This window comes from Miniopterus natalensis, chromosome 11 (assembly GCF_054644295.1).
Source record: "Miniopterus natalensis isolate mMinNat1 chromosome 11, mMinNat1.hap1, whole genome shotgun sequence".
Taxonomy (NCBI): Eukaryota; Metazoa; Chordata; class Mammalia; order Chiroptera; family Miniopteridae; genus Miniopterus; species Miniopterus natalensis.
Genome location: NC_142091.1, coordinates 45,354,991 through 45,427,079, shown reverse-complemented (window position 1 = coordinate 45,427,079; position 72,089 = coordinate 45,354,991). Strand labels below are relative to the sequence as shown.

The 72,089-nt window shown below is 41.6% G+C and overlaps 1 protein-coding gene across 4 annotated transcripts; it reads left to right on the top strand.

Moving 5' to 3' along the window:
• Nucleotides 1-43,869: 43,869 nt before the first annotated feature.
• ZBED5 (zinc finger BED-type containing 5) lies at nt 43,870-63,010 on the top strand. 4 transcript variants are annotated; one of them, XM_016206637.2, is made up of 3 exons: nt 43,929-44,121; nt 45,733-45,845; nt 47,108-49,403. In XM_016206637.2, exon 3 carries the CDS (start codon nt 47,249-47,251, stop codon nt 49,325-49,327), a length of 2,079 nt encoding a protein of 692 aa, XP_016062123.1. In that variant the 5' UTR covers nt 43,929-44,121; nt 45,733-45,845; nt 47,108-47,248; the 3' UTR covers nt 49,328-49,403. The 4 variants fall into 4 exon arrangements, 3 of the variants coding, with proteins under 3 accessions (XP_016062123.1, XP_016062122.1, XP_016062124.1); XM_016206636.2 differs by having other exon boundaries at nt 45,600-45,845; XM_016206638.2 differs by having other exon boundaries at nt 43,929-45,678; nt 45,784-45,845.
• Nucleotides 63,011-72,089: the final 9,079 nt, after the last annotated feature.

The window sequence follows — 72,089 nt, the reverse complement described above, 5'->3', positions numbered from 1 at the left end:
TTGAGGGGTGGGATGTAAGCGGACAAAGTGAGCTGGGAAGGTTGCAAAGAGAAGGCAAAGCCTGGTTGGCCTTTGGAGGATGAACAGGAGTTCCTCTGGCAGCCAAAGAGCACAAAGGCAATCCAGGCCAAGAAATAGTGTGTGCAGTCTCTTTTGATTTGTCTGAGGCACTATTTTTATGCAGGAAAAAATTTAATATATCTACAAAAGTCATTCATTCTTGCTTTAGACCCAGCCAGTATATGTGTACCTGCTTAAGAGAACTGTCTTCACAGAAGAGACTGAGTCCTCACCTGGTGGCCAAGGCCCAAGCCTCCTTCCCAAAGGAATCTCTTGCTCCCCAAACCCTCTGCTAGTGTCAAGCAGCCACACCTACCCAATGTTCTTGAAACATACCAATTATACCCCGTCTCCAAGTCTTTGCTCCTACCCTTCTCCCTACCTCTGGTATCTTTCCTCTTCTCTCTGCTCTCCTCAGATTTTTCCAGCCTTTATTCTTTAGGATCCAAATGAAGTCCCAATTTGTCCATAAACTTTTTCAGAATCTTCAAAGATTTTTGCTGCCTCTGAGCCCCTCCGCTTCTAAGGATCAATACCATTCATTACTTTATGCTGTTTACCGTCGACAGACATGCTCTGTCTTCTACTTCGATTTAAAGATCTTAACGCCAAGGACTATATTCAATTTCTCCTCTGCTGCCTTCTCACAGCTGACAGCAAGTGTGTTGATTATTATGATGCTGGTCATATGTGATACAAAGCACTAGAATTTCTAGCCATAAGAGAAGAGCACAGACGCGGAGTGAGCCAGATTAAATTGCAGTGCATCCATACTAATGATGTGACCTTGGAAAAGCCTCTGAAGCACTCTGAGCCTTAGTTTTATCATCTGTAAAATGGGGACAATAATAAAGTTATTGGGAAGGTCTAATGAGGAAATGCTTAGCACAGTATAAAAAGTGCTTTGTACATCATGAGCATAGAATACACAGTTGATGCTTTTATTTTTTACCAATAATAATGAAAAATAGCAGCAGAGTAGAGTTTGCAAGCACAGGCACACCCCACGGCACTGTGCTTCACTCTATTGCACTTCGCAGATATTGAATGTAAGACACTCCACCTGCAAAAAGGTTATGACTCCCTGAAGGCTCAGGTGCTGGTGAGCATTTTTTAGCAATAAAGTATTTTTAAAAGGTATGTACATTGTTGTTGTTTTAGACATAATGCCATTGACTATACTTAATAGACTGCAATACAGTATAAACATAACTTTTATATGCACTGGGAAACCAAAAAACCTGTGTGATTATTCCAATATTCACTTTATTGTGGAGGTCTGGCACCAAACCTGCAATATCCTTGAGGTATGCCTGTAGATTTCAAAAAGCATTAGCTTAATAAAAGTCATTATCCACCAACATGATGAAATCACCCATCAAAGGATTTTACATTATAAACTAGTGAAAATTAAGTTGCTTTAAAGACTTTGAGCCTGATGGAATTCCATAGCCCTGAGATTTCACTATCCAGTGCCAATGTCTGTGACCCTGCTCAGAGTTACCAAGGATACACAGGTTTGAACAGTTATTATGTGGTTTCCAGAATTCTGAATGACCCTCCAAGCTAACTTAGCCCCCTAGAATGCTGGAACTGGGAGTAACTCTAGGGACTGCCCCTTATTCTACGGACAAAGAAGCAGCAGCCCACACAGAGTCAAGTCACCTGGCAGGTAAGGGCCAGGGCCAGAATTTTGAAGCCCAATATCCCCACCTTCAGTTCAGAGCCCAGCCTTCATCACATCATGCTCACTCCTTGGAGGAAGAGCAGCTCTGGAGACTTGTGCTCCATACACCAGGGGTACCTGGATTTGATTTCAAAGTGTGTTTATTACTGGGAGCTCCACTGAGTGGCCATACTTATATACTACAGGAAAAGAACTTTTCAGTAGCGTTTAAATGTAAAACAAGTCTGTTCCTAAAACCCCTGGCTCCTCCAGTGACAGATATCTAAATATTCCATTTTCTGAGAGTGAGAATTAGTTAGAGCACAAAAATGCTGAAAAACAGCTACAATGTGTATCTTCTCTCAAGTGCTCATGCTCAGCATTTGAATCCAGCCTCTATGCTGGAATTCAGGTAACCTCACTGCTGTCAGAGGTAGCTCCGGGGAATATTAAAGAGTTGCCAAACCTCCTGGGATTCATATGCCAAGACTCTTTGTATATGGAGGCAAACAGGATGGAAACACCTGCACAGATGCATGCCATGCTCCTGGCACACTGTGGGCCCCAATACGTGGTCTCTCACCGACACGGCTTCACCTACAAGGAAAGCAAAGAAGGGAAATACATATTTGTTGAGTGAATGACCGATTGCCAAAGGTATAATTCAGTAATCACCTACAGCACCACCAGTCATTTCTGAGCAATTACAATTTCACTAACTGAATTACCACCCATGTGGCTTACAGGGCAAAGCTTGGCTCCTGTCTCGGTGTTCTGGGGCTTTCTAGATGACAGACTATAGAAGTTCCTGGCATGTAGAACTCACAATAAAATTTGCCCAGTGGTGCATCTTGCTGGAATCAAATTTAACATTTATGATGGCTCCATAAAAACACTTGGCAAGGAGGGTCCATCCTTGCTGAGCAGAAGCATGCCCTGGTTGATAGGAAGCCCATTCAAATGTGACCAGACTAGACCCAGCTGAAGCTCCCTTCCGTCCCTCATCTTCTATGAAATCAACCATAACTCTTATAATGAGAATCAGCAGATCTGCTTCTGGCTCCGTGTGACTTTATCATGCACCTGGCCTTGACCTCATCTCCATATGTGTGACCTCAGAACGTTTACTCATGATTCATGGCCCACACACCTGACGCAATAATCCTGACACTGCAGGGACCAGAATCCATGATGCCGCCCCCTCTAGAAACAGTGATGTGAGCTGCTCCTCCCCAGCTACCGCTCTGCGCCTACAGCATTGCATCTTCAGAGGCGCAGAATCTCAGATGGGCCCATTTGTTGAGCTCTTACTGTGTACCAGGGACTTAGCTAAACATTTTATAGGCATTCTCTTATTTTATTCTCCTGATAATCAAATAAGAAAGATTTTATTATATCCATTTTATGTATAAGGATACAGAGGCTCAAAGATCAAGTAACCGATCTGAGGTCACACAACCAACAAGTGACAGAGCTAGGATTAGTGCCTGGATGTGTCTAACTCCAGATCGCTAGCTCGTAGCCTCCGTCCTGCGGCGGCCTCTGAGATGTCACCTTCCATCGCTGAGGGACAGCGCGGCACACCCATGCATGAAGGAAGACCCTGCGGGCAGGACTGCAGGCAGCGGGGCCTGGTCCTAGCTTCACCTCATTGATCCATCTGTCCGTGCATCCAGCAGATGTTGATAACTACTGTGGGCAAGGTGCTGGGGCAGAAATAAACAGCACAGGGGTCCCGCCCTCAGCATGAGGACGTCGACGACGAACAAGGATGTGTTTTGGAGGCTGCTTAGTGTGCTGCCCATGTGTGTTCATGTTTTACGTCCAGGTGCCATCTTTACCAGGAGCTTCAGGGTTGGGCCAAGTTGGCTCTTGAAATCCAAATCTTGCAAAAGTCCAGAGCACAGGGCCAAGTGCCATGCTGTTGATTCCATGCTAGATATTTATCCCAGGGGAACTTCAAACAGGGAAGTCATTCAAAACCTCTCCTTACCACCTGTCTGGAATTGCTTTTTGGCTACACCCTTGAGTGACTCACTAGTAGCAATATTTATGGAGCCATTCCAACTCAAGTGAAGGCATTTGCTGTTTTTTCAGTTACTGCCTTCACCTGATACATAAAAGGGCCGGAAGGTGCTGGATGAGTTCTGTTTAGTGGACCCAAATGCTCCCTAACAGTTAGCGATACTTTCCCCTTCCTCATGAGAAACTAGTGGGAACAGGCAATGGAAACTAAGCCTGTGCTTATGTCACAGCAAGTCTGTGTGCACCCTTCCAGAAGCTAGTATATGTTTTGCAACAAATGGAACATGAAGTGGGTGCAAGATTTCTGTAATAATTTCTCTGTGCCCAGAAATTACATTCTTAAGTGTTCTTGTTAAGGATAGAGAAAGCCTGCCCACTGGGATTGCCCACCTCAAGCAGAGGGACACACTAATTTCTCCTGAAGGGAGGTAACCAAAGGATCTTGCTAGTGCTCACAGGACTTGGCCAAGAGCTGCAGGCAAATGACTTCTGTCTTCACTCACTAAGACCAAGTGGGCCGTTCCCCGCTAGCGAGTGCTAGACTACTCAAACTTCCAGAGCAGCCCCGTCTTCGGTAAAGAGCTGCAAAATCTGAATGTCACTTGGCAATGCCTTTCACAGAGAATAAAAGTAAACAAAAACTATCCCTTTGACTTATCTTAGCTCATGATCTCCTAAAATAGCTGTCTCATTTCTTAATAAAAAGAATGTAGGTCAGGCTGCCCCAGAGAACGTACATCCCTGATATTGATAAGACCCTAAACAGAGGCCTCTTAATAGGGGAAACTCCTGTTGGTTAAAAGATTGGGAAATGGCATTATGAATGTTGGGGAGTGAGAGGTTTTCAGTTTAACTAGTTTTGCGCATTTGTGTACCGATGGTTTCATACTGCACTGGTTTATGGCAAGGTGCCCCAAATGGTCTTTGCCTGTACAAAGTGCATACAATCCGCTCATCCCCTGCCTGCTTGATGTCACCCAAACACAATTCCTACCTCAAGCCCTGCCTCCTTCAGGAAGTCTGCTCTGACTTGTATCCTGAGTATCTCCCCAGCTTTGGTAGGGTGCTGCCTCTAAACATTGGGCATGTGGCATTAGTGGCCTGATATGACTCCAAAATAGGACAGCAATAGTCGTCTGGGAAAAAACATGCCCTTCGCCCATTAGATGAGAAAGCAGATGGGAAATCGGAACTGCCAAATGACTTTCCAAGGACAGCGCGACTGTCAACCAAGTGACCTTTCCCAGGAAACTGCAAAATGTATACAACTGTAGCTTGGTGTAAAAAGTAGCAATACACTGCTGATACTTCTCTTATTTCTCTACCATCTGTGAAAAAAGTGGATAGGGCAATGCTGCTTACTGCCTTCCTGGGAACGAATCCACTTCTAAAATTTATCCTGTGGAATTAACTGCGCCTATGCACAAAGATGTCCATTGCTATAGTATATTTATGTAAATAGGCATAAGTGTAGGAACATGCGTAAGTGAATTGTGGTACATCCACTGGAGGAATACTAAGCAGTCATTAAAAGTCCTCTATAGTAATATCTAAAAATATTCCCAATATATTGCTAAGCGATAAAAGGTTACAAGATAAATAACTGTACAAGTATCATATGATTTCATTCATATGTGGAATTTAATGAACACACTAAACTACCAAGCAAAATAGAGACAGACCTTTAGTTAGACAGCAAGCAGACAGCTGCAGGGGTGGGAGGGGCTGGAGGGATTGAGCAAAAAAGACAAAAAAAAAGAGAGAACTCAGGGTCCTGGACAACAGTGTGTGATTGCGGGGGGGGGGGGGGGGGCGGGAGGTTGAGGAGGGCACAGAGGGGATAAATGGTGATGGAAAATAAATTTTAAAAGTTTAAAAAAAGAGTTTTGGAAGAGACATCTCTGTAAATGAACACTAATATGGCCTTAAGCTTTCTGACAGCTAAGAAAAAATGGAAAGTTTTCCTGTATCATAGTAATTATTGGATAAATGTTTATCTCCTAAAGAACACTTTTCCTTATTCTTACAGTAAACTTATGAGTTAAGCTTTTATAACATGAAAACATGTTTATACTGTAAACTATTCTAAGGGGTAAAAAGGGAGGGGGGTGACTTAAAAGTACTGTTTGTACTGGGTATCAGTTGTTTTCACGGTGCAGCCTGCGTTTAACTTTCTTCTGGCAACTACACCCTGATTTTCCTGTCTGGAACCACTCCCACCTTCCCTCACTCTCATGAAGTCCATGTGCAAAGGGAGAGGAGACACATCCTGAATTCCAGAGATGGCCATTACTTCAGACCTGATCAGTTACAGCATCACAGTCCCCAGCTCACAGCGACGCTTAAGGAACAGGCTTTGACCCCACCACAGCCAATGACGGATAGTTGCCAGAAGGATGAAGCCATGAACAGAAGCTTGGAATTTTCAGCCCTATCTCGCCCCCCATTCTCTGGAGAAAGGAGAAGCGGTTTAAATGGAGTTAATAATCGATCATACCTACAGATGAAGCCTCCATAAAAATCCCGGTAGTAGGGTGTTCAGGGAGCTCCCAGGCTGGTGAACACGCTCACGTCCCAGGAGGGTGTTGAACCCCAACTCCACAGGGCCAGAAGCTCCTACACTGGGGGCCCTCCCAGACCTCGCCCTACGTATCTCTTCATCTGGCTGTCCATCTGTATCCTTTATCAAATCCTTTAATAAGCTGATACATGTAAGTAAGTGTTCCCCTGAGTTCTGTGAGCTGTTCTAGCAAATAATCAAATCCAAGGGGGAGGAGGTCATGACAATCTCCGACTTGTAGCCAAGTTGGACAGAAGTTGTGAGTAGCCTGGGGACCTACTACTTGCGACTGGCATCTGAAGTAGGAGGCAGTTTGGTGGGACTGAGCCCTTACCCCGTGGGGTATGACACCATCTTCAGGTAGATAGTGTCAGAATTGAGTACAATTGTAGGACACCAGGCTAGTGTCACAGAGAATTGTTTGGTGTGGAGGGAAAAAACCCACACATGTGCTAACCAGAAATGAAGTGTCTTGTGTGAGCAATAAAAGAGACACATGGAAGGGGAAAGGTTTGGTTTTTTTCCAATACAGTCCCAAACCTGGACTTCCTTTTGGAAATGTTGCAGATGCTCCTAAGAGGAGAATGCGGTACAAAGAGCATGTTTTAAGTCGGACTGGCCTAAATTACAGTGCCTCGCTGCCTCTTACCAGCTAAGTGACCTTGAGCTACTTCTTAAACTCTCTAAGTCTGTTTTCTTATCTGTGACATTGAGATAATAATATGTACCTGGGAGTAGCTCCCTTCCTCCAAGATGTGCCTGTCATGAGGAAAGCTCACAGATAGTGCTGTTCTCCTCACAGGTATATGGTAGGTCTGCACTTGCCTGTCCCCTTGGAAGCTGGTGTGTTCTTGTGGTTTACTTTGGGAAATGAAATGTGAGCAGAAGCGCCTTGTATCTGGTGAGGTAAAAGCTTTAAGACTCAGAGCATGATTTACCTCTTCTACCTGATGAGGTAATTCTAGAAACAAGGTCAAGACTGGACCTCTGTCAGCCTGAGTCGTCTGTGTCTATAATGAACAAAACCCCTTCTGAACTGCACTGGATATGGGTAGTGAGCAAGAAATAAATTTTGATTTGTGCCTTACTTTAGCATAATCAAGCCCATCCTGTTTGACAGACCCAGTTATACCTTTTCACATGCATGAAATCACTTAGAGACATATGGTATATAATTAAATTATATAATTTATATATTCACTCAAAACCTCCCCATGTAGTATAATCAATATTAAGGTACTTCTAAAACTTTAAAAACAAAATTAATAAAATTCAAAATAAAACAGGTATGATTAGAAAGAATTGATAATACCCAGTGCCAGTGAAGATGCAGGATGACAAACATTCTCACACCCTGTTGTAAGGGATATAAACTGCATGAGCTTTCTTAAGGACAATCTAGCCCTGTCTATCAAAATTTAACCTAACTTAGAAATGTCTTCCTAGAAAATTATGAGATACTTATGCAAAGAAGTATGTATAAGGAGGTTGACTGATGTACCAGTTGTAAAAGGCAAAGTAAAATAGCGTACAGTGTATGATTCTGTTTTCATAATCATATATTTGCAATACTGAAAGAAGAGCTACCTCAGTGTGACTAATGATTATCTTTCTGTAATAAGCTACAATTGATTTTTGCTTTCTTTTTTTTTCCTTCTGAGTCCCTGAAAATGGGGGCGGGCGGAGTGGAAGGTGACAGGTAGAGGGAGAAAGAGTGAGGAAGACAGAGAGGGTGACTGAGGGACTAATCAACCATCTGCAGTGGTGACCAGGAGGTTGTCTGTAAACCATGGCTGCAGAGACTGGGAAACACCCAAGTTCCATTGAGAAGAGTTATGTTTAAAACCATCTCTAACTAAACAATGGCCCAAACTGATCAACTATATTAGGCCCTGAGAAAAGACATTTCTTTAAAGGTTCAGATTAGAATGTAGAAAAAAATGGATCAAACAGCCAAAATGTGTCATTAGTCACATGTTGAGCACTTGAAATGAGGTTAATCCAAACTGAGATGTGCTGTAAGTGTAACATAAACACTGGACTTCAAAGACTCCGCACGAAAAAAATGTAAACACAGACTGTGTGCTGAGCCCGGCTGGTGCGGCTCAGCTGGCCGAGCGTCACCCCGGGCACTGAAGGCCCCTGACGCTCAGTCCTGGCCAGGGCACCTGCCCAGGTTGCGGTGTGTTCAGCGTGTGTACAAGAGGGAACTACCGATTGATGTTTCTCTCTCACATTAATATTTCTCTCTCCCTTTCCCTTCCTCTTTCTCTAAAATCAGTTAAAAAAACATATTTTAAAAAAATAGATTCTGTGCTGAAACTATAATATTTTGGATATATTGAGTTAAGTAAATACATTTGTTTAGATTGCTTTTTAACTTTTTTAGTGTTGCTACTAGAAAACTTAAAATTCCATACGCAGCTCCCATTTTTATTTCTGTTGGACAGGGCTGGTCTAAATTATTGTTCAGAGGAAAGATTGTCCGCTCTTGCTTAATTTACTTAAACCGGTTCATCTAGAATTCAAATTTATCAAATGTATGTTTTACATCTGATAAAATGGTTCCCAATACTTTTTAAGAGTTTGACTTTTTTTTTTTCTATTTAAGATAATTTAAGCCAATTTATCTAAAGCTACTTCTGTCTCAATTTTAAACTAAAATGTTCATCAGAAGGTGAGAATATTTGCAGAAAGTTAGACATACTCAGAAAAGGGAAACCTCCTCTCTGTGACTAGAGAAACAATATAGCATTCCACACCTTTCTGTCACCTTTTATTTCTTTTCAGTGAAGAGAGAAAGACAGGTGGCTCAGCGCAGAGAACCCATAAGTACAAACCAGGCCCCTCCCCTGGGTAAAATTCAAGCAGTTGTCAGATCTTCTCCATGGATTTTATACCAACATAAATTCCAGACGGATTGAAGAGACACTTTTTAAACCATAAGAAAAACTTGAAAAGTATTAAGTATAATATGTAGTTAAGCATTGGGACTATGATTTTTAAAGAAGCAAAGAAGGGGGGAAAGAATGGATCAACTAGACCATACACAAATTAAAACTTCTGGACATAAAAAGTATAGAAACAAGAGACTAGAAAAAATAATTATAGCAAAATCAAAAACATTAAATAAAATTTTTTAAATGTATAGATCTTAGATAAATTGATTTTTTAAAAAAGACTTTCACTCTCCCACCACCAAAGTAAAAAGGCAGAAATTAATTACTCATCAAAGGAAAATTATAGCTAGCAAAACAAGTCCATGAAAAAAATGTTAATCTCTCATATAAACAAATGAATGAAAATTAAAACAAAAGTAAGTTATCTCTTCCACTTACATCATTGGCAAAGATACTGTGATTGTTATTTTATTTGGTGCTGGTGAGAATGTAGTAAACTAGGCACTAACATATATATCTGGTGGTTCTAAAATTTTCTATAAGCCTTTTGAAAAACATTTACTATAAAAAGACTTTGAACCCTAGCTGGCTTGGCTCAGTGCTTAGAGCGTTGGCCTTAGGACTGAAGGGTTCAGGTTTGATTCCGGCCAAGGGCATGTACCTTGGTTGCAGGCTTGATCCCCAGCCCCAATTGGGGCACATGAGGGTGGCAACCAGTTGATGTGTCACTCTCACATCAATGTTTCTCTCTTTCTTGGAAAAGCAACAGAAAAAATATCTTTGGGTGAGGGTTTTTTTTTTAAAAAAGACTTTGATGAAGTAATTCCACAGATGGGAATCTATCCCAAGGAGAAATGTATAAACACAAACACAAAAATCCTCATGAGCAAAAATATTTATCACAGAGTTATTTATAATATTAAAACAATTTAAATTTCTAAAAATAAAGAAAGGCTTAAATAAAACATGGTATATTCATTCAACGGAATATTATGTAGTCAATAAAAATGTTTGCTCAAACTATGCACTAACATGGAAAATAGTCTATGATATAATATTTAGTGAAAAATCAGGATTTCAAATTGTGTGCACAATTATAATTATGTAAAAACTATTCAATTTAAAACGATGAAAGGAACTGTTCATTATGTGTATCTTCTAGTAGTCGAACCATGACTTGTCTTTTTCTTCTGTTTTTTCTGAAGCATACTTCATTACTGTTTTATGAATGAGTATTATGGTAGGCCGAATAGTGTAAATGAGTGTTGTGGTAGACTGCCCAAAGACGTCCATATCCTAATCCTCAAAATCTGTGAACATTACATGATAAAAGGAACTTTGCGAATACGATTAAACGAAACTTCTCAAGACAGGGAGCTTATCTGGCCCCATGTAATCACCAGCGTTTTAATAAGAGGACAGCAGGAGGGTGAGAGAGGAGGCAACGTGATGACAGAAGCAGGGTCATAGTCACAGAGAGATCTGAAGATGCCACACTGTTGGCTTTGAAGATGGTGGAAGGGACCAAGAGTCAAGGAATGCAGGCGGCCTCCAGGAGCTGGAAAGGCGATGAAACAAATTCTCCCCTAGAGCCTCCAGACAAAATGCAGACCTGCTAACACCTTGAATTTAGGCCTTCTGATCTCCAGTACTGTAAGATCCTAAAGTTGTGTTGTCTTAAGCCACCAAGTTGTAAATAGTTACAGCAGCAACAGGAAACAAATTAAATACAGACCATTTTTATAGTGAAAACAAACTTTATTTGGTGAAAAGTGGCTTTATTTGGTTAAAAAAATAATTTTAAAATAATGTGTGGGTTAATACTTGTAGTCCAGTATTACTTCATCATTTAGATGTCACAAAATATAAAACTGCAATTGAGCTTAATATGTTTCTGATGAACATGTCTCATCTTTTCACTCTCCCTGTCAACACAGAAATGCCGCACTACAGAGCAATAAACATTGGATTTAGGGTAATTTGCTTAATATTGAAACCTAGTACACAAAATCTGAAAAGCAGAGAATAAGCAGCAGGAAAGAGAAGCTTAAAAAAAAAAAAAAGAAAAAAGAGTAAACTTGATGAATCATAAATAAAACAGCCCTTGAACTGAGCAACACCAGATTTATGCAAATTCAACACACAAAATTTTCCAAAAGCTACATATTACAATTTTAAAGAAATAGAAAAGTATAAGATAGTTTGTGAACAATGGAAATACACAACTGCTATTATCTCCTCACTTGCTCTCAACCTGTTCTCCCTTCAGTCTCTTGACCCATCCAGACTCCAGGTTTGATTTCAAGTTGACAGTCCTGCTTCTGCAGCTCTAATCTTGGTGTTTAAAGTCTCGCTCCTGGCTTCAGCTCCCCCTCCAGCATGCCCCTGACACTCTAGCTTAGATTTGCTCCACCCATTTTCCCCACCAGGCACTATCTCTGCTCTTAATTAGCTCACCTCTTAAGACCCAATCTCCATCTTCGGCTCTAGGAGATGATGGGGGACTTGGGGGTGGAGGGAGGCGTACCTTAGACCAGTGGGCAAAAATATAAAACAGTCAACAGTCATTTTAAGGGAAAATACTCAGAAAGCTGTGAAAAACACTCCATCACGCATGAAATGTTTTTACAAATACTAATTTTAGGTGAATGGTTCATTAGCTGACTTGGCTCATGGGTGGACTGGTTTCAGTGAGTTGGCCCATTTCCCAAGCACGCCTTCACACACGCACACATGTATGCCACGCGGCAGGTTCAGCACATCCTGAAAGTGAGAAAAGTGCCTCTGACCACCCTCGCGTGGAGACGGCCTGCCCTATGCCTGGCTCTGTCTGGACTCAGCAAGCTGCCTTCTCTCATAATCTGGCTGCCCATGCAGACTTCCCCACCGGGAGAGATCAGGCTGACCTGTGAGTAGGAGTGTTCCGGGCCCACTGGCAGTTACTCTGCATAGATATTAATAAGTCAGCATGCTCTTGGGAACCTGATTTGCTTGCCCATTCTCCATAGTCTAAAAAAATTTACTGCACTAAAATAATAATGTTCTGTTAGTGTCTTAGTTACGGCTTTTCGAATTGTAAGTCAGCGAAGGCCACTTTATCTAGCACTAACACAATGTAGAAATGCATTATAAGATGGTAATGGCATGTCACAGAACTCAAGGGCAGAAACGGTGGTTAGGACTAGAATCAGAAAGCAGGAGGCCATCAGGACTGGAGCTCTGCCCTCGCTCCTGGTCTGCGGCTCACACTCTAAGGCGGCACAAACACGCGTGTCTGTTTCCCTCTCCTCACCTGCTTCAGTTTTCTCTCTTTGCAGATCAGTTTTCTCTGCTTCTCAGACATGTAGATGAAGAAAGCTGCCTCTCACCTGCCTCAGTCCAGCAACCAGGAAAGAAAGGATCTGTGAATCCCAATCCTAAATTCCCACAAAGGAAATCTGATTGGCCCAGTTTGGGGCAGGTATCCACCCTGATTAAATTCTCTAGGTCTGGTCGGAAGAGAGGGTGGAGCAGGAGCCGGAGGACAGGGTCAAGTCCAGCTCTATGGAATTGAGAACAATTCCCAGAAGAAGTAAGATTATGGATGGGGCAAGCATTCCCAGAATTGCCACAGGTCCACAGACTCTGAGAGTCAGAGATGTTTTAGAATTCAGAAATTGTTATATTCTAGAACACAGTCATGTACGTGTGGAGCCTGAGAAAGAAGATACCTACTAAGAAGGGTTCCTGGTGGCTAACTGGGCTCAAACTTAAAAGCAGAGCCTAGCAACCATGTATAAACAGGGGTCTCTAACACAAACTGCACCCAATCTCAGGCCCATCCCAGATATACTGAATCAGAATTTGCATTTTAAATAGATGCCCAGGGTCTTAATCCACCCAGGCTGCAATAACACAATACAATACACTAGGTGGCTTATAAACAATAGGAATATATTTCTCCGTTCTGTAGGCTGGGAAGTCCATGATCAAGGCGCCAGCAGATTCAGTGTCTTCTGAGAGCCTGAATCCTGGTTCACAGATAGCTGTATTTTTGCTGTGTCTTCACATGTTTGTTTGTTTTGGTGTGTTTTTTTTTAATATATCTTTATTGATTTCAGAGAGAGGAAAGGAGAGGGAAAGAGAGATAGAAACATCAATGATGAGAGAGTCATTGATCAGCTGCAGCCCGCAACCCGGGCATGTGCCCTGACCGGGAATCGAACCCTGATCGCCTGGATCCTAGGTCGACACTTAACCGCTGAGCCATGCCCGGCCGGGCTTCACATGTTGAAAGGGGTTAAGGAGCTCTGTGGGGTCCCATTCATGAGAGCCCCACCCTCCACCCAAACACCTCCCAAAGGCCCAGCTTTCTAATACCAACATCTTAGCATTAGGATTTCAACATATGAATTTGAGGAGCACAAAACATTCAGTCCGTAGCACCCAGGTACTTTGTATGCATATTAAAGTTTGAGAAGCTCTGCTCTAAGTGGCAGTCAGCCTCCCTAAGTCACCAATCTTTGCACCTGTGCACCGGAACACACATTCATATAATCATCTCTTCTTATGTGTTTTTTAAGATAGCTCCATAGAAAAATGTGCACCCATTTTCACAATTAACAAATCATAATTTTTACAACAAAGAAAGAACAACCTTAACTCCAAATCTGTGCATATCCCCTACCACTCTGCCCAACAGATGCACCGTCTCTCTCGTTGCCACCCAGCATCACTTCCTCCTGTCCTGACTGGTATTTAAGCTTGTATGCCGGGTGGGGGTTTTGTGTATTTATCAGAGAACATATATATAATCCTTCATGAAAATGGATCAAATATGCTATAAAGCAGCGACAGTTGTAATTAAGAAATTATTCAATAAAGAGTACAGGCAAGCGAAACACAAAGCAATAGCCAGGGCATTAGTTCTCTTTCTCTCTTGCATTAAAAATAGAATTTTCCAGAAGGACATTCAATCCAGAAACAATATGCAGAATGTTTTTGCAATATGGTAACATCCTGTTGACTTAACACCTTTTACCTTGCACCCTGTTGCTTTGGAATTCATAAGGGCAATAAGAAAGGAATACATAGAGAGGATTTCCCCAAACAATAACATTTATTTATTGAATTTGCTTTCAGGTTCTTTGAGATAGAAAACTCCAAAATTACAAAGGAAATAAAAAGTTATGACAACAGAAGGACCTCCCAGAAGCAGAAAGAAGAAAACAATTCAAAGAACATAACAGTGATATTGGCAACTTTTAGAAAAACTCAGCCATGGTGGAGAAAACTCTGAGAATCTACTAAAAGCAAGTGACCCCAGTAAAACTACTACCAATAAGTAATAACCAACCAGGCAACAACAATCAGAAGCATTCCACTGGACCCTTCCCTACCCAGAGTCCCCGCTGGTAGAGTGTGGCTCTGACCCACCATAAGGCTAAGATCACTATGGCGTCCCTCAAACCTGAGCCCCATTTGGTTTCTCATGCTAACCCCTGATGCCTCACATTTCCATCAGCCTTGTCACACAGAATGTCAGTTAGGTCTTCCCTTCACCTCTCCACCGATCAGGAGCCCCACCTTCTCCCAACCATTTCACTTAGGTCTTTTGGGGCCTGTGGCAAACAAGACTCCCACTTGCTCATCTCTGAATATTGTTCCTCTGTTTTCTCCTTGAGCTAAAAACTCTATCCTCCCTCTTACAGGCGGGATTTGTCCCCTCAAAGAGGTATGTTGAAGTCCTAATCCACAGTACCTCAGAATGTGACCTTATTTCAAAAAAGGGTCATTAGAGATGCAATTAGTTCAGATGAGGTCATACTGAGGTAGGATGGGCCCCTCGTCCAATATGATTGGTGTCCTTATAAGAAGACAGTCATGTGGAGGCAGAGACACAGCGAGAATGCCATGTAATGTTGGGGGATTGAAGTGATGTATCTATAAGCCAAGGAATGCCAAAGATTGCTGACAAACCACCAAAAGTGAGGGCGAGGCATGGAAGGGTTCCTCTGTGGTTTTCAGGGAGAGCACAGCTCTCTGACGCCTTGATTTCAGATGTCCGGCCTCCAGGACTCTGAGACTATTCTGTTGCTCTAAGCCACCAGTTTGTGGTAGTTGGTTATGGCAGCCCCAGGAGACAGATACACCCCCTGAAGACACTGTCCCTCCAGCAACCCTTGTTTGAGGAGCTGCCCCATTATCCCACTCCCCACATCCCCTCAGTGTCCAATTCAGCTTCTAAAACCACCCTCGCATGATTCTTTGCTCCTTTAAAGTGTATGACATCTCCCATTTTCCCTCCATTTCACTCCTATCTGTCACCTGGTCACCTCAAGTGACCTCAACGCGACCAAAACTGAACTCTATTTCTCCCGTCCCCAGACTGTCTAGCATCCTACTCCTAACCCAAACCTGTTTTCCTGTATTTCCTGTCTCAGTTAATAGCACCATCATCCACTCTGTCATCCAAAAGTCTTAAAGGTTATCCTCAACATCTTCCTCTTCCTTCCTCTCAAATCCAATCATGCACCAACAATGGCCAGTTTCGCCTCCTAAGGCATTCCTGACCCCACTACTCTTCCTCCGCCACCTTGCCCTTAGTTCAGGCTAGATCATGTTATCCAGGTTACTTCAGCAACTCTTAAGTGAACTCCCTGCTCCAGTATTATCTCCCTTAAGTTCATCCTTCACAATGCATCCAAAGTAATCTTAAGCTATGTCATTACCCTGCATTACAATAAAACAAAATAAAATAAATACATGTTTTTAAAAACCTCAGTGCTCCCAATTCCCTACAACTGAGATTCTTGATGTGGATGGGGATCAGAGCTATCCATCTCCTCTAAAAACATCCATAACATTCTGAGTGTATGTATACTTTACCGGGGAGAAGGTTCATAGCTTCCATTAGTTTTTTTCAAAGGAGTCTATGGTCCCAAAAATGGTAGGGATTAATCTTCCAGCAAATCTGAACTATTTATAGTTTCCTACATCTTTTTTGTGTGCTTAAAACATTTCCTCTGCTGAGATTTCTTTTATAAATTCACTATATTAAATGTCTACCATGTGCTAGATGTTAGGAATACCACAGTGAACAAGCCAAGAGGCCTTCTCTCCCACGTGGCATCTGGGCTTTGCTCATCCTTCCAGTCTTAGGTCAGCTCATCTCCTCCAGGAAGGCTGAGATATGCCTTCATATTTAACCCCTGACACCTTGTACTTGAGACTAAATCCAAAAACCAGACTAAAATAATGATGATTTCATTTATTCTCAGAGTCCCTGAGTTTCATAAACAAAAGTAAGAGGTATATAGTTCTTAAATATTGGCAATTTGTAGCTCTGCTTGAAACAAACATTTAAATTAAATGGGATAAATAAATTAGTAATCAGAATAAACCACATAATAATTGTGTTATTAACAAATCAAAACAAATGAACAAATCCAAAGGTTGTCTACCTTTACCAGCCAATAGTTACCACTAGGGTTACATTCACATTGGCCCAGCCTCTGATTCCTGTCTGTCAAGAATTAGTCTCTTACAAAATTCCTCCCCAGGATTTTCCAAGAGTCTCTAAGGGGTCTTACATATGAATGTGAATCAGTTCAGGCATCCCCATGCTACTGGCCTCTGTTCCTGCAAACCAGAGCTGCTCAAGTGCCCTCCATCAGCCAGAGGTCTGGGACTCCTACTCACTTTACATCATCAGAGTGACTCACTGCACTGACTCTGCTGAGCTGGAGAGAGGCCCTCTCTCTGACACCAGGTTGCTGAGCCACTGATGCTCACAGCAGTGCTGCTCCACTCCCCAGTCATTGCCATGGGGAAGAGGAGAATGGTTACCTTCATCCTGCTATAACTTCCCTTAGGTGTGCTTTAGTCCCCAAAGCATCACAGAGTTTAGTCTAAGAGGTCTTCTCATTTTTACACCTGGTCCTTCCTCCCAGGGTGCTCAGGATCCACCACTGGGTCCGGCTCACCGTGCCAGCCTACAGTATCCCTTTCAGTGAATTATCCATTAGACACCAAACAGCCTTCCTGAAACCTGGCTTCAGTCAGAAACCCCCAAACTACCAGCTGTGACACTACATGCTTGAAGCCCATTTGTGGCCATGGTTTAAGGGTCCTTTCTCAGGAGTTCTTCAGGCCCCAGGTAAATCATCAGATACCATTAAACACTTGGGAGAAAGGGCTGTTGCCCAATAACACACACGAGATGTTGGCATCTCACTCAGCATCTGCCCAGCTGAGACTCAGGTACAGATACACAGTGTATTTATTTCTTATTTAATAAAGTAAATTTACGGCTATAAGCAGCACCTACAAACTTGAACTGTAACTTTACATCTGTAACCTCACAGCTACAATAGCACAAACAAAAAAGTAGACACGTGAAGTCAGCCTTTTCCTCCCTAACTAAACAATAATTTCTGGGAGAAAATGTTGGCTTTTAAAAAATTCTAGCTTGGCCGGGCGTGGCAGGGGGGTTGAGCATCGACCTAGGATCCAGGCAATCGGGGTTCGATTCCCAGTCAGGGCACATGCCCGGGTTGCGGGCTAGCCAATCAATGACTCTCTCATCATTGATGTTTCTATCTCTCTCTCTCCCTCTCCTTTTCTCTCTCTGAAGTCAATAAAGATATTTAAAAAAGAATAGTTCATTGTTATTTAAAAAAAAAAAATTCTATTGCTTAAACACTTCTGGGGATTTTACCTCTCTGAAAAGAGGCAGACATGGGTGATCCTTGAAGAAATGATGCTAAGTGAAATGCGTCAGGTGACAGATCAAATTCCGTATGATTGCACTTACATAAAGTGCCTAGAGTAGTCAGGTTCACAGAGGCAGAAAGCAGAAGGGCGGAGGCCGGGCTGGGAGGCGAACGGGGATTCCTGCTTCACGATTAGAGTTTCATGACGCAAAGATGAACAAAGTTCTGCAGATGGATGGCACTGATGGCTGCAGAGCAACTAGTGCCCCTGAACTAAGCACCTGAAAATGGTTAAGACGATCATCAATGTTATGTTATGTATATTTTACTACAATAAAAAAAATAAAAGAGCTTATGGAAGAAGAGGAAGGAGAAGGAGGAGGCGCCTCCACAGACAGCAAGGTGCTGCGACAAGGAGTTAAGGAGTTGATCCCGCCTCCTGAAGCCAGAAGGAGAAGAAGGGACTTGCCTGCGGACGGAGGAGCGCTTCCCACCGACAAGGCTAAGCTGATAAGTTGAGCTTGAAGCAGCTGAAATGAAGAGGAACTTTTGGGGGGCCTGGTGCATAGCAGCGATTTTCAACCGGTGTGCCGCAAGAATTTATTAAAACACGCAGTGCCTGCCTATTTAGTCAGGGGCACTGACTTTTTTTCCCTTAGATTGTCAAATAAGAAAGTGACAACAGCTAACACAATAGCTGTCCTGTATGAATGAATCAAAAGTATACCTATTTTTTTGTCAGATCGGCAAAAAATATATTTTTTGGTGTGCCGCAGAATTTTAGTAACTAGTTTATGTGTGCCAGGAGAGGAAAGAGGCTGAAGATCGCTGGTGTGCAGTAATAGTTACCCCGCTCAGAAACGTAGCACGTTAGTTTTCAAAGCACTTCCGGGGGTGATCTAATTTGCTGTCTGTCATTACAAGCCTGGGAGGTGAATGGTGAAGGGCAGGAATTCAGCCGCCAGAGCTACAAAGAGGGGAAAGCTGGCCCTGCCCAAGGGATGCTCTCAGATTCCTTGGGGAACTGACACCCCATTTTGCAGACAGGAAACTGAAGCTTAGATGGGTAAACTGACTTGCCCCAAATCCGTCAATAATGAGAAGAACAGAGACTTGACCCTGTCTCTTGACTTGCTACTTAGTGCCCTTCCAACAACCAAGTGTGAATTAAAACAGAATGAAACTGAAAAAGTCCAAAATAATTCCCGACTGCGTCAAAGAATGAAAGAATCCCTAAGCTACATGAAAACTCAGGAGACAAAGGATATAATTTGGGAATATATTTTAAGCTTTATAAAATCCTCCCACCCCTGCTGCCTCTGAGTAGGAAAGTGGTAAAAACAGAATCTGGGGTGAGAAGTCATCTGACTCATCCTGATGTAGCGGAGGAGAATCTGTAAGCAAACACCCTGCATTTATTTCAAGTACTGTGCCTCATTCTGCCAGCCTTGGCATCCAGCCCACCGTGCTTGGTTGAGGGGCCCTCCTTTGGAGACATGGTCAGATCCCTATTTTAGGAGGATAGAAATCACCTAAAACATGTGGCCATCAAGCTAGAATTGAAAAGAACAGACACATTTCAGAAGACAGAGTGAGCCATCTGGCTGCCATGGCATGCTGGGAATTAAGTATCCGGACGTGTCTTCCAGGCCGCATCTGACACAGTACAGCTTTATCCACAGAACACCATCCCTGTGTCCTGGCCTGTTCCAGGAAGCCTGCAAGAGAAAGCACGTTGCCTCAGAGGTGAACCAGGGACAGCCTCTAAGGTGCCAGGGATTTATCTGAGCAGCCAAATGTACACTGACAGACAGGTCTGTGTGTGCTAGAGGAGCTTGCTCGGCGGCTCAGATGAACAACTCATTGCGGAATTCACCCACAAGGGGAAGTGAGTTAATGGCTGGAGTGGATGGCTCACCTTCTGCCTAGATGCGTCATAAAATCAACTTGTAAATCCTGGCTCTGAGAATGCATTTGCTCACCCAAATGTGGTTCTGTGGGGCTAGGAAACATTTCAAAGAGGGAACGCTCACAGAGAAAGTTCTTAGGCTTTCTCTGTGCTAGGAATGGGGCCAGTGGCCTGAGCCTGACAGCTGCTCCAGGCGTGGTCAAATCTGCTGACTAGCAGCCCAGAGCTGCCTGCAGCATCTGCTCCACATCTGGGACCTGTGACTCATCAGCCGCTCTCTCCCGCTGTCCTACATTCTCATGCAGGCCGGAGCATGCAGGCTCCACAGTGCCGAGGTCCTCGCATTCAGACGCCCATCAAGATTCATCTTTATCTCCAACACTGCCTTCCCCTGCGCCATAGACTCAGCCCGGTCCACCAGCTCCAGGTCCGGGGCCAACTGCCCAGACCATCCCAGACTCAGCCTGAGCTATTATAAGAGACTCCCAGGCTGAGCCCAGGTCCCTGGACACTGGCGTCTGTTCTGGCCCTTTAAATTTAGCAGACCCACACTCCCACCGTGCCCAGCTGGCCCACCAGAGCGAGCCACAGCAGCACCTGTTCTAGCCCGACCCTGTTTACCCTGGACCTACTATTTTTGCTCTCCCCTCCCTGGTTCTCAGATTCCTGGCTCCATATCCCAGTTGCTATAACTGCTTCTAGCCCCTTCCCTTTTGTGACCCTTTGGGCTTCCCTTTTTAGACCATATCTTCTCACATGTTTCTGACTCAACTTGTTCCTGCAGTGCTGACTCCACTCTCAGTCTCAGGTGAGGACTCCATGATTCAGCCCCAGCCCCCAGGTACCCCCTCATCTGAAATCACTCCAGGAAAGGCAGATAGTGAGGATTTATTCCTGTGGTTCCTGCCTGCTTCTGACCCCCAGGCTTGCTTTGCCCTCCAGTTCCAGCATCTGGGGGCTCCCTGATCCAACTTGGGTTCTGATCTCTAGAGTTCCTCCCTCACCTGTGACAGCTCTGTCCTGGATTCAGTTTCTGAATTCACGCTGGCCTTGCCCAGGTTACACCAGGCCCACTCCCCCAACTATCTCATTGAGATCAGAGTAAGGAAGACTGTCAGGCCTCAGAGGGAGTGGGGGTCTGAGAGGAGATGGAAGCCCTGCCTCAGTGGGGCCCTGGCAGGGCACAGAGATTGGGAAGAGCCTCACATCTGTCAGGGATCATTTCTGTCTAGGGATTTGGTGGTTACTTATGAGGAAAAGCCTAAGGGGAGCAGGAGGCAAGGCACATGCCATCTCAGGCCCTTATTTCCTACTTTCTAAATTGTGTGTGTTGGGATGGGAGAGACAAATGAAGTCAAGATGGTCATTTTCCCCAGATCCCTTTGCAAGGGTGTACATGGGTTGGCTGTGTCTCTTGGCCAGTAATCACAGGTTCTGCCTCAGCTCTTTCCACACATCTTTCCCTCTTTCACTCCCAGTAATAGCTCCTCAATCTTGCCTCTGCAACCTCTGGGTGGTACCAATGACCCACTGTAAGTAACCTCAGGAATGGCACTATCTCTGATGGTTTTCCTATACCCTGCCCAAACTTCTGGGAAGGTTGGTAAACCAATTTGAGAGTTTCATCTTTTTCCAAGATCCTGACTGATACAGCTAACATGCTCATCGCTAAATCAAATCCATGTTTCTTGTTGGACAGGCCTGAGTCACATGCCTACCCCTGAAACAAAGGTCTGAAATCAGCTCCATCTAAACCATAGGTACTGAGAGTAGAGGAGGGGTAGTCACCCAAAGGGACAGGCAAAAATAACCACTACATTTAGCAAAGTAGATAAGTAAGAATTTTAATCACAGTAAGCGTTAGACCACCCAAGCATTCTTCAAAAGCAGCACCTATATGTAAATAAGGGTACATTTCAGGGAAACAGCAATAAGGATGCCTTTCATCCATGTACACGCAAACCAATGCCTCCAAAAAGACCTAGCCACTCATTTTCTGAGCTCTGAGTCTGTTGATAACTGTCTCCTGAAACAAATTGAAATTTCTATCATTGATTCACTTTGAAATTTCTATCATAAAGCAGCATAGGCCTTGGCTGGCTGAGCAATAAAGCAGGCCTTTTGGCAGCTTAAATGAGTTGCCCCTGACAGGAGGACAGGGGACAAGGCACTAAACATTGCCAAGAATGGATAATTTGGAAGCCGCCTAGTGGCAGAAATGACAAGGCCAAAACCATAATGCTTTGGGAAAAAAATGACATCAGTTGAAGGATAAACATAAAATGGGAAAATAGCAACCTTATCACAGAGCTGTAAATGCTTAGAAGAACATTTAGTTTGATACCACATGAAACCCCTGTATGTTATCGAGGAATCCTTTTTATATATGGCTAACCCCCATTATTATGACTGACTCTGCCATGGATGAGTCACCTTTCAGGTAAAACTATGGACTACTACCCCAGTGACTCATAGCCCTTTACCACTACTCAGAAAACTAGTGCTGATGTTAGTTACCTTGTCCCCTAACCCGATGTTTTGACAGAGCCTCCAATGTGCCTTTTTAATGAATAGGTTCCCGTTCAATGACATGCTGAGGCTGTTTTGGTTTTCCTTGTCAGTTGTCTCAATACAGCCTCAGATGCTGCTTTGATTGAAGTTCAGAAATATGCATTTGCCTGGAGGACAGGCCTCCTGAGCCACTTATGTGTCTCCCTAGTCCAACTAATAACTCCTTTGTGATACAATTCCACCACAGTTCTCTTGATCCATAAAGACACGTGGAAATCAGTTCTTCGGAGGAAAGAGGGATCTAAAGGATCCCTTTGCTTCAGTGCTTCTGGAATTTAGTAAATGAAGAGTTTGGAGCCGAGAGAGAGAAGAAATCCAACCTTTAGTTAAGGAAAGCCACACTTGGGCCCAATGGGTATAATGGAAAGATTGTGAGCATTAAAGGCAAAAAAACAGGCCCAAGTCCTAGTGTGTGACCTTGAGCAAGTCACACCTTTATGAGTCTGTTTCCTTCTCACCTAGTATTATCAAGTCACTAATGATTTGATAAGCATTAAAAATAAACAAATGAGTTCTCTGAGACCAGGAGCTCTGATTAGTATTTCCAAGGACATTCCTGCTTTGAAGGACCCTTTTAAGCAAAAGTTGTCAATAAACTTAGAAGATAGAATAGAGTAGTGGAAGCATGCCACAAAGGTTTCATCTCACCAGCCATCTCTGTTTGATTTGTAGTAGCTCCCTGGAACCCTATATGCAAAAGGATGCTGAGGTCATATCTGGGCTCATATCTGGGTTCATTGAAAAAGAATGCCCTGGTGAATGGGTACAAGAAGAGGGTCTGGCACCATGTATGACATCCCTGTTGTAGTGATTGAGAGCACTGAGTTTGAAAGTCAATTCTTGCAGGAAGTAGTGTATATTAGCTCTTGCTTCAATAACAAACAACAAAAATCACAATTTCAGTGACTTATAAACATAAACACTTATTTCTCACCACACAGAAGGTCAGACTGTGGGTTGGACTGGTTCTGCTCCACATTTCTTCTTATTCCAGGACCCAGGCAGAAGGAACAGCCCTCATTTGTAATACGCTGTGCTGTGGCAAAGAGCAGAAATCCCAATGGTTAAGCCAAATCAGACAATCACGTTTAAAACTTCTGCTCAGACACAGCATAAATCATATCATTCATATTTCACTGGCCAAATCAAGCCATATGGCCAAGCCCAAAGTCAATGGGAAGGGGATATATAATCTTACTAGGAAACAGAAAGTGAAAACTGCAATCAATGCAATCTGCCAGATGGTGTTTAAGAAAGATACTTCTAGTATTGAGATGCTATATCTGCAACAGGGAATGAATATGCTACACTACTTCTACTAGTCTGACTAGCCATAGAATAAAACTAAAATTAAAATTTACTAACAAAGTAAACTTATAAAAGAGTTTATATAAAGCTACCCATGTTAATCTTTGTAAATGTTAAACTCAGTTTGTTCAACTCTGGCCAAGTTCTTGTTACAGCTTAATAGCCTGTCCCAGGAACAAGGAATGCTAACACCAGCAGTTAAACCGCAGATGTCTGGTTGAGGCACATTGAAAAATAACATCAAAACAGAAAGAATGAGCCTAAGAAAGGACTGCACATTGCCAGAAATTACACTGACCCTCCTCCCCCTGATCTCTTTGTTCTACTTTCCCTCTCCCTCTTTATAAAAACCTCTGCCTGCACTAAGATGTTAGGATGGTTTTTGAGGCATGAGCCTGTCATCTTCTCAGGTTGCTGGGCCCTGAGTAAGTCACTTTACTTCACACCAGCACTAATGTCATGAGTTTGACTTTCATGGTGGCAGGCAGCCAAGCCTGAAGGTCATTTCTTCGGTTTCATATTTACTTTTTCATATTTTTGTATATAATATACACGTGATATGTTACATGTAATTAAAAACTTAAAAGTTGTAAAACGTTAATGTATCTTGTGGATATTGGGAATGCCTGAGGGGAGAATAAGCTGCTACCTGGGAAGTGGAGGGTGCCTATGCTGGTGAAAGTCGGGGGAGAGGAAGAACACAAAAAGCCAGGAACGCTTCAGGGAATATGTTAGTTTAAAGGAGAAGTTGGCAAGGGAACTAAATATATGAAAAGTAGATCCACAGTGGAAGCCCTAGAAAATCATCACCAGCAAGCTGACGAGCAAGCGGGGTGGTGCACTGGCTATGCCACTTGGATAGTGCAAGGCCTGCAGAAGGCACAGAGGTCTCAGAACAGAGGGATGGGTGGGTGGGTGAATGCATGCAGGAATGAATGAATGAATGAATGAATGAATGAATGAATGAATGAATGAATGAGTGAATGAATGAGTGAATGAATGTTAAAGATGTCTGAAAGGCAAGGAACTTGTAAAGAATACAGGTAACTTTTAAGAGAGCAGTTTCAACAGGGAGTCAAGCACTTTTAAATCATTGAATATTTATTGAGCAACTACTAGGCAATCAAGTACCATACCAGGTGTTGCAGGTACACTTGTGCACAACAAAAAAGACATTATCTTTCAGTGGCTGTAAAGCTGGGGCGATCCCAGCCAGACTGAGGAGGTCAGATCTCATTGTTTCCTTTTAGAGTAGGCAGTTAGTTTATCTTAATTTCATGCCAGGAAATATGAAGTCATGAAAACATACTCAAGAGGATAGACATTTTTTAAACAGGATCTTAAGAGCCAGGCCCAATGCCTGTTGCCAAATTCAATGAAGAATTGTTTAAAGTAAGAACAGAACATTGTTTTGAGACTGAGCCAACTAGAAAGGCTGACACACCATGACATCCCTGGCTTGTATAACCTCCCTGCCCTTGAAATGAACTCTAGAGTGAGGCAACATAGCAAAAGTTGACAATGAGATAAAGAGTGCACGTCCAAGTCATAAAGTACCCGAAACCTCACTATTCAAGCCAACCTAGTTGGAGTAAAGATCCATTTAAACTGGTGGAAAGTCTAAATTCCCATTATTTCCAAATACAAGGAATGCCTCTGGATTTAAGAAATTGACAAGTGGAACCAAAGTTTTTTCCACTTCTCCTTCCAAAAATGCCATTGAAATATCAAAGATTTTTTTTTTTCTTTTTAAGAAAAAGAAAAAAGAAATAGCAGTACTAGAAAAATCAAGATGAATGCTTTCACCACCAAAGAACTGTTGATGAATTGCTGGAAGGTATGAAGCAGGTAGGATAATATAGGATAGGAAAGTAAGTGGATAGGTTTCCAAAAAACAATCATAGAAAAAAAATCTGGTTCAGCATAGCAGGGATATAAAGAAGAGTAGGCGGGGGAGCTCAAGATAATTACATTAAAAGACTTCAGGTTTAGAATTGTGTCACTGTCTCATATACTGGTCCTATAGACCAGCAGTTATTGTGTGAGGACTGTGAGATAAAAATTATTTTCAAAATAATCCTAAGATGTTATTTGTTGACATTTGTACTGATGGAACAAAAATAATTGTGGCACCTAACTGGTACAAGTAGTCATTGTATTCTTCATCACCAGACATGGGAGGGGAAAGCCAGTTTCACATAAGAAAGTCCTTGATTAAGTGGTAAAAATTATTGTCATTAAAATATTAATTTTAATATTGTATGACAAAATTAGAAGTATATATAAAGCATTTTTGTTGAATACCAAAATATAATGGTTGAGTTGGAAGCTGAATTAGTTACTTTTTTTCATGAAGCACCATTTGTTCTTTTTTTTTTTTTTTTAAAGATATCTGTGTTGATTTCAGAGAGAGGAAGGGAGAGGGAGAGAGAGAGAAAGATCAATGATGAGAGAGTCATTGATCGGCTGCCTCCTGCAAGCCCCCCACTGGGGATCAAGCCCGCAACCTGGGCCTGTGCCCTGACCGGGAATCAATCCGTGATCTCCTGGATCCTAGGTCAATGCTCAACGCTGAGCCACGCCCAGCTGGGCCACCATTTGTTCTTGAAAGAACAACAGACAAACCATAGTAATTCAGACTTGGGTATCTGGCAGACATTTTCTCAAAAATGAATGAAGTGAGCCTGTCACTGCAAGGAAAATAGCCAACAGTACTGGTTGCCAATGATAGCATTCTAGCATTCAAGAGAAAATGAGATTTTTGGAAAACTTGTATACACCTCCATAAAACCTGATATTGTCCTAATACTTAAGGCTTTTTTTTATGATATCAGTGGCATTATTGACAAATGTGATTTATTGATATTGTATAATTAAAGGTATCAACATATGAAAAATCTGCTTTAATTCAGTGAGCCAATATTTTCCAAATGACCGATGTATGATGTTACAAAATCATTCACGGGTAATCGAAAATTTTAAGGCGCAAAATAGATCACTCGATTTAAACGTAATAAAATACAAAACATTCACTGCTAAGGTTTCAGATTCCACATTTGAACTATCCTTGAAGAAACTTGCATTTGTCAAGTTTTGGTGTTGTAGCAAAGATTACTCACATTTCTCTGAACAAGTTATTAGAACAGTCCTCTCTTTTCTAATTACATATCTGTATGATGCTGGACACTCTTCATATACTCCAACCAAAGAAATATATTATCAAAGATTGACTGTAGAAGCAGATGTGGGAATCCAACTGTCTTCTATTAAGTAGTTATTAAAGAAATTTGTAAAAAATGTGAAACAATCACAATCTTCTAATTTTTTGTTTTGAAAAACATAATTTTTTATAAAATATGTTATTTACATTAACATGTATTGGGTTTGTTATTTTAAAATAAATAAATAAATGTTTTAATTTCTCTAATTTTAATTTCTAACATAGGAGCTATCAATAGATAGCTATCACAAACAAAAGCTCTTCAAAATTCTCAATAATTTTAAAAATGTAAATGGTCCTGACACCAATTTTGGAGGCTCAGTGCTGCATTCACTCAATGTTTGCTATAGCTGGTTCCTACCTTCCCCAATAAAAAGTAGATGAGGGGACAGGAAAGGGAACACTGATAGCGTCCCAACTACAACCAAAGTGGGAGGGAGGGTGATGCATCACAGGGTGTCATGAGGGTAACTCTCCTCACACTTTTCATCAGGCTGAAGCCCTGAGGGAACATGGGTACCCCTGAGATCCATCAGTAAATGCTGGAAGTGAGAGTTTAAGAGCAGGTTTGGGAAGCAAATGAATGGGTTTCCATATAACTCATTCACACATGGAACTGCTGGCCTGGCCCCATACATATTTGAGAAAAGTGGGAAAATCAGATAAATAACCTAAAACGAAAAGAAAGAAAAAAAAAAAATCTGATTTCAGTTTGACACCCCTCCCCCCGGCCCTTAGGCAAACATACTATGAGTGTGCACATTGCAGCAGGCACTTCCTTCTTCTAGGAATCATAAGATCAGACCAGGGCCCTGGCCTGGCTGTGAAGATGAGGAATTGGCCCGGTCGGGCGTGGCTCAGCGGTTGAGCGTGGACCTGCGATCCAGGCGATCGGGGTTTGATTCCCAGTCAGGGCACATGCCCGGGTTGCAGGCTCGATCAATGACTCTCTCATCATTGATGTTTCTATCTCTCTCTCTCCCCTCCTGTCCTCTCTCTGAAATCAATAAAGATATATTTAAAAAAAAAAAAAAAAGATGAGTAATTGGTGATGTGCAGGGTTTCAAGACACAGGCAAAGCCTCAGGACAGCCACTCAGATTCTCAGAGATTATGATGGTTAAGCATTTAGCTGTCTATTTAATCAGCAAGAGCTAAGTGTATTCACCAAGGCTTTGTGCATTTACCACCAAGAAAAGGTTGGTGTTGGATTAAAAAATAAAATTTAAATATAAATGGACCTGCTACAAAACATGCTCTCTTTCAGACTGTCACAAATTTTCTTTCCCTTTTAGAAGTGACTTCTTATTCTCAGCCTAGTGAAGAAATCACTAAATCAGTGCTAAGGTTCAGTAAATTGATAATGCTTCGACAATTCCGAGAACACAAAAAAACCATTCTACAAAAATTATCAGTGAAATGACTTCACTTTCCAAAATATCCAATATAGCTTAGTGAAGAGTTACAAAATTAACGGCTTTTCTATCTCTATTCTGGTGACTTAATTTGACATTTTTAAAAGCACATTATTGATGGAGTTATGAGTCCTGGAAGAACTAGAAAAATGGCTCTCACTCACTCATTCACTCACTCACCATTCACTCAGACACCGCAGGGTGGGACTGAAAGTTCCCAGCCTCTGATCACACCTTTGGTTCCCCTGGCAACCAGCACCAGCCAGAGGTGCTTTCCAAATGCCACCTGATTAACACAGACTCGGGTGTGGTTGAAAGGGTTTTATTATATTAAGACATCTTTATCGCTCTTATCATGTGGGAAATTCTAAGACTGCCAGAAATGAGGAAGAAAACCAAATACTTGTTTTATATTGTAAGTCACAATATCACAGCGGGTCACACATGGCAATCTGTTCCAACATTCCCACCGACTTCACCTTTGGAACCCTTCCATATGTTAGGCTAGGGAAGTTCTGGTACCAAATTTCAATGAATGTGGGCTATCACTGGTCCAAAATTCAGTCATCCAAGCTAGTAGAGTCATTTCTAGCTTTAGCTAAAACATTAAATCCATAATATCTGGTAAGTGTACCCATATCAATATATCAAACCTGATACAATCCTGTTCTTTTTGAACTGACACCCTTAAAAATCTATTCTACAAAAACACATATTTCCTGAATTTCTACTTACATGAATTATCAAACTCCTGCAGTTACTTTGAAGTATAAGCAGTTTTCTTCCCAGGTCAGAATCGTCATTGTTTCTGCGTAAGCATGCTATGATCTGACTCTAGTTTAGGTCTAGCATAGGAAATAAAGGACAGTGAGTATGGGTCCTGAGGAGAAAAAGCCTCCCCTTGTAAGGCAACTGCCTCAGGTGAGGGGATTACAGAGCCTTCAAGAAGGAAAAGTTGGTCTTCTCAGTCATTAAGAAGAGAGGCTGCTTCTGCTTGCGTAGAAAGACATGGGCATTTAGCTTCACCCAAGTCCGATTCAAGTCTTCAAACTCCACCTATTCCCAATGACCTAATTGTCACATAAACAACTTGGTGAGCCTGTGAATTCAATTTCTATTATAATTCTGCAGCTCATCCAGTCATATTTTTAATTAAGCTATAAGAAATAGGAGACTTTTTAAGGGTTACCATAAAAGTTCCCTGATTGCCCGAATGTGACTAGAGCTTAGACTTTAAAGCCTTGAGCTTGTCATTTTCTGTCAGTTTTCTAGTACAGTCATAAGATATATCCCACCCCACAGTCCTTGCTGTCATCACTCCCACCATACTGGTTAAATGCAACATCCACTTGATCTCAAAGGCAAGTACTTCAATAGGTATTTCTTCCCAAGCAACCACAGGTCACACTTTAATTAATAATGATCTTACTGTATGTTATAAATTACCAGAATCCTGACAAAGAGCTAAATATTTCATTCAAGGCCAAGGCCATCAACAAACCAATTCCAGGACCCTATCTTTGAGAAATAGAAGGATTAAGTAGCACTGAGCTGGCCCCTACAGCTGACCCTCGCTATGCAAGGGTCCAGTCAGGAAAAGAAACCACACTAGGTATTTCAGCAGAGGGAAATTGGTTACCAGCGTTAAAGGGCCGAAAAGGCACACAGTAAATGCTGAGGTCACCTAGAAATAATAACCTCAGGACGCAGCTACCACCTCGAGGGCTGCAGGAACAAGAGGACAATGAACTAACCAAAAGCCTAGAAGCCCAGAACAGAGCCCCACAGAGCTAGGGATCGACCCCTGAGGAGGGCAGAGCCGCCTGACTGCTGCTGGCAGTCCCTGGGATGCAAGGAGGCCGCTTCCAGCCGTGCTCAACGGCGCCGGGCTGGCGGCTGGAACCAGCTACCATGTTGGGGTGAAGTGCCACTGCAAGTAAACTGACCTGCAAGCAACGCTGCTAACAAGAGGAGGGGTTCTCCCCTCCTCCAGTCTCCCAGGCTCCCTCTAGTGCCCCCTGTTGGCAGAAGCCACCTGACAAAGGAGTCTGGGAAAGTTCGCGGAGCGCTAGCCCCGGAATCCCAGAGTAGAGAAGATGAATTTGGAGCTAAGAGACAACAGGCAAATGACTGGCCTAGATGGTGTTTATGCCCAGTGTTTCTTTATGACTAAGTGGGGTTTATCCCAGGAATACAAGATTAGTTTAACATTTGAAAATCAAGTAAAACAGCACTTTTCAGCACTTTTCATCTCATGGCACACATAAACTAATTACTAAAATTCTTCAGAACACCAAAAATATATTATATTTTTTGCCTATTTGACCAAAAAAAAAAGGTATAATTTTGATTGGCTCACACTGGACCGCTATTGATGTATTTGGTTGTTGCCATTTTCTTATTTGACCATCTAAGGGAAAAGAGGTCAGTGCCCCAGACTAAATAATCAGGTACTGCATGTTTTAAAAATTCTTGCAGCACACTGGTTGAAAATCGCTGAAGTAGAACATAGTTTTTCATAGATTATTAAGCTAACAGGTGTTTTTTTAAATTCAAGTGTAAGGTCTTAGTAGTTTAGCTAATTGTGAAAATAAACATATGGCCTTTTAACCTCTGTACTTTCTCTTTGGAAAGATCACTTAATATTTCAGTTATTGGAAATAAAATAATGTAACACTAGTCAATTATCACTGCTTTGTCATAAGTCACACTGCTTTGTCTAGTAGTCCTAGATACTGGAAGTTTTCTACCCACAAAGCCCAGTAAACTCTGTCACTGTGGTCTGTATATATGTTCTGTTCTTTGTTTTGCCTTTAAATAAAAAAGCCTCTTTTGTTTAAAAAAGAAAATAGATTACTGCACTTTAAAGTATATAAGTTTTGTCCCTTTTTATACTAGCAATGAATACATGGCACCAAAACTAAAATTAAAAATACAGTACAATTTACAATTGCTCAAAGAAAAAAAAACTAATGAAATTTTTAGGTGAAAATCTAACAAAACGTTCACAAGATGTATATGCAGAAAACTACAAAATGCTGATGAAATAAGTCAAAGATGATCTAAATAAATGGAGAGCCGTGACACATTCATCAACTGGAAGACTCACCACAGTAAAGATGTCAATTTTCCCCAAATTTATACAGTTTTATACAGTGTGAGCCATTCCTATCAAAATCCCAGCAAGATTTCTTTTTTTGCAAATATAGACAAGATTATTCTAAAATTTATGTGAAAGGGTGAACAGCTAAAACGGTTTTGAAAAAAGATAGAGTGGGAAAAAGTCTGCCCAGTTTCAGCAGTCAGGACTACAGTATATGGCATTGGTAGAGGGACAGACTCAGAGATCAATGAAATTAAATAGAGAACCCAGAAATACACTTACAATAAATATATCCATGTGATTTTTGACAAAGGATCAAAAGCAATTCAATGGAAGAAAGAGATCTTTTTCAACAAATGGTGGTAGAGCAATGGGACATAATAGGCAGGCAAGGGACTAGGACCTTGCCCTAAGTCACACCTTATGAAAAAATTAACTCAAAATGGATAATAGGCTTAAATATAAAATGTAAAGCTATAAAAACTTTAGAAACAAAATGCAGGAGAAAATCTCCGGGATCTGGGGCTAGACAGAGAGGTCCTAGAGAACACAAAGGCATGATACATAAAAGGAGAATGTGCTAAAGTTAACTCCATCAGATTAAAGCTCTGCCCTGTGAAAGCGCACGTGAAGAGAACAGAAACACAAGCTACCGAGTGGGAGAAGATATTTGCAAACCACTTATTGAACAAAGGACCAGTATAAACAAGACATGAAGAAGACTGCATAAAGAAGTCTCAAAGCATCAGTAAAAACAATTAGAAAAAATACAGAACACAGACATGAAAAGACATTTCATCACCGAGAAGATGCAGGTAGCAAATAAGTGCATGCTAAGCTGTTCAGCGTCACTAGCCACCGGGGAAACGCAAATTGAAACCGCAATGAGACATCGCCGGTACCGACGGGTACGCCTAAAACACAAAACGGAGACATTAGAAGCTGGCGAGGATACGAAGAAACTGGGTCACTCGTGCACTGCTGGCGGGAATATGAAGTGGTACAGAGAAACTGGAAAACAGTCCGGCAGTTTGTTAAAAAACAAGATATGCAACTACCATGCTCTATATTCATGCAATTACACTCGGGCATTTATCCCAGGGAAATGAAAACCCATGTTCACACAGAAACCCACACAGATACATTTATAGCGCCTTTATTTATAGTAGCCAAACACTGGAAGTTACCCAGATGTCCTTCAACAAGCGAATGACTAAACAGACTGTGACACATCCATACCACGGAACACTGCTCAGCAATAAAAAGAAACAAATGCTCAGTACACAGTCTGGGTGGATCTCCACAAAATTATGCTACATGAAAAAAATCTAATCTCAAAAAGGTTGCATACTATATGGTTCCATTGTATGATTCTATTTGTATAACGTTCTTGAAATAACAAAATTATAAAAATGTAGAATAAATTAGTGGTTGCCAGGGATTAACTAGGGGTGGGGTCAGGAGAGAAGTGAATGTGACTATAAAAGGGCAACACGAGGGATCCTCGTGATGGAAGTGCTCTTTTTTGTTATATCATTGTCAATATCCCGGTAATGATGCTGTACTATAGTTTCGCAAGATGCTACCAAGGAAAAGTGGGTAAAGGGTACATGACATCTCTCTGTATTATTTCTTACAAGTTCATGTGAATCTATAATAATTACCAAAAAAACCCTTCAACTTTTTAATCTATAAAAAGAAACTAAAAAGTAATAGCAGTCTAGTTTAGGAGTGAAAAGTATAAAGTGGGTACATGTACAGAAGAAACAAGATGGTCCCTGGCTGGTTTGGCTCAGTGGTTAGAGTGTTGGGCCCTCGGACTGAAAGGTCTGGGATTCATTTCTGGTCAAGGGCACGTACCTCGGTTGCAGGTTCGATCCCCAGCCCCGGTCAGGGTGTGTGCAGGAGGGAGCCAATTGATATGTCTCTCACATTAATGTTTCTTTCTCTCCCTTCCACTCTCTCTGAAAAGCAATGGAAAAAATATCCTCAGGTAAGGATTTAAAAAAAAAAAAGAAACAAGAATGGCAGAATATTGATAACTGCTGAAGCTTGGAAATGGGTACATGAAGGTTTACAATTATTCTGTTTATTTGTGTATGTTTGATTCTTCCATAACAAAAGGAAAATAAAAGAGAAACAGGGAGAAAGAGAGACGTAATAAGCATGTCGACCAAATAAATAAATAAAACAATAACTCTTGTTTTATTGACAACAAATAGTCAGAAAAATCCTACTCATTATAGCAACCATAACTATGAAATACCAGGGAATTAACTTTGTGAGAAATGATAAGATTTAGGCAAATAAAACTACCTAAGTACATCGAAAATTTTAAAAGAAGATCTAAATAATGGGCCTAAATAAATGGAAAAACACACAATGCTCAAGGATGAAAAGACTCAATATTACAAAAATGCCAACTCTCCTACATTAACCTATAAATTAAGTCCAATTCCAACAGTATTATTTATAGAATCTGAAAAATGTATTCTAATATTATGATCAAAGAAAAAAATGCACAAGCTATCACCCTGCAATTTAGAGAAGAAAAAATAATGAGGGAGAGCTTTCTGCATCAGATATCAAAATGGATTATAATGCTGTGTAAATAGAAAAAATAAAATAATGCAATATTAATATAGAAACAAGCAAATAGCTCTGTCTAGAGAGAATCAAAAACTATAAATATTTGATATTATGGTATCTCAAATCCTTGGGATTAAAATGAACAAGCTAGCATATGATTTGAAACAACTGGTTAAACATTTGGAAAAATACTGAAGTAGATCCCTTTCTTTGGCTATTCAGAATAATATACTCCACAAGGATTAAGGAGCCCTTGGTACTTCTAAAAAGAAAAGAAAAAATAAGAGGATGCTTTTTTATAATCTTAGGGTAGACATAGTGGAAGAATTTCTGTCTTAAAACAACACACAAGTCCCAGAAGCCATAAATGGACAGATTGATTTCACAAATATTAAAAAGGTTTCCTTAGAAAAAAATTAACAATGTCTTAAAAGATAAACAGTAAGCTGGGAGAAACATGCCCTAGCACAGCCTTCATAATCATAATGTTTTAAGAGATTAAAAAATCAGTAAAATTGAAAAATCAGTAAGAAATAGAAAATCACCCAATAGGGAAAATGGAGAAGCCTCTGAACAGGCAAATCACAGGAGGGTAAATATGAATGGTTGATAACCTTATAAAAAAATGCTTGACCTTATTAATAATCAAGAAAATGCTAATTAGCCCAGGCCGTGTGGCTCAGTGGTTGAGCATCAACGCAAGAACCTGGAGGTCACAGCTGGATTCCTGGTCAGGGCACATGCCCGGGTTTCGAGCTCAATCCCCAGTAGCAGGTATGCAGGCGGCAGCCGATCAGCGATTCTCTCTCATCATTGATGTTTCTATCCCTCGCTCCCTCTCTCGTCCTCTTTGAAATCAATAAAAACACTTTTTAATGCTAATTAATATGAGTTTTTAATATATCAAATTGCAAGCTGTAGACAGACTGATAACATACAAAATAATGTTGTCATAGATATGGGAGATAGGCACTTTTACGTGCTCTTTTACGAAAGTATAAATTGGTACAGGCTTTGCCCGGCACGATTTAACACATATTCTTTCAGGCTTCAAGTTTAAGCCAATGATTCCACGTAAGGAATCCAACCCACAGAAGTAAACACTCAGGTTCACAAAGGTATACAGTCAAGGGCTTTTATTGTAGCATCGTTTCTAATGCTGAAGGGTTAGAAACAACCTAAAAATATTTCCATAAGACAATGATTAAATAAACTATGTAGAATACTCTGCAACTGTTAAAAAGAAAGTGAGTTTTATACGCTGACAGGAAGATTCCTTCAAGACATATTGATATGGGCAAAATATGTTACAGAATAATTTATAAAATATGTATATCAAATAATTATATGCATTTGTATGTGTACATATATATCTGTATATACGAAAAAATCTATTAACCGTGATTACCTTTGGTGAGTAAAGGGAATGGGAGGAATGGAAGGAGATACAATAAGGTTATACTTATTTTTTTATTTAATTTGGCATTTAAAATGATAAGAATAATTTCTTGTGAAATGTTTGTAACTACAGGTTTTTAAAGATGCATGCTACTTGGGAGGCACTCAAAGCTTCTCGGAGCAATGGTACTATATAAATCTAGGACACTGGTATTATCATTGTTATTATCAGCATCCTTTCCCTTTCACAACCATCAACACTGATATGCCTTCCATCAGAGAAATTTAAACAAGATTTACAAATAGAGTTCATTTATTCACAGAACACACCTTCCAAGCAAGGCTATAATTCCAAAATACAGACATAATAAATGACTTGCCCAGATTTTCAAACAAGCCAGGAAATGATCCAGGGCCAGGATTCCACTCTTGTACAAATAAATGTATATGCACTGGCTCTCAGCACAGCACCATAAATAACCCATCCCTGGCATTTCAGTCTCTCCCCAAGTAATTGAATGTTTAAATGACTTGCAAACCTTCAAGATGGCTTTAAGAATTGTGTATGTCTGGCATTCTTTTTAAAGGAATGACTTTTAAAAGCTTAACATCAACCTTCCAAGGAAAGTAAAAGAGTAACATGAGTTTTCACCTTCTATAAAAGGACAACCCTAGAAGAACATTGTGCTTTTCTAAATAACAGCTCTGATCATATTATTTAGCCTAAGATCATTAACTTAGCAGGAGTACTCTAAACTGCATTACCCTAATTCTGAAAACTTTCTAAAGAAAAGGAAGACTCAAAGATACACATCAACTTCTCTAAGCCTGAGATTCCTCATTTGTAAAAAAGCAGGGAGGTATTCTTATTTCTCCCTGCTTAACTAATTGAACTGCCTTGGGGTTCAATAAAAGATTGTGACAGGTTTCTCTGGTGTGACTCAGTGGTTGCATGTCAACCTAGGAACCAAGAGGTCACGGTCCGATTCCCGGTCAGGGCGCAGGCCGGGTTGCGGGCTCGATCCCGGTGGGGAGCGTGCAGGAGGCAGAGTATGGGATTGATGTTTCTCTGCTGTGTCTCTCATCCATGATGTTTCCCGGATGTTTCTCTCGTCGATGTTTCTATCTCCCTATCCCTTTCCCCGCCTCTCTCTCTAAAAATCAATAAAAACATTTTATAAAAAGATTGTGAAGGTGCTCTATAAAATATGAAGTTCTAGGTAAATTATTACTTATGTATGAACCTGAATTCTTGATACAAGTATAATTCCTGGCCCCTGCCCACCCCAACGTGAGAAGACATCTGATTCGCCATATTCAAGCCTCTCAATCTGTAGCCTAATAATTTGTTTTTTCTAGGCTAACAGGTCTCAGCTGCAGTGTCTAAAAAAGGAGTGTGTGGCCTTTACTTGTGAGGTATGTCACGATTTAAACTGATAGTGCCTTAGGCCTTTTATAAAGAAGATTATACTAGAATGTGAATCAGTGCAATAGCTGCCATAGTCCTTTTCTGAGTGAACTGCCCCATCCTTCAGCTTCTGCTTCTCACATGATCTTTCCTCAACCACAGTCAGAGCTGAACGAAAAGGTGGGCAGTTGGGCACTAAAATATCACTGGAATAATTAGTAACTATGGCAACAATCAAGGTTCCCACAGGCAAAGTCTTGCACAGGTAGAAGAATATGAATGTGCCCCTGCTATTCTTATTACATACCAGTTTCTATACCAAGTGCTTTACACATATGATTTCATTTAAACCAAGAAATTACTGTATATTATTGTTTTTAAGCCTTTTTTTCTGATGAGGAGATCGAGATGTGCCCAAGACTGCACGAGAGGGAAACAGTGGAGGTGCGATTTGAAACCAATCTTCCTCCAGGACCTACTCACTATGCTCACAGCCCTCCCTAAGACTAGCTAAGTCTGTCATCTGTTTTTGTGTCTTGCATTTATATAGTAACAATTAGACAAGACTCATCAGGCAAGTTAAATCTGAAACCAAATAATTTATGGATAGTGCTGTTGGCCAGAAACCAGTGATCCACTTTAGAAAACAAATTTCAAACCTCTCAATATGTTTTCAAAGATTGTGTCTGGTTCAGAAAAATTGCAAAAGAAAAGTGAAAAGAGAATATAAAGTATAAAAAAGTGAAATATATTGCCAAAATATTTCAAAATATTGACACTGCTTAGGGACCTGTCTATATCAACTGGTTTAAAATTAAGTTTTTCATTGCTTCATCAACTAAGTGTTGAACAAATATTTAAAGAACACTTTTGAAAGTGCATCAGTGAGAATTCGATTGTAAATAATAGATTTCACTCTAACTAAATTAAACAGAAAGGGATTTACTAGGAAGAATTAGGAATTTATAAAATCACTAGAAGGGCCCTAGTCAGTCTGGCTCACTGGTTAGAGCCCTGGCCACCAGACTGAAGGGTCCGGGTTTGATTCCCGGCCAAGGGCATGTACTTCAGTTGCAGGCTCAATTCCCAGCCCTGGTCAGGGTCAGGCGCATGTGGGAGGCAACCAATTGATGTGTCTCTCTCACATTGATGTTTCTCTCTCTCCCTCTCCCTCTCCCTCTCTCTCTGAAAAGCAATGGAAAAAATATCCTCAGGTGAGGATTAAAAAATAATAATAAATAAAAATAAAATAAAATCACTAGAAGGGCTAGTGGAACAGAGTTGAGGCTGCTCTTCCAAGAACAACTTTCAGACACTATTATAGAACTGGTTCAACATGGGCACCATGCTTCTCTCGCACTTATGGCACTGGGGAATTAGAAGGCCATCTGCATAGCTATTGACTCTACCAGAATCTGAATCAGCAAAAGAGAGGCCCATGAAATTTAGACTGGACAATGCTGGGACCTCTGCTAAAGCTGTCTCAGAAAAACCAACATCTGCCAGTGGAAATAACAGAAAGGATAGAAATACAGTGTCTACCTCAGAATGTTCACTTTTAACTTCCATATCTCACTAAGGTACAGTACATCTGTTTTACAAAAATTACGTTTCATGAATCCAAGCTAAATGAACTTCTGGGAAATGTAGTCTCTAGGTTTCCAGACTCAAGCAACAAGTCTTGAGTGCATCAATCTGTAATGTCAGCTACAACTGACACCAAATTATAAGAGCCAGCCGAGAGCACCCACCCATCTTGTTCCACCCCTGGCAACAGATCAGAGCAAGGGCTTGAAGAACGTAAGGGCAGCCCACCCAAAGACTGGCCAGTGGTAGCTGACCTGATGAAAAAACATTTCTTGGGCCCAGATTTCTGTCTTGGGATTGGGACACTGAAGGACTGAGCCAACAAACAGAGGGCTTTATAGGTTTTAGGTTAACTAGATTTGGGGTTGAAATGATGATGGGTTGTGTGTGAACAAATAGCATTATACACATAGTCCTTGAGAAATATGAAGGTAAATACCAAAGAAATGGCATCAAATCTTAAAAATCCGAAGAAAGGGCCAAGGAATTTTTTTGTTGTTTATAATTCTTTTGGTGTTATTTGAATATTTTAACTTTATGATTGTATTGCTAGGATAAAAATTAAAATTAATAACAAAACAACAAAATGAATGCCCCAAACTTGGGCCTTTAAGCCAGAACAACTAACTTACACATCACATGACCACTAGCTGAAGGGAGGGAGCTCCATTGAATCTATTCCTTACTTGCCTCACTGCCCACCTGCTATGCAGTCGAAAAAATAAATTTTAAATACAAACTAGTTTACTGAGAACTTTGAACGTCAAGCCAAGCAGTTGACCACTCCAGCAATAGGGATAGCTATGAGTAAAGGAATAACTTTAACATAGGTAGAGTGCTTAACTGTGTACAATGTAAATTTAAGAAAAATTGACGGCAGCCAGGAGATTGGTTAGAAGATCAAAAATAGGGTCCTGAACTAAGCTGATGACAGTGGAATTGGAGAGAAAAGGTTGGACAAAGAGGCATAACAATGGAGTAAGTTTGGTATCTCCCAATTTTCCAGAACCCCTTCCGTTTAGGGACTGCCCCTCACTCATTCCATAAGATTACGGTGGTGAATTAGAATAAACTCATGTTCTCAAAACTAAAGAAGATACACGACCCAAGTTGGCCACTGTCCTTCCCTGCAGTGTTTTGGTTCACAGACATAACGCAAAGGGAATCCAAGACCTTTCTGGGAACCTTTCTCCCAATGCTATTGGGGAAGATGCTTCTCTTTCACCGTAAATTTTGGGATGCCAGAGGCCATCACGCTGCCTTGCAGAGAGGGCCTAGCAAAACAGAGAGTCACACAGAGCCCTGACAGCATCATTTGAGTCACTGAACCCCTCTAAATCTGTGCCTATCAACTTTTTAGTAAAGTCAGCCAAAAAATTAACTTTCTTGCTTACGCATTGTATTTCTGTCATTTGCAACAGAAAGAGTGCTTATTAGCATAGAGTCAAAGATGGCTTAATTTACATATCAACAAAAATTTACAGTGTACCTGCCAAATGAATAGTTTTAACATCAAGTACAATGGGAGATAAGGAATTCTAAGACATGCTCCATAAGCCTTGAGATTTATTCTAGCTTTGTCACCAGTTATCAATGTGACATCAAAGTCATGTGATAGCTCTGGGATTCATTCTTCTCTTCCTTTAAAGGGAGGGACAAGGGGATTACATTGTATTATTTTCTAAAGATTTTATTCAATTCTAAAATGTTATTATTCTGTTCCATGACATGGAAGAATTAGTGAATCACTGAAGGTTCCAAAATATGGAAGACCGGTATGCAAAATGGATTAAATGCAAAGAGACTGGAAGCTTGCAAGACTGTGGCAATAATTTAGAAGAAACATTTGTTAAGCCAGGTCTAGAGAATACGGAAGAGTGATGGAAAGCTAAAACACCTTAGAAAAAAGTAACAATTTGATGCCTGAGTATGTGGAATAGAAGGAGAGTCAAGAGGGACTATGGGCGCCACGTTTCTAGTTTGGGATAGTAAAAAAACAATCTTCCGCAAAAATGAAGTCGTTGAGAAAGCCCAAGTACTGGTAGAAAATTAAAAGTTTTGAACATGCCGAATCTGAGCTGTTAGTATATATTCAAATAGAAAGTCTACAGACTGGAAAATCTAGAACTGATTCAAGTGGGAAGTCAGGGCTCTTGTTACATTTTTGAGGATCAGCGAACATAAAGGGAACAGTGAAAGCCCTGGAGTGAATAAAAGCTACAACAAAAACTGGTAATTGACATGCTAGTTTGTTAATAGGCGAAATATGTTAACGTTGTAAACTTGTATTTCTTGCCTTTAAGCTCAATTTATAAATCTTGTTGGTCTATTTAAAAATCTTGTAATCTTTGCATAAAAATATGGACACTGTCACTTATTCTCTATGATATAACTAATTCACAAGCTTAACAGACCAAATACTTTATAAATATTTAACATAATTTGCATACTCAACTAATCAAATTTTCTTAGATATTTTAAATTACAGCAACAATTGTAATATAGCTAACATCTAGCCAGTGAAATCTTTATAAGCACTTATGTAACTCTGGTAAATCTAATACCAGTAAGTCAATCTCATATATGTGATCACAGAATTCTCTTACATGTTTCACACATCTTAAAACATGACAAAGCACACACCACCATAATCATGACAACTTTCGCAGAAATTAAAACCCTACTAATTTCCTACCTTCGCATTAAAAGGTACCCGTTGTGGCAGACATGGGGATGGGCCACTCAGATCCTTTAAGAAAGGGCTTGCTGCCCTGCTCAGGGCCCTCGTGGGAGCTGCAGGTGGCCTCCAGCTCTCCGCTCACTCAGGGTCTGCCTGGGCTGCAGTCCGGCCCTCCCAGGGCCCACGCGTGCGAACCACTAACGCGAGGACGGTAAAGGGCGGGGGAGGGGCGGCGGGGGGGGGATGCTCTGACCTGCAACACTAGCTCCAGAGCTCCTTGTCTCATCATCTGCCTCTGGCAAACCTAACTTCGAACCAAATGAACTCATGCAACCAACATGAGCAAAATTACCATCTCGGACCTCCTATAGCAACTGCGGCTGCAAATGTGGAATATCAGTCGAAATTCTTGTCACTACTTCCAGTGATGATTTTACCTGAACCCCAGGTAATAAACTGAGCTCCTTTTTAATGGCCTACCTGCTTAGCCAAAATATTGTTGTAGTCTTATCCACAACAGTTTGCTACCTAAGTTTGCACGCACAAACCCCACCAAGACGCACATGGCTTGCAGTTCCCACAACCAGCACTGCCCCTAATCTAGGTAGGCTCTGTCACCAACTAGTTTTGGGAACCTGGGCAAGTTATCTACCAATCTGTGCTCAATTTCCTTATCTGTAAAATAGGGATAATTATCTGATAGGGTTGTTGTGAAGAGTAAATGCGCTATTACATTAAAAAGTGTGTGGAACAGCCCTGATCTGTGTGACTCCGCTGGGTGTCATCCTGTGAGCCAAGGCACATACCCAAGTTGCAGGCTCGATCCTGCAGGAGGCAGCAGATCTATGCTTTGCTCTCACATCAATATTTCTCTCTCTCCCTTCCTCTCTCTAAAAATTAATAAAAGTGTGGGGTTTTTTAAAGTGTGTAGAACAGTCCCTGGCCCAGACTTTGTATCAATGCTAGTTACAGTATTATCATTATTGACCTGAGTTCTACATTGTCTACATATTTTCTCATCTATTTCAGCAACCAACAGTCTGTATAATTTATTGACAGCAATTACAGAAAAAATTATTACGTTTCAAGCCCCTTAATCATCAGACTTCAGATTTCAGGACCTAGGTTAAATTTTGATTTGACTTTAGTTGAACTTGCTATCAGTTGAATATTTTGGATTCTCCCAATTCATGAAGATGTAAACAAGATGTGTGAAGATTAAATTGGGGACATATGTAAAAGGGTTTTTTTGAAATATAAAACATGAAATTATGGGTTATTATTCCAACATTATTATGAAGCTAGACAACTCCTGCAATTAGAAAATGAAATTCTTTGTTCTTCAAGTAAAGCTGCACCTCTTCCCAAAATGATTTCCACCTTTGTGGTTAAAGTGTAAATGAAACTGACTTAATAGGAATAATTTTAAAATAATAATGAAGACATACGTAAAGTCTAACATAGGGCGAAGATCTGAAGATGTTGAGATGGCCTTAAAAAATTTAGAACCAAATGTTGGCTTCTATTATCAGTCCTAGGAAATCACCTATGCAGCGTCCGGGCAACTGTGTTAAATTAAGGGGTAAGCTTTTTTCAATGCGTGTGAAATTTATTCACATATCGAAGAAGCATACTTAAGGAAAACAAAAGCTGCCCTGGCTTTTGACCGCAAGTCGGGTACTTTCTGTCGTTGGTGCTGTGCCTGGAAACAGGATCCAGTTTTCATCCAGCTACTTCTACGGGGCCTCGAAAAGCTAAAATCCGCGGACAATGGGACCTGCTGTTTAGTAGAATGCACTTTAACAATCCCCTCGAAGAGGGGTAAATGCTTCAAAGTGCCAGCTTGGAAAAGCCCACTCCAGGTCGGATCTCACACGATGAAAGACACAACCCGCAGGCTTTTGCTGCGTCGTTCTTAAAAAGAGGGGGCGGAGGGCTACGCTTTAAGGTTTACATTCGCCCAAAGCCCGCGAGCCGGGCGGGGTTCGGGGCGGGGGGCCCTGCGCCCGGGGCTGCGGGGGGACGGGAGCCGGGCGGGGTTCGGGGCGGGGGGCCCTGCGCCCGGGGCTGCGGGGGGACGGGAGCCGGGCGGAGTCCCGGGGCGGGCTGCGGGGGGACGGGAGCCGGGCCGGGCGGCGGGCGCTGCGGAGACGCCGCGATGCCGGCCGAGTCCGACGGGGCGCCCCTGTGCGCCCAGTTGGGGTTTCCACCCCAGAGCTCTGGCGGGAGGAGCGCCCCGAAGAGCGTCAGGCTCAGCTCTCGGCCGGGGCCCGCTAGGACCCCGGGCTCGCCCGCGTCGGGGAGGGGCGGGGGCGGGAGGGGGCGTTTTCTGCCCGGATTCCAGTGGGAAAACGGAGAAAAGAGGCGGTGGCGGCCCTACGTGGGCCGGGGTGGGGCCCGGAGAACAAAGAGGCCGCGAGAGCCGGCGGCGCTCCGCTCGTCCGCGCGCGCCTTCTCGGGACTGGGGTCCGCTCGGGTCACCGCCGCCCGGGCGGGCCGCCGGAGCCTCAGAGCGCGCAGAGCTCTCGAGTCCAGTCCGGCTGCAGGGTTAGACTGTCCGGTGGCGCCCAGGCATCTGCATGCTAAGCAGGGTCCCGACGCCTCGGCGCAGGGAAGTTTGAGAACAATCGCCCCCCGTCCGACCGCACCTGGCCTCACAGCTCCCGCGAGCCCAGAGCCCGGCCGCGGCAGGCCACGCCCAACAGCGCCGGGGCCTCTCCTTTGGTCCCGCCCCCTTCTCAGCGCGGATTGGTGGCGGGGAGCGACTCTGGCGCTGATTGGGCAGCGGAGGAGTCGCTCGCGGAGACTGCAATTTCGGGTGCTCCAGGGTGCTAAATTTATCTTCAGAAGAGCGACCGCGCCAGCCGCGAATCGGAGCTCTGTGGAGGTGGCATAGGCGACACCCCTGAACTGAGAGCATCACCCTGTCCCCGAACCCTTCTTTCCTGTTTTATTTTTCATTTCCCTGCCCTCCCTCCTCACCCCAGTCTGCGACGACTGGCTCTTGACCCCGTTCAGGCCTCGGTGAAGGTGAGGACCGGAGCGGCCGCGGCGGCTGAGTGGCGCGCTTGAAATGGCCGCTGCCTGGAGCTGTCTAAAATGGCGGCCGCGGGCTCAGCTGGGGACCGCGGCGCTGCTTGGCAGCCCAGCCGCCGTAGACCGTTCTCTCCATCACTGGTGGAGACGAAGTAGAAAGATCGTGTTGGGTGCTGAGGCGTGTACCTGTGGTGGTTAGCCGAGGCGGCCGTCCGGGGACGCGCGAGAGGAGCTGTGTAGGCGAGGGTGGGCTCCGACAGGAAGCGCCCCCAGATGCGGCGGTCTGCGGGCATCGCCCCCCAGAGACAAGGAGCTGAGGGATGGCTGTCCTAGGCCACACATCGAGGTGGCCGTTGCTAGAAGCATTTAGGTGCTGGAAGGGGTGCCCTACCCGCGTCCCGCCTAGGCTTCCCGAAAGGACTGCGCTCCTCCCCGCCCTCCTGCCCCGAGGGTATTGTTCGCAGCTGGAAACGCCCGCGGGGGGTGGAGGGAGGGCGCTACATTTCCGTTTAACCGGAAGAAACAGAAAACGAGGGAGCCGCCGCCCCTCCCTCGCCCCCGCCCCCCTTTCAGGGAGTGAAATAGAAACTTTGCTCTCTAGGGAGTCCAGACTTTGCCCTCGAGAGCCTGGGGGAAGCACCTCTAAAGAGGTGAGGTTGAGGCCCCCTTTCCTGGAAACAGGCTTCCCGCTCCGCGTGCCCTGGCTGCGCGGGAGGGCGCCTCATCTTTCAGGCCCACCAGCGGCGCCGGGAAGCGCTCTCGCCAAGTCCCAGTCGGAACTGTGGAGAGGGAATGCCCTGCAGTTTTGCTCCCGATAATGCAGAAGTACGCGTTTCTCCTCCTGTCAGTTTGAGATCCTCGACTTTCTGGCAGTTGTAACCCGTTTATCCCTGCACCATCCGTCTCCTGGTACCAGATATTTTAGTGCTTAGGAAATTGAGTATTCAGGGACACACAATAATGGCTAGGCATGTGGGCTCTGCAGTCCCACTTTTGGGGTTCTAAGTTCTTCACTTAAAAGGTGTGTTAATGAAGCACGTGACTTGACTTCTCTGTTGTCTATTTGTTCATGTCTCAAGTGGAGTTATTGATAATCCCTGACTCTCAGGTTTGCTTTAAGGGTTAATTGAGCTCATCTATAAGGGATTTGGCAGTTACTGGCACACTGTAAACAGTGGCCACTCAGTATGCATCAGTAACCTTGGGGATTGGTTATTGAGGGGACAAAAATGGTTATAGCAAAAAGGCATATTTCATGTAACACTTCTATGTATCGACTGCTTCGATTTTAGATTACTTTCAGTGCTTAGTTTTAGAAACAAGGTATGGTTGTACTATTAAAAGTTAGGCTTAGTTTTTGAAAGTTTTTAATGTGTTTCGATGAAGTCAGTGTCAGAACAGTGAAATTACTAGGGTATTAAACAGGATAAAAATACTAGCATATTTACTATGTTAGGCATCTTCTGTTTCAGTCCAAGATCTGCATTGCAGTGAAGAATCATTTGCACTACCTGGATCTAAAATAAGTTGTATTGGATGGTCAACTTAGAGGTATGTAGTTAGTGCTGCTTTTGTAGTGTCTAATTTTAATTTTTCTCATTCTAGGCTATTGGTTACTCCCCTTCCACCCCATCCCTTAATTTTATTCTTTTGAAGAGTCTTCATTGCAAGCTGCCAAGGTGGAGAGTGATTCCAGAAGGGAGTACTCCTCATTTCAGGTATCTTACCCTCTAGTTATTAATAGGAAAAACATTTTGATTCAAGATCTAACATGAGAATACAAAGCTTACTGTGTAGCCAAGTCATAAAGTTTAAATCAAAAGTAGCTGTATCTGGATAGACACTAAGTTCCTATATCTTAACTTGTAAAGCTAGTAGTATTCTTTAGAGGTCCTAAGATTTGTGTTCCCCTTCCTAGGAATAAACCTATTAAAATTAGAGTTTATATTTTCTTTAGGTCTTGGTTATAGTTTTCATCTATAGTATAATGGAATGCAGAGTAATCAGTAAAATGTACATTAGTTTGAATGAGTCTTAATTTTAAGTTCAGAGAAATAGTAGCTAACTTTTGGTCCACAGTTTATTTTGTGATGTCAACCAACACACAGTATTTAGGATACACCAAAATTCTGTGTCTTGCAAAACTTGAACTGTTTGTGTATTTTTAATACAGATCGTTAGTACCTAGCCCTGAAAGGAGCTTTCAGATATATAATACAGTGGTGCCTCGGTTTTTGAATATCTCTGTTGACTAACATTTCAGTTTACGAACACCATAAACCCAGAAGTGCTTCGGTTTTCGAACACACCCCGGAAGTTGAACATGCCACACAGCTTCCGCTGAGTGCAAGATCCTGAGACCTAGCTGTCAGCTTTTGATCCCTCGGTTTTCAAACGTTTCAGAACTCGAACGGCCTTCTGGAACGGATTATGTTCAAAAACTGAGCTACCACTGCAGTGTCAACAGTGAATGTGTCTAATCGCAATAGGCATGAGAAAGCTAAAGGAGATTCCAAGATACCATGAGAAGGGGTTGGTAAATTATGCCCTACGGCTGTTTTTGTAAATAGAGATTTACTGAAGCACAGCTGTGCCCATTTTTTTTTTTTTTTTTTACCTATTTTCTATGGCTTCTGCCATGCTAAAACTACAGAATTGAGGAGTTGCAACAGAGACCATATGGCTCATATAGTCAAAAATATTATATGGCCCTTTATAGAAAAAGTTTGCCAACCCCTGCCATGGGACATATTCTTCAAGTTCCTTTATAAACATGCTTATCAACTCTTTATTTCTTAACCCAATAGTTCCCAAATTGTGTTTTGTAGAATATTAATATTCTCTAAGTTAATAAGTGTTCTGAGAAAAAAGGTCAATGCTAACAATAGGTTTTTTTTAATAGTTTGTCTTAAAATATAAGTTTAAGACTACTAAACTCATTTCTATAGCTTTTATTTTTATGTGATAATCTACCTTTAAGAAAAGGTGTGCCATACCTGAGAGCACCAGGAAATCGCATGAGAGATCACCTGATAGACGAACGTGTGATGTTCCATCTGCGCATTGATGCATAGGCAGCATTTACAAATTAACTGATGTGTTGCTATATATCATCTCTTTGATGATTGCTCGTCTTCTATGTATCCTGTCTTATAATTTCAACAAATTTGTGATACTCAATGTTTATTCTAAACTAACCATGTTTTGTACCACAAATACATTGCCTATGGATCTATTGCCAAAACAAGGAAGTCTTAAACAAGAAGTAGAATCATTTTATCAAATTGTCTCTGAATCAAATGATCAAAAAGTTGGAATATTACAAAGTGAAGATGAACAGTTGCAGCCATCAGTTTCTAAAAAATCAGAAGATGAGCTTTCCAGGGTCCAGTTTATGTCCAATTCCAACAAAATAACATTTAGTAAGAAACCAAAAAGAAGAAAATATGATGAAAGTTATTTGTCTTTTGGATTTACTTACTTTGGAAATAGAGATGCACCTCATGCTCAGTGTGTGTTATGTAAGAAAATTTTATCAAATAGCTCTTTGGCCCCTAGTAAGCTTCGAAGACACTTGGAAACTAAACATGCTGCATATAAAGACAAAGACATAAGCTTTTTCAAGCAACATCTTGATTCACCTGAAAATAATAAACCCCCACCACCTAAAATTGTCAATACAGATAATGAAAGTGCTACAGAGGCATCATACAATGTAAGTTACCATATAGCCCTGAGTGGAGAGGCTCATACTGTTGGAGAATTACTTATCAAACCTTGTGCAAAAGATGTCGTGATGCGGATGTTTGATGAACAATACAGTAAAAAAATAGATGCAGTGCAACTATCGAACAGTACCATTGCACGTCGAATTAAGGATCTAGCTGCTGATATTGAAGAAGAGCTTGTTTGTAGACTGAAAATTTGTGATGGGTTTTCACTGCAACTAGATGAATCAGCTGATGTTTCAGGACTTGCCGTGCTGCTTGTGTTTGTTCGTTACCGGTTTAATAAGTCTATTGAGGAAGACCTACTCTTATGTGAATCTTTGCAAAGTAATGCTACTGGTAAAGAAATATTCAACTGCATCAACAGTTTTATGCAGAAACATGAAATTGAATGGGAAAAATGTGTTGATGTTTGTAGTGATGCTTCTAGGGCAATGGATGGGAAAATTGCTGAGGCTGTCACCTTGATAAAGTATGTCGCTCCCGAAAGTACCAGTAGTCACTGCCTATTATATAGACATGCACTAGCAGTTAAAATAATGCCTACATCTCTGAAAAATGTGTTAGATCAGGCAGTACAAATCATCAATTACATTAAAGCTCGACCACATCAATCGAGACTACTAAAAATTTTATGTGAAGAAATGGGTGCCCAGCACACGGCACTTCTTCTAAATACAGAGGTGAGGTGGCTTTCCCGAGGTAAAGTCCTTGTAAGACTTTTTGAGCTTCGTCGAGAACTATTGGTGTTCATGGATTCTGCTTTTCAGCTATCTGATTGTTTAACAAATTTATCTTGGCTGCTAAGACTTGCATATCTTGCAGATATTTTTACTAAATTAAATGAGGTTAATCTGTCAATGCAAGGAAAAAATGTGACAGTTTTTACAGTATTTGATAAAATGTCATCATTGTTAAGAAAATTGGCATTTTGGGCCTCATCTGTAGAAGAAGGAAACTTTGATTGTTTTCCTACACTCAGTGACTTTTTGACTGAAATTAATTCTACAGTTGATAAAGATATTTGCGTTGCCATTGTTCAGCACCTAAGGGGTTTGCGCTCTACTCTGTTAAAACATTTTCCGGTAACAAATGACAATAATGCTTGGGTTAGAAATCCATTTACAGTTACTGTTAAACCAGCCTCGTTAGTAGCACGGGACTATGAGAGCTTGATTGATTTAACATCTGATTCTCAAGTAAAACAAAATTTCAGTGAACTTTCCCTGAATGATTTTTGGAGTAGCCTAATACAAGAGTACCCAAGCATTGCAAGGCGTGCAGTTCGTGTACTTCTTCCTTTTGCTACAATGCACCTGTGTGAAACAGGATTTTCGTACTATGCTGCAACAAAAACGAAATACAGGAAAAGGCTTGATGCTGCACCTCATATGCGGATCCGACTTAGCAACATTACACCTAATATTAAGCGGATATGTGATAAAAAGACACAAAAACACTGTTCTCATTAAAATTGAAGGGTTTTGCATGTCTCGTGATAACCAAATATAAGATGAAAATAAAAGATGATTTACTTTATCTCTGGCATTTTGGGATTTTAAGTAAAATTATTCAGGTTTTTTATATTTCTTAGATTTTAAGGAAACTAGAGAATCAAAAACTTAAACGTGTTATTACTGGTATTTCTTCACATCATAATTTCAGAGGGTTCCATGGTCATAACTTTATCTTGATTCACAAGATAAAGCCCCTAATTCCTTAGCATAACGTACCTCTTTAGGATCTAATCCCTACCAATCTTTCAAGCCATGCCTATCCTGTAGCTAGCCAATCACATGGAATTTCTTGCCCTTCCCTAACATCACATTGTTTCATGTTTTGGGGGTCTCAAAAACTTATCCTTCCTCGTCTTCCTGACAAATTCCTGTTTGCTTTTCTAACACATTGACTTAATTTATCATAGATACTTTAATTCTCTGTATCTTTTTCTATTTTGGCCTTATTTTTTATGTCTGTCTCAACTGTGACAGCTTGGTAGTCTCATGATTCCCAGTTGGACTGAGCTCTTACAGGGTCTTATCCAGCTCTGTCTCCCTAATATTGGCAAAAGGACCTCCTGAAGTGATGCTCAATAAAGGAAGAAATGTTGAAGGTCAACAACAAAAATGGAATGGGGTGTGGTGGGTTATATGTGTATATTCTGCATGTTTACAGAATTCTACCCTTTATGATTTTAGCTCAGTTATTCTAATACCTAGAATTCCGTGAAGTTAGGCAGAAGTCACTAAGAATGTCGTAGCTCTGATTCAAGCTGAACTTTTGGGGAAGAGGAGAGGAAGTATGAAGAACACTTTCAAATATCTTCTTTGTTTCTCAGTTCCTATATACATTACTGCAAATTCCATACACTGTAGTCTAAATTAATGAGACTACTATACTTGAAGTTAATTAGACTCTAAACCTCTCAACTCTTAGAATACTATGAAATATTTGACTCACATTCCTGTCTGTAGGCTTCTCTTTCCATATCACACCACACAGTGCAGATCACCATCTCAGTGCTAATCAAGAGCCACTGCAGATAGCCATTACTTATTTAATCTCATTTATTCAAACCTGTCTCCCATTTGGGGAATAGTAGTACCTCCCCTCACAAAGGAGAATGTGGTAGAATCACTAGATTTAGACACCTGCTCCACTACTCGACTAGCTATTTAATGAGCGATTGAGCCTTCCTGAACTGCAGTTATTCCTTCTGTAAAATAATTATGTCTTCTCTGAAGGGTTGTTATTCAGATTAAATGAGGATGTACAAAAAACTTCCAACGGTGGGTAATTAGGGATAAGCAACATGTACTAGTTCCTGCCATATCCAACTATGTCCCAGTTGAACTCCACTCCACACTCACACTTCCAGTCCTGAGTTTTTATTCTCTGTGAAAATAGCCCTCCAGGCCATGGGACCTGAGTAAATCTGTGGAAGCAAGATTAACCATCTCTAGCCTATGCTTTTCCCCATCACATTATTAAGCACCTGTTTATCTGTCAGGTACCTTACTAGGCACTTGTATGTTATCTATAGTCTTTACAACAATCCTAAAGGATTAGGCAATTTTGAATTTGGCACAGTCACACAATAAATGCCAGAACTTAGTTTAAAATGGGTCTTTTCCAAAGAGTACATTTTGCAGTTACTGCCTTTCAGATTTTTGTGATAGCATCAAATAGTGACTTGGAAGTATAGATAAAACATCCTACTAAAGTCTGAGCATTTCTTTGGAATTGTGTTATTTTTCTCTAGATTCATCTAAATTTAGCTATTTCGAAGTATGACTGCTTATTTTTAAAATATGTAAAAAAGGAGAGGAAACAAGGTGGCAGCATAGGTAACAGCTGCACTCGCCGCCTCCTGCAACCACATCAAAATTACAACTAAAACACAGAACCACCATCACTCAGAGCCTCCTGAAATCTGGCTGCACAGAATCCCTACAACCAGGGAGCTGAAGGAGCACCAAAACCAGTAGGAGGGGCAGAGACGCAGGCGGATTTGGGCTGAATCAGAGAGATCCGGCTGCGGGCCCACACCCAGTGCCACAGTTTAAACCTAGGAGGGAAATTCAGCGGTGGGGGGTTCCAGGAGGAGTGAGGGGTCCCAGCCCCACAACAGGTCCCCAGCCCAGGGCTCCAGGGCCGGGAAGAGACATCCCCACAACTCCAGGCTGTGAAACCAGCGGGGACTGTTTGAGAGTCGTGGAGGCTGCGGGAGCCCCAGCAGCTCTTAAAGGGCCCGCACTCGTACTCACTTGGATGCGCTCCCTCTGAGCCCAGCGCCGGGCAGCAGCTTGAATGGACCTGGGACACCCGGGGAGCAACTAACCTGCCTAAAATAGGGGCGGGTTTCTCCCAGGCAGAGGAGCTGGCAGAGGCCATTGCTCCTTTGGTGAGTCCTCCCCACACACAGCCAGCAGGCAGGTGCCATGTTTGAGTCGCCAGCCCCTGACTCATACCTTTGTCCCCGCCCCGAGATTCCCAGAGGCCCGACCCCTCCCTACGGCAAGCTCATTCAGGCCATTTCCAGGGATTTTCTCTGGCCTCTCGAGCTTTATGCTTTCCTAAAATCTCTCAAACAAGCAGCAGCGTGTCCCATACATCTTGATAAGTGGCCCCAGCCTGGCACTAGTGGCAGCCTGCACTGGCTCATAGCTTAGCCTCTCCTGGACACCTCCAAGCCCAGTACAAGTAGCAGCCATCTACGGATTGCTTTGAAGCTCAGGCTGGGTGTCCCTGGGCAAGGCACTGGCACAGGCTGACTTTGCACCTCCCGGGAGGCCTCAGTGACAGTGCACCTGGTGGTCAGACTCGACCACAATGGATTACAACCCTACCACATCTACAAGTAACACACTCAAGGGGTGCACTTGGTGAACACCAAAGCGCCACTGAAGAAAATTCTGCTCCATAGGGGTGTCTCCAGCACAGCAGCTCTCTGGCTGTAGTTGCAGCTGGTCCTCACAGCTGATTGGTCTGGGGGTCAGTTGCACCAACAGCAACCAGGGCTCAACTACAACAGGACAATGCACACGGGAGCACCTAGAAGGCCCAGCTCAGGTGACTGGGGAGGCTGAGCCACTGGACCCTACAGGACACCTATGTCACAAAGCCACTCTACAAATTCCAGGAGACATAGCAGCTCTACCTAATACATAAGAAACAAACACCTGGAAGCAGCCAAAATGCAGAGGCAAAGAAACATGTTATAAAGGAAAGAACAGAAATGAAGAATAATTTACAGGGAATAAACAGTAGAGTAGAGGATGCTGAACATGAGGAAACAAAAAACACCCAACCAGAAGAGCAAAAAGAAAAAAGAATCCAGAAACATGAAGATAGCATAAGGAGCCTCTGGGACAACTTCAAGAGGCCCAACATTTGTATTACTGGGATGCCAGAAGGAGAGGAAAGAGAGCAAGAAATTGAAAACCTATTTGAAAAAATAATGACAGAAAACTTCCCCTACCTGGGGGAAGAAATAGACTTACAAGTCCAGGAAGCACAGAGGGTCCCAAACAAGAGGAACCCAAAGAGGCTCACAGTAAGACACATCATAATTAAAACGCCAAAGGTTAAAGACAAAGAGAGAATCTTAAAAGCAGTAAGAGAAAAGCAGTTAGTTACCTACAAGGGAGCACCCATATGACTGTCAGCTGATTTCTCAACAGAAACTTTGCAGGCCAGAAGGGAGTCGCAAGAAATATTCAAAGTGATGAAAAACATGGAACTACAACCAAGATTACTCTACCCAGCAAAGCTATCATTTAGAATTAAAGGTCAGATAAAGAGCTTCTCAGAGAAGGAAAAGCTAAAGGAGTTCATCACCACCAAACCAGCACTACAGGAAATGTAGAAGGGTCTTCTTTAACAAGAAGCTAATGAACAAAAGAATCTGATGAACTAAATAGATCCAGAGACTTTGACGCATGTAACAGATGATCATATTTCAGAGGGAAGGGGAGTGGAGGGTGGGAAGAGATTAACCAAAGAAGTTATATGCATATATGCATAACCCATGGACACAGACAATGATGGGGTGAAGGCCTGGGGAGGGGATGAAAGCGAGGTGGAGGGGGTCAATTGGAGGGGAAAAAATGGGACACCTGTAATACTTTCAACAATATATATTTTAAAAATAAATAAAAATATGTAAAATATAGAGATTAAATTGCCATCAAGTAAAATTAATTTTCCAAAAAGATTCATCATAACATATATTTTGTCAGCTAATCCCAGAATTAAATCTACCCTAGTTTGAGAAGCATGTATAATGCCATATGTCCACATCTGGCTGATAACCTCAAGTCTGATAACTGGACCCCTTATGTGATTGCTGAACCTGAGCCCAGGTGGGCCATCTGTCCGTGATGTCAGCCTCTAAAGATAGTTAAAACCTCTTGTGCTTTACAATTTTCCCCCTCACATCCTCTGAGAGTCCAGATTCCTGCATTTAAACTCAAGTCTATTGACTGAGACACTGCTATCTGCTCCTATATCTCTTCAATCTCAACTTGGTTCTTGATGCCAGCTGCTCACCTGTTTTATAATATTCTAAATAACATTCTCATGGCACCCTCAAATGACAGCTGCCCTTCCTGCCTGTGCATGAAACAGTAAAGTTTCCCTAATGTGCCCAACCCAAAAGGACTTTCCCACTTTTAATCCCTGTATTTCTAGTATTTGAAATTGTATTGAGTTCTTAATGAAGATTATTTCCTATGTCAATCTTGTGCTACCACCATACATACTTAAATATATAGATTGTACTCTTATAGCTAAGACTTCTTTTGGATCATTCACATAACTTAGCAAACTTCTGATACAAAAAGTGCTCAGTGAATTGAATTCCCTAGCTTAAAGGGTGAAGTATTAATGTGAAATATAGTTCATACTATAACATTATGAAAATTAGCTTTAAAATCCCTAGCCTCACTAAAACAGGTAAGTCAGTAGTTTTTCTTTGCCTTTCAAAGACTTCAAAAGCATTTCTTTAATAAGCCCCCCTGTTGCCTTAAAAATGCAACTTAACTCCCCAAAATATAATTCACTTACAACTCTTGAAAAACTCCATCATTTATGCAAATCTAGGTGCCTCTGAAACTTAGCATGTTTGTTATTTTCATCTTTTCAAGTTGCTAACTGCACTGTTAATTAGTACAATGGAAAGAATTCCGAAACAGGTATCAAGAGACTTTTGTTCTGCAACTAATTAACTGCCTTAGATAAGTTCATCCTCTCTTGACTTTAGTTTCTTTTATTAAATGAAAGGGGCTGAACTAGAATGAGCCCTAAAGTTCTTGTCAAATAAGATCAAAATCTAAACCTAAATAAAGGCTAGCGCGATGATAAGATGTGCTCAGTTATTTGAAGTACGTGGTTTTCTCAGAAGCCAAGCTTTTTCAATGAATCCACCAACCAAATTATAAGATGTATAAATTGTATCGTCATGAAAATACTTGGGATGGAAGGAATGAAGTGCTTTTTCAGAAGGGAGGTGTACTTTGACATTTAGAAAACATTGGAAAAACTAAAATATGTTTGTGACTATATTGAAATCCAGTGTAGATTAAAGAATAGTGTCAGGCAGGCTGCAGTGGAAATTGCTATGTCCCCAGTATCTATTTTCCTCTCCCAAACGATACCCTCAATTTCTTTCAAGCATTCATTCTTCCACGTACTTCAGCAAAAGCTAGCCTTACTCCAGCTTTGGGAATTTTGTCGTAAGCTAGTAGCTTTCAAACTTTTTTTCACTCCAATTCACATTAAGAAACAGATTTTACATTATAATCTAGGTGTGTACGGTGTATGTGAGAACACCAAAGTTTCATAAAACAGTACTAACCCTTCATATGTGCAATGCAATCTCAAATCTATTTAAAAATGATTAGGATCCAGTGATTAATTTTAGGATCCATTCTTGGGTTATGTGATCTAACACCATTTGAAAAACACTGGTGAGTGTAATGCCATTGCCCTTAAAAAAATTGTTCAGGAACTTGGATCTAAGCCTATTAAGACATAGTATTACTCTAGCCACAGGAACTGGTCCAGGAATAGCATATGACCCAATACAGGCTAATGAAAAGCAAGGGCAGTATTATAGGAGCTTTGAGAAAAGTGTTTCCTTACTCTTCAGGAAGAAATAAATGTCCTAGGTAGTTGAGAGGCCTGGACTTGCAGCAGCTCTCTAGCTACCAGCATGGGGATAAAGCCAACATGTAGAAGGGGACAGAGCCAAAAGATTAGAAATGAAACCAGAGCCCTGATTGAACCACACTTGTCACTATTCCGCCTGTAATTTTTTTGTAACCTAGGCCAATAACTGCCCCTTATGTTTACAACACTTTATATTGGGTTTTCTGTTACCATAGGCAAAGTCATCTAATATAGTGGTCTAAAAAGTAAGCAATATAAAACTATAGAGTTTGTTGGTAAACTTCACTGCAATGATAAGTGCCATCCCAACTAAGATGATCTGATTTCTGGTTTTCAGCCATCTACCATAGTGTTATCATTCAAAACTGTCACTGGTAATATCTTATAGACCAGACACTAAATCAGCACATATTTTGACATTATTAGATATCATCAAATGCCATTTATTTCTCTCAGTGGAACAACTTTATAATATATGGATTTTACATAGTAGCTTTGGCTGGATTAGTTATGAATCAGGTATATAATTCAAATTAGAAATTAACCTTGACAACAAATCTGTTCATTTTTTCTTTAATTTGTAAAAGACCCTGGTAAATATGATGGAATTTTTAAAGGTTTGATAAAATCATATGCTTTGTGGGAGAAATAATCAGCCAGAAATAGTTTGAGTAGTCCTCTATCTTAAAAGTTGCTTTCTGTCAAAGTTATAAACAAGTTCCCTAAAGGATTATTTTAACTTCTAAGAAGAGTTACATGTTGACAAGGCAGAATCTCACATCGCAGTTAGCATGACTTTCTTGACAAATACCTTTGAGCAAAGTAAACCTTTCCCCAAATAAGCTGGGACTTCAGGTTTAAGGTGGTGATCTAAATGCCCAGATTTGACTACCTTCCTAAAATTCTGTTGACATGCTGAAATAAATACCAAATCCGTAGCAATACTAGGAAACAAAATGGAGTAAAGGTGTCATAACTCTCAAAGAATTTACATCCTAGTGGGAAAGACAACTATTAATTGCTATGAAGAAAATAAAAAAGGTTAATGTCAGAGTAATGAAGAGTGTTAACTGAATTAATCTGAAAAGGTCTCTTCAAGAAAGTGACATTGGAGCTGAAGCCTGAGTGATAAGGAGCCAGTCTAATAAAGATGGGGGAATGAATATTCCAGATGGAGAGAAGGCAAGGGCGAACACCCTAAGAGAGCTTGGTATGTTTGAGGAATAGAAAGATTAACACGTTGTTAAAGAGGAAGGAACCAGATTCCTTAGGGTGTTAGAGGCTAACATAAGGAGTTTGGATTTTATTTCAAATACAATGGGAAGCCATTGTGCGTCTCAAGCAGAAGAAGGGGTTGTGGGTTAGATTACCACCTCCAAGGGGTATTTGTAAATGGGTGAGGGCATGAAGGGAAGAGCTATTATAAGGGTGTTTTAGATCAATTAGTACAGATAGAACATCAATCCAAATAGGACCCTTTCTTAAGAGCTCAGAGTTTGGATGACACTAGGGCTTTCATCACTTCTGAGGAGACCCAGAGCTTGAGACTCCACTTTGAAAAATGTATATATTGAAAGCTCCTCCATCTACATTCTTAAGAGCAGGGAACATACATTGGACCTCTTTCGTCCCATATAGCACCACATTAGACTCCTTGTGGCACCGTTTTATTGCACAGATTTCACAACCATTTAAATTTGGGAGCATGCAAAATTTAATGGCAGTTATCATTGTCATGAGGAAATGTAGTGCATTAATTAAACAAAGGCCCATGATCTATAAAAATGCCCAGATTTGGGTTTCAGTATGTTTTTATTGAGTGAAGGGATGAATGTTGAGTCTCCAAGCCTCTTCCGGTAGCTCTTCAAGGTGGCTGCTACCACTATGTTCTTTTTGCTGCCATAACTCTTCCCCACCCTTCCCTTGTCCCTCAAGAAAGAGAATCCCTTAATTCTTAGTGAGTTGAGGAGTAAAAGAGACTTAGTGCTTGGAAATTTCACTGTTGCGATTGTTTTTTAACTTAATTTTTCAACTTCCTCCACCAGATGACTTTAAGACTTCATGTAAAGAAGTAGCCCTAGCTCACTGCCAAAATATGTAAAGGGAACTCTGGTCTGAATGTTACAACATTGGGTTGGCTTGGAATGACAGAGTAAGATTTTATTCCAAGGCTTTTCTCCATGCTACTAAAACAGTATTTTTAAAATAACTGTGGATGTCCATTTCCAGAGCACTTCATAGGTGTTAATCAATCAATTATGCAGTAGGTTATATAACCATGTTACAGCTATGGAAGAGTTGCTTAACACTTACGAGGTACTCAGCGTTTAGAAAAGGACCTTTAAAAATGCAAAATGTTACTTTTGCTATTCTACATGTATAAATGAAAAGGTTAGACATCTCTTAAAAGAAGTAAAATGTCATGGTATATTGTCAAAGCCTCAAATGCTTTTAGAGTTCTTAAAAGGCTCCCAGGTTCACTCAGCAACATTCATTCACCATTTTTTTCTCAATCAAGCACCTATTTCAAGAAGCACTCTAGAATGCACCTACGTTAACAGCAATTACTTTTCAAGAACCTGTCACAACTTGTATTAAATATACATACAGTAGCCCTCCCCCCCAACCAAGGGGGATACATTTTAAGTCCTTCAGTGGATACCTGAAACCACAGATAGCACTGAACCCTACATATACTTTTTTCCTGTACATACATACCTATGGTAAAGTTTAATTTATAAATTTGGCACAGTAAGAGGTTAACTATAATTTATAGTAAAGTAAAACAATTTAAATGATAAATTGTAGGAAAAGTTATGTGAATGTACTCACTCAGCATATTGTACTGTACTCACCCTTCTTGGGATGATGTGCGATGATAAAATGCCTATGTGATGAAATGAAGTAAGGTAAATGATACAGGCATTGTCACATAGCATTAGGCTGTTTTGACCTGATGATACATCAGAAGAAGGAGCATCTGCTTCAGGTGATCCTGGATCATGGAGCCATGGTGATGTTGATGGTTGGGGAAATTTAATGTTTTTGAACTGGTTGACCGTGGGTAACTGAAACTGCAGAAAGTAAAACCTCAGATAAGAGGGGGCTACTGTGTAATATATCAAAGCACCATAAATCTACCACACACTGTTATCAGAAACTAAGCCAACAACCCTTTTCAGGAAGGCTTTGGAAACAAATTTTTTTTGACAGTAAAAATGTGTATTTGTTCTAGAAAAGCAGCTATTCTCAAGGCTTCAGTGTTCAGTCAGATACAATATAGAGTTCTAGTCTATTGTGGGCTTGAAGTCCTAAGTCTTACTAATTTCACAATAAGTTGACTACTAATTAGGTTCTCACAGTGTTCCTGCAAGCACCAAATAAATCCAGCACTCCTTAAATTGTGCAACAGCAATAAACTGTACCTAGTCTATTTATGCTTAATTTTGTTGTCAAGGTTAAAAGACTTTCATCAAGTAAACTTTATACCAAAACACAAAAAATGAATAGAGCTTATGAAACAAAGGCCTAAAGTTCAAGACACAAATCCTGTTAATGAAAATCAGTGAATAATTGGAGTACATATGGAGCATTTATCTAGTATTTAGCCAGTCAAATACTAAAACGCATAACCATGCCTCTGCCTTATATTACATCACTGCTAGTGAAATTTTCTTAAATTAGGACAAAGTTCATGATAAAGTAAATGTTGCATTTACAAGTCATGAAATATTAAAAACACATTAATCCAGAATAAACATAGGAAAGATGTAATTAATAAAATGTTTAAATTCTTAAGTCCAATTTTATAGTAAAAGAGGGAATATAAGCTCCATGAAAGCAAAGACCTTGACTTATCCACCTCTGTGTTCTCAGGACCTAGAATGATGCCTAACACCTAATAGTTGTTCCTTAAGTAAGTACCGAATTAGCATGGGGAAAGGTTAGGTTTGAATCTAGTCTGACATTTTCTAGTTGCGGAATATTGGACAAGTCCATTAAGTTCTCTGACCCTCAGTTTCTTCATCTGTAAAATTTATTTTCTGTTTTTCCGGTGTTATTTTTTTTCCAACACCTCCAAGCAACTCTCCATTTCTAAGTGACACTGACCAGGTGGCCTACAATTTAATTCAGTTCTGACACTGTCTACCTGGAGATGGTATCAGATTCCACAGGTTAAGGGCTCAGTCCTACAAGACTAAAAAGAAAGTGAAGTTGTGTCTGTGACACCTTCCTACCTGATTCAGATGGCAGTAGCAAGTCCAGGTCACCTAGTCCTCTCTGCCTGAGTGGCTATAGACCTGACTTCCATGAGGCAGCTTACAGCACGCTAGCTGGCTTCATCAAAGTGAGCAAGTGAGAGAGTGCCAGTAAAGAGAGAAGTCATAAACTTTTATAACCTAATTTTGGAAGGGTTATCCCACCAATTTTCTTGTGTTCAATTCATTAAAAGCAAGTCCCTAGTAAACCAGGATGCAGGCTCTCAACAGACACTGAATCTGCTGGCACCTTGATTTGGACTTCTCAGCCTCCAAAAGAACTGTCAGAAATAAATTTCTGTTGATTATTTTTTTTAAAAAAAGGGTAGCTAGATCCAGCCCACACTCAGGAGGAGAGGGTATTAAACAAAGGTATGAATACCAGGAGGCAGAGATCACTGTGAGCCATTTTAGAAGGCTGCCTCCAACAGTCTCAGAGTGTTCAAGTTGCTCATCCAGTTTTACAAAGCTAATAAGTAGCTAACCTGAAATTCAAAATCACATCTGCCTGCCTACAAAGCCCACAGTGTTTTTATCTATTACTCTTCTCCCAGTGAATACATAGGAATAATGTCGAGTTAGCATAAACTTGTCTTGAATAAATCTAGTGTTAAAAGTTTGTTCTTGCTCTGGCCAGGTGGCTGAGTTGGTCAGAGCATACTCCCATATGCCAAAAAGGTGGTGGGTTTGATTCCCGAATGGGGCACATACCTAAGTTGCAGGTTCCATCCCTGGTTAAGGTGTGTACAGGAAGCAACCGATCAATGTTTCTCTCTCACATCGATGTTTCTCTCTCTCTCTCCAAAATCAATGAAACATATCCTTAGTTGAGGATTAAAAAAAACCAAAAAACTGTTCTCTACAATAAAGCATCTCCTTCCTAATTGTTTTTCCTAGCACTGCTCATCCCAATCATTTTCTTAATGATAATGAGGCAGGCCAGTAAGCCAGGACAAATGGAATAGGAAAACTGAGACAGATGGCTGAAAAAACTGACCAAGCTATTTATAGCCAGATACAGAAGTTTGCCTCCCTAGAGATAACATCTAGGCCTCAGTTGTATTTCAACCCCAGGCCCAGAAAAGCAGCAAAACCAGACAAGTGACACCAGGACCAGCTGCAATGACTAAAGACTCCCTGCCCTGGCACTGACCAATCAGTAGAGACCACAACCCTGAAAGGACACACCTGGAAAACTGATGACTATTCTGCTGAAATCGTCCCCTGAGACCTCCCCTAAGATTTCTGCCTGCAAGAGAGAGAGAAAAACCCTCAAGACAAAGGACTCAGCTCCCATGCTTTCCTCTGGGGAGCATGCCCGAACCTTCCCCTTTTCCTTCTTCCCCCACAGGCACACATTTCCTAAACTCTAAGGGTCACCACAAGACTTGCAACAGGGGAGCAATGGACAGCAGCAGCTTGTCCCAGGCTACTCCCTGAACCTGTCTCCAAGGCCGCCTTTTCTCTGACTTCCCAGTGAGCTAAAGCAGCTCATCCTGGGCTCTCCTTTTGCTTCTTCTATGCTAAGCCCTTTCATGTTTCACTGTCCCCTAATACATTGCTTTAGCAAATGTATTCTCAATCACCTGGATTCATGTTGTGAAATCTTTCCTGCACATAAACTACCAGCTGGCCCTAGGTCGACCCACTCAGGTCCAGGTCCTCTGTCCACTAACAATAGCAAAAGTTATATCTTTTTCATTCTTGGTCCATGATGCTATAAATTACAAATTTTGGTGATATCAGAGTTTGTATTTTTTAAAAAGCATACACAATGTGCCCTGGCGAGGTAGCTTAGTTGGTTAAAGCATTGTCCCAATACACCAAGGTTGTGGGTTCAATCCCCAGTCAGAGCACATACAAGAATCAACCGATGAATGCATAGATAAATGGAACAACAAACCTCAATCTCTCTCTCCCCCCCTCCTCCCTCCCTTCCTCCCTCTCTCTCTAAAAAATAAATAATAAAATAAAAAGCATACAAAATATACATTACCTCTCGGCAAGACCATCTAAAAAATAATCTGGTGGACACACTAGTGTTACTAATAACCTGGAAAGCATACCTTTCATTAATTTATCCACAGTTTAGTGGGGGAGGGCAAAGCCACTTGTAAATGAACAATAAAGGTGTACATAGGAGCTATGTAAATTCATTTTTAAAACATGGTTAATTATGAATCAAGGAAGAGGAAAAAATACTTTGAGTCTTGAAGCATGAATCTGTATTTACCAGGTGACCTAGGTACAGAGGTGGGTTTTTTTTAAAAAAAAAGCATAGTCCAAGATTATTGAAGATTATTGGAGCCCAAGATTACCAGCAGATTTGGAATTTTGAGAATTCCCTGAAAGTGGGAAGGCAGATGGGATCAGATGGGCGAGCAAGAGCCAATTTCAAGGTCAGAGGCAACGGACACAGGGAGTTGGGAAGGTCAGGATGGGCGAAAGCACGTCTGAGGGCAACCATAAGGGGTAACTGGGGGATGGAATTTGAAACCTCCGGCTGGGCTGGCTTCTCCCTCCACTCACCCTTCAAGGCCAAGGGTATCCTGGAATGTATTTGCCCTTAAGCTGACATGACTCTGGAAACTTGGAGCAGTTTCCCACCAGGCAGTACCACAGGTGGCTACATCCAGGAAAGGAAACCTGATTTCACACCCAGAATATTGGCCACTGGCATGACCTGTTGGAGATTACATAGTATCCCTTCCTCACAGTCACAGAGAAAACCGTGATAAACAGAAACAGCGCCACGCACAGAGCAGGGAATACCAAGATGGGAACAAAATCAAAAACCACCGGGTACCGAGGAAGACCAATACTGTGAAAGGGCGACACTTATCGGCAAGGGGCTAACACACAAGCAGACAATTATTAGGCTAAACAGAGGAGGCTCTTGGAAATAATAATTATAATATTTGTTTAGTGCATACTGGGTGGGGTATCAGGCATTGTGCTAAGCACCTTACATGTATTTTTAAAATTTAATTTTTATACAGACTCTCCCCAGAGGAATATGAGAGAATGCTGCATCTAACTTTTATATAAAAGAACTAGTTAAAGGGGAGAAAAACAAGATTGCGGCGTAGGTAACAGCGGCACCTGCTGCCTCCCACAACCACATCAAAATTACAGCTAAAACACAGAACCACCATCACTCAGAAACTCCTGAAATCTGGCTGAACAGAAGCCACACAACCGGGGAGCTGAAGAGGCACCGAGACCGGTAGGAGGGGCGGAGAGGCAGGCGGATCGGGCTGAATCCAGGAGACACGGCCTCAGGCCCACACCCAGTGCTGCGGTTTAAACCCAGGAGGAAATCTCGGCAGTGGGGTTTCCCGGAGGAGTGAGGGGTCCCAGCTCCACAACAGGCCCCCAGCCCAGGGCTCCAGGGCCGGGAAGAGACGTCCCCACAACTCCGGGCTGTGAAACCAGCGGGGACTGTCCTTGAGGGTCGTGGAGGCTGCGGGAGCCCCAGCAGCTCCTCTAAAGGGCCCGGCACGGACTCACTCGGGCGCTCCCTCTGAGCCCAGCGCCGGGCAGCAGCCGGAAAGGACCTGGGACACTCGGGGAGGAACTGACCTGCCTGAAGTCAGGCAAGAGCTGGAGGGCGGCTTCCTCCCAGGCAGAGGAGCTAGCAGAGGTCATTGCTCCTTTGGCGAGTCCTCCCCGCACACAGCCGGCAGGAAGGTGCCATATTTGAGTCGCCAGCCCCTGACTCACACCGTTGGCCCCGCCCCGAGATTCCCAGAGGCCCCGCCCCTCCCCACCTGCAGGCTCATCTGGGCCATTTCCAGGGACTTTTCTCTGGCCTCTCGAGCTTTATGCTTTCCTAAAATCTCTCAAACAAGCAGCAGCGTGCCCCATACATCTTGATAAGTGGCCCCAGGCCTGGCACTAGCGGCAGCCTGCATTGGCTCATATCTTGGCCTCTCCTGGACATCTCCAAGCCCGACACAAGTAGCAGCCATCTACGGATTGATGTGTAGCTCATGCTGGGTGGCCCTGGGCATGGCACTGGCACATGCTGACTTTACACCTCCTGGGAGGCCCCAGAGACAGTGCACCTGGTGGTCAGACTTGACCACACTGGATTACAACCCTACAACATCCATGAGTAACACACTCAAGGGAAGCACTTGGTGAACACCAAAGCCCCACTGAAGTAAATCCTGCTCCATAGGGGTGTCTCCAGCACAGCAGTTCTCTGGCTACAGTTGCAGCTGGTCCTCATAGCTGATTAGTCTGCCGGTCAGATCCTCCCAGTTGCGCCAACAGCAACCAAGGCTCAACTACAACAGGACAATGCACACAGCCCACACAGGGGAGCACCTAGAAGGCCCAGCTCAGGTGACTGGGGAGGCTGAGCCACTGGACCCTATAGGACACCTACGTCACAAAGCCACTCTACAAATTCCAGGAGACATAGCAGCTCTACCTAATACATAAAAACAAACATCTGGAAGCAGCCAAAATGCAGAGGCAAAGAAACATGTTACAAAGGAAAGAACAGAAGAAATCTCTAGAAAAGGAACTAAATGAAATACACCTAAGCAAACTAACAGATAGAGTTCAGAATAATGGTGATAAGGATGCTCAAGGATATTAGTAAGAGTATGACGAAAATAATTGAGAAAATCGATGACATAATAAAGGACCAATTTGAAATGAAGGCTACACGAACTGAAATGAAGAATAATTTACAGGGAATCAACAGTAGAGTAGAGGATGCTGAACATGAAGAAACAAAAAACACCCAACCAGAAGAGCAAAAAGAAAAAAGAATCCAGAAATATGAAGATAGCATAAGGAGCCTCTGGGACAACTTCAAGAGGACCAATATTTGTATTACTGGGATGCCAGAAGGAGAGGAAAGAGAGCAAGAAATTGAAAACCTATTTGAAAAAATAATGACAGAAAACTTCCCCTACCTGGGGAAAGAAATAGACTTACAAGTCCAGGAAGCATAGAGGGTCCCAAACAAGAGGAACCCAAAGAGGCTCACAGCAAGACACATCATAATTAAAACGCCAAAGGTTAAAGACAAAGAGAGAATCTTAAAAGCAGCAAGAGAAAAACAGTTAATTACCTACAAGGGAGCACCCATATGACTGTCAGCTGATTTCTCAACAGAAACTTTGCAGGCCAGAAAGGAGTCGCAAGAAATATTCAAAGTGATGAAAAACATGGAACTACAACCAAGATTACTCTACCCAGCAAAGCTATCATTTAGAACTGAAGGTCAGATAAAGAGCTTCTCAGAGAAGGAAAAGCTAAAGGAGTTCATCACCACCAAACCAGCACTACAGGAAATGTAGAAGGGTCTTCTTTAACAAGAAGCTAAAGAACAAAAGAATCTGATGGCCTGGCCAGGTGTGGCTCAGAGGTTGAGCATCAACCTAGGATCCAGGAGATCAGGGTTCGATTCCCGGTCAGGGCACATGCCCAGGTTGCAGGCTAGGCAACTGATCAATGACTGTCTCATCATTGATATTTCTATCTCTTTCTCTTCTCCTCCTTTCCTCTCTCTGAAATCAATAAAGATATGTTTAGAAGAGAAAAAAAAAGAATCAGATGAACTAAATAGATCCAGAGACTTTGATGCATGTAACAGATGATCATATTTCAGGGGAAGGGGGGTGGAGGGTAGGAAGAGATTAACCAAAGAAGTTATATGCATATATGCATAACCCATGGACACAGACAATGATGAGGTGAAGGCCTGGGGAGGGGGTGGGAGGGAGGTGGAGGAGGTCAATTGGGGGGGGGGGGAATGGGACACCTGTAATACTTTCAACAATAAAGATAAATTTTAAAAATTTAAAAAAGAACTAGTTAAAGATTGTTAAAATTAAAAGATGGTCTAGACAGCAAATGGACTTGGATAAGAGCAAATTAGCAAAATTGGAAGAACAGGCTGGAGAATTATTCCAAAAGAACACAGATATCAGGGGAGAGGTGATTTAAGAAACATTAAGAAACAGGATAAATCCAGAGATTCCAGTATCTCATAGTTCCAAAGAAGAGATAAGAGATCATTTTAGGGCAGCAAAATTGAAGAAATGATAGAAGAAAATTTCCTGGTATGACTAGTGAAATTCAGAAAAAAATCATGTCATTTGTATTTTTTTTAAATCGAAGATTAAGCATTACATAACTGCATCTTATTTTTTATTGTCTGGTTGCATCTAAAACTTCATCACTTTTTATTTTATGTATTCCTAAATTATACATTCTGTATGTTTTCATGATAATTTTGCTTTTAATTTTAATTTAAAACAGCTTTTAATTTTGAAATTAATTTAGACACAGAAAAGTTGCAAAAATAATACAAATTCCCTTCACCTAGCTTCCTATAATGTTAATCTCTTATATAACCATAAAAATTAGTAAATTAACATTAGTGCAGTATTATTAACTAAACTACAAATATACCTTATATAAACTAGGAGGAAAAACAAGTCAATGGGAATGATTAACATTTATAGATACAGAGTGACAGAGTGTGGCAAAAGTAGGTTTACAGCCCTGGTCAGTGGGGCTCAGTTGGTTGAGTACCATCCCATGTACCACCAAGAGGTCTCCGGTTCAATTCCCTGTCAAGCCACATGCCCAGGTTTCGGGATCCATCCCCAGTCGGGGGCTGCTGGAAGCAGCCAATCGATGTTTCTCTCTCTCCCTCTCCCTTCTCTCTAAAATCAATAAAAACATTTTTAAAAAGTAGGTTTACAGTTGTGAGTACACAAAATGCAGAGTTTATTCTTGTATTATTATTTATTAATGATTGTGTTATTTTCCATACAGACAGCTGTGAACCTACTTCTGCCCCACCCTGTGTATCCAAGACAGAACAAAGGAGATAGGGAGAGACTACACTCTCATTTCAACAGCTGGTCTTGAAGCTCGGTTTAAAACGTCCTTCCTTCATTGTCTAGTCCATATGCATTTTGCCAGCATCAATAGCTGGTTGAGGTTTTCAGTGATGGGATCTTCATTCCTGAAGAATGAGTCCTTGGTGGTCCTGCTTGAATTGGATTTGCTATAGTTTCCTATTAACTTTTCCACTATACATGGCAATACTAGGTGATCCCAAGCATCCCGTGGGTTCAGACATTCTCATCCTTGCTCCATTATATGGCGGCAATCAGGTTTTCCTTTGATATCAAGGATTAATCATCCCAACCTACACGGTAACCTCTTTTTCCCCTATGGTTTCAATGTTAGGAAGAGCCCAAAATAATCAACTAATAGTATAAACTTCCAGTTAAGTACAACCATTGTTGGGTTTTCTGGGAAGAGCATTCCCCGCTTGCACGCTAAGACCTTTAAATTGGCAAAGCTCAAAGTTGTGGAAATAGAAAGCAAAACATTTTATGAGCACATCACCATGTATAATGGCGGAAGTGTCTCACTCACCCCTGGGTACCCCAGCGCATGTGTTGTAAATAAGGGAGAAACAGCACTGCACTCTCTATTAGTTGCCAGTTCCCAGCACAGAATGCTATAGGACAGGAGTTGGCAACTTCTCTGTAAAGGCCAGACAGTGAATAGTTCAGCCTTTAAGGATCACATATGGTATCTGTCACACACTCTGTTTTTGTTTACAACCCTTAAAAAGTGTAAAAGCCATTCTTAGAGGCTATACAAAAACAGGACATAGGCAGGTTTGGCCCTCAGACTGTAATTTGCTAATCCCTGCTATAGGATAACACTCTAACTTTGCAAAGTGTTCCCTCCCTGCTGGCACTGGAATGGAGTCTTCAAAAGACCATTCGGAGTCCTAAAGGCCAGCTGCTACTGGATGGGGATATACAGTAAAACCAGTGAGTCTTGTGCGCAAAGTACTCTGGGTCAACAGGGATTAACACCATTGCCGGTAATCCCTTAAAGTCAAGTGTTTTGTGCCGCCCCCTCACCCTCACCCACGGCCCCGCGCTAGGTCGCATAGTTTTACCCTAGTAAGTAGCTCTCTGTCCCTTTGGGGAAAGTTTGAGGGAAAGGTTTACACATACTTTTTATGTTATCACAGGGTCTTTTCTCGAAGGTACTTAGCATACTCTATTCAAGAGCCTCTGGGTCTGAGAACTTCCCAGGACGAGGAAATGAGTGAAGGCTATTACTTAGTGGTGTCTCTAATCACGCCTCTATTTTTCCAACCTAGAGTTTGTTCAGTTACATAAGTATGTAAGTCCTTAGTGAGCTGACCATCTGTTTTAGTGCTGGAAACTCCATGATCAATAACCACCAAAAATCTCTGTAGGTCAAACATTTCAATTACCACTTGGATGCTACTTTGCTTTGGTAATTGTGCCCACTGTGTCTTTGGCAGTTATGTTCCACTATCTGACCTCTGCCATCTCAGGATCCTTCACCATCACTGAAATCAGAAAGCCTTTGTCCCCAGAGGACCGCCATTACAGTAATGTTGAGGCGTCCTTGTGTTGCTCCCATCATTCTATTTCATGCTGCAGGGTGATGAGAAGGTGTGCGCTAGCATCTTTTGGGGAATGTAGGGTTGGAGGATCCAATACGAATAGCAGCCCTCTTCAGTATTGCTTTCCTCACAAACCTTTGGAGCTTGTCTTCAACATTATATCAAGAAATGTATTGTAACCCAACTTTATTTAGTTCCATTCACTAGTTGAGTTATTTTGAACTAAACAATTGAGTATAACCAGACCACTCCTAGATACCCAAACCCATACATTGACTCCAAAACATCTGGTAAGTGCTCTCTTATCAATAAATTATTCTTTGCTTGGTCTTACATCCTCAGAGGCTATTCCTAAACACATTCTCCAGCTTTTTGCTAATGCCATTAAACAAAATCTTGCCGTTCTTCTGTCATGTAATCTTTTCCCCCAGATTTATTTTGTAATTAGTCCCCTAAAGCATGTTAGGGCATGTCTCAATTTATAGGCTTGGGGTTAGTAAGAGGAATCAAGGGAGAAGAGGAGACCATTTTATATATCTGTGCAAGATGAGACCTGCAGTATCTATTATTGTGTAACTACCCAAAATTTAGCAACTGAAAATGACAAGCATTTCACATAGGTCCTGTAGGTCAGGAATCTGAAAATGGTATAGCTGGGTGGATCTGGTATAATTTCTCTCATGAGGTTGGTGTCAAGATGTCAGCTAAAGCCACAGTTATCTGAAAGCTTGATAAGGTTGAAAGATCTACTTCCAAGATGGTGCACTCAGATACCTGGCAAGTTAGTTCTAGTTGTTGGCTGGAGGTCTGTTTCCTACTATGTGGGCTTCTCTATGGTGCTGCTTGAGTGTCCTCACAACATGGCATCTGGCTTTCCCCAGATCTAAGAGAGCAAAGTAGAAAGTGCAGTATCTTTTATGACCTAGTCTCAGCAGTCACACACCATCATTTCTGCAATATTCTACAGATGACACGTCAGCCCTATTCATTGTAGGGGGGACTATACAGGGGCCTTCTTGGAGACTAGTTACCATAAGGTCTCTAGGGTTTTCAAGAAAGGTAAGACCAGCCTCATTAGGGAAAGAGGGGAGGTGTTTTTGCAGGCAAGGGTCATTCATTGGAGTTTGGCAGCACAGGATACCATTTTTGTAGTACCATTCTTTTATAGTCAGTTCTCTCATTTCCACATCATAGATTAAGGTAGGCTGTTAATTCTACCTCTAATAATTTAGTGTTTTACTGAAGAAGATTCTGCTTCGAATTTTTGGTGTGTTAAACCTGTGGCTACAAACAATATGTTTTGGGGGGCAATAATAGAAAAACTCTGGTTTTCTTAAACATGCCCTGTGCTAAATAGTTGGAACTTTGAGTCTATAATTTTCTTTAAGTTTCCTAGCATAATTAGAAGCAAACAGTACAATCCCCACCCTTGTGTTCCTTGTGCCTTTTATAGTGGTCTAACTCAGCAACTAGCTGGAGCCTTACCTTTAATAGGCACTTCATTCCAGATTACCCCAGATGATAATTTTTAAAGCAAAAATAGAGTATATTTTTAAAATAGAATATATTTCCTCATGTAACTGAAAAGTCTATTGATAGACCTGGATCCAGGGACTCAAAACATGTAAATAAGAATCCATTCCCTGCCATCTCTTGGTTCTACCTTCCTCTGTTCTACCTTCCCTTTATTTCCAGGGAAACTCTCCATGTGATAGCAGAGATAGTCTCTGGCTTACATTTTACTAATTTAGCAGTCTACAGTGATCATTTAAATACTGTTTCTCCAAGGGGTATCATGGACTACCATTCTCTACTAATAGTAACCAGATCTTCACTGCCTTCAGATCTATCCAGGTCAGATAACTCATCCCACATTCTCATTTCCTGGAAAGTTAATTGTTTACAATGTTTCTTATTACTACATCAATAAGAGTTCAGTTGAATAACAAAATACAGTCTAGTTTAGGTAAAAAGATTTAAAATAAGGAATCAAGTGCTAAAAAATTATTAAAAGGATTAAAGGACCAAGCTATAAGTCAAACTTTTTGGAACCACCTCCAGCCTTCAAGCCACTCTGTTTCTGCTGAACTGTTCCCACTACCATTGCTGCTATGGGAAGCTGCTGCCATTGGTGTCCTGTGGTGGCCCAGACAGCACTCCCACTGCTGCTGTTGCTGCTACTGTTACAGAAAGCTGCTAGCTCCAGAATCACACACATCACCTCTGCCAAATCCACACAAACTAATTATATCCCATATATCTTTCCTAGCTCTTCACATGGCTCCATTCTGAATTCATTTCTCACAAGATCCATCAAACTGAATTATATCTGGAGTCCTAATTGAAAAGGAGACTGGGAAATGTCACTTATTAGCCTTCCAACTTTTTCAGATTAGAAAGGGTTTGAGTATCAACCAACAGCTCCCATATCATTTTGTTCACATTGGTTAGAGTGTCGCCCCAATATGCCAAGGCTACGGGTTCAATCCCCAGTCAGGGCACATACAAGAAGCAACTAAGGAATGCATAAATAAGTGGAACAAATCGCGTCTCTCTCTCTCTTCCTCTAAAATCAATAGATAAAAAATAAAATATACATTATTATTATACTCTAGAATGATTAGTTGTATCTGCTATATTAGTGTTAGAGTTCTTTAAGAACAGGGACACAATTTTATCCATGTTTAGGATAGGTAGCATTCATTAAAGCATTAAAATGTCTTCCCTTATCTCATACCTGAAACTCTGGAGTTAGAAGAGTTACCTAGTCCAGCTCCCTAATACCTATGAATAAGCCCAAAGCTAAAGGAAGGGAAGTTTCACATCTGTTTCTCCCCATCCCAGCTCTTCATGGCTCAACTTGCTCATCTTATATGTTGACACAATTGTACCTTAGATTCCTGCTAGATACTTGTTAAAGTAGATTTTTTATCTTCCCTTTGAGTACTCTTAATACGGAATTATCTTCCCTGTTCAGTTGGCCCAGAAATAGCTATCTAGTCCTAATCATTGGATATCTAGCCTCAAGGACAATTCAGCTCTTATGTCTCATACTGAGGGAAGTTTTCACCTGGCATTCTGAAGTTCAAGAACCCCCTTCTAAATACCAGAATGGATAGTAATCTTGATGCCAACTATTTATCTCATCATAACTATAGATAGGCCCATCTTTGGCTACTGATTCTCTCCTACATTGTTGAACCTCCCTCTGCCATCAGGCTCAATATGGTGGCAGTGTCTAATGCAGTGGTTCTCAACTGGAGGGCGACTCTTGCCTCCCAGGGGACATTTAGTAATGGCAGGAAGCATTTTTGGTTGTCACAACATGGGGAATTTTGCTACCAGGTGTAGTGGTTAGAGGCCACGGATGCTGCTAAATATATACAGGATGGCCTCCTACAACAAAGAATTATTTGGCCCAAAATGTCAATTGTGATGGAATAATAAATCCTGGTCTGAGTTTATACCCCAGTTTTGTACACTAAGCCCTGTATTGGAGTGTCATAACTCACCAATAAGTTCCAAAATAGGACATTTCCATCACGATGTCATCCCGTATCATTCCTGCCCATAGCAACTTCTTCCTCTACCTTCTGTAAGGCTTTATTCATTTACAGTCTCCTAATGGCCCTCTTTTATTTCTTCTATTTACACACTGAATCTCCAACCAGGCTATGAGTCCTTCAGGACTATAGTTCCATCTCCCTGTTGTGTATAACAATTTTAATTAATCCCTAAAAATAATAAGAGTCTGGATTCAGACCAAATCTTTCAGAATGCTCCCACTGTCTGGACAAAGGCTGAGAAAGGAAAAGAATAGGGTTCTTAACTAATTGAAATATTCAACCCACTTAAAGTCAAGTAAATAAT

Bases quoted from the DNA above. Each gene is read 5' to 3' on its own strand.
- ZBED5 (XM_016206637.2), top strand. From the start codon at position 47,249: ATGATTGCTCGTCTTCTATGTATCCTGTCTTATAATTTCAACAAATTT.